Raw genomic sequence first — 71,703 nt, forward strand, 5'->3', positions numbered from 1 at the left:
GGAAGCTTCTGCAAGGGCCCTGGGCTGCAGCTGCCTGTCTCGGGGCTGCTCTGAGTGCAGCAGCTGTGCCGTCCACCGTGGGCCCAGCTGGGCGTGCAAAGCATGCCCTTGTGCCATGATGTTCCTGCCTCCGCTTAGTCACAAAGTCGCTTCCTTTCAGGGATCTGCTGAGAGGCCTCCCCTTTTTCCTAAAAAGAGTGACTTCTCACTGGGGACAGGGAGTGGGGATGTGGGTGGGGGCAGGGGTTGCGGGGCCGCTGCAGTGCTTGGGTTTGGGGCCAGGGTAGAGGGTTGCCTGCTTTGCATTCAGTCCCAGAACAGCCTCCAGGGCCTGCCGGGTGCAGTCCCCGACTCCCAGGGACGAGCTCACGTTGCTGTCCACTTGACCTGGTCAGAGGGGCCTTGCCCTGGTGCAGCCTGCAGGGTGCTCCCAGTTGGCCACTCTTGCTCAGCTCTTGGGGTTTTGCGCTGTGCCTGTGAAGCTTAGTCCTCGGCCAAAGCCCCACGTGGCCCTGTGCAAATCGTTGGAGCCTGTTGAGTGCACAGATTCCTCCTCAGCAGCAACCTTCTCTGCAAACTGCAGCCAACGCTGCCTCCCCAGGGCCAATCTGTCTTCCGAGCTTCATGAGATCTCAAAACAGTAATTCATTTTTGTCTCCCAATTTTCCATAACAACACGTAAATAATTGCTATCATAAATTAGTAGAGCCTCATGTAAGGTAATTCCTAATTTGTGTCTACACAGTGCTCAGCCGATTTTCAAAATAATGAAGATGTTTTCATGTGAATGGAGTGCCCTTGTGTTGTGCACAACCTGAGCAACTGTGCATCTTGGCCCTGTAGTATCCCAGAGAGGCTCTGATTTCCCATGTTGGATGGATCCCGAAACTCTGCAGCAAGCATCTCATGATTAGGAGAACTAGAGTCTTTTTAAAGATTATTTTATCCCCTATTATCCCATAGTGATCATCAAAAAAATCTTTAAAATGTAGATGGCATGGGTATGAATGTTAGAATGGCAACTCTCTGGAGAAACAATCACTGAACTGGTAGAAAGGAATGAAATTATAAAGAACAGTTGAACAAAGAGGATTATCAGCAGATGAGAGCTGTGGCTGCCTGATTTAAAGGGGCAGGAGAAGCCCACAAAAAGGCCACAGGCCAGCCTGGCCAACATGGTGAACCCCCATCTCTACTAAAAATACAAAAATTGGTTGGGTGTGGTGGTGCATGCCTGTAATTCCAGCACTTTGGGAGGCCGAGGTGGGCAGATCACCTGAGGTCAGGAGTTTGAGACCATCTTGGCCAACATGGTGAATCCCCATCTCTACTAAAAATACAAAAATTGGCTGGGTGTGGTGGCGGGTGCCTGTAATCTCAGCTACTCGGGTGGCTCAGGCACAAAACTCGCTTGAACCCGGGAAGTGGAGGTTGCCATGAGCCGAGATCACACCACTGTACTCCAGCCTGAGCAATAGAGTGAGACTCTGTCTCAAAAAAAAAAAAAAAAAAAAAAGCCACAGGAAGGTCTCCCTGTGAGAAGCACTGATTCACCCCACAGCTCCAGAGGACCAAGAGATTCAGACCCTGGGGCTGGTGTCAGTTGGGACTCCCCAGGAAGCAGACACGGGGAAGCAGGTTCACTGTTGATTTGTTTGGACATTGGTCCCCTCCAAGCCTCGTGTTGAAATGTGATCCCTGATGTTGGAGGTGGGGCCTGGTGGGAGGTGATTAGGTCCTGGAGGTGGATCCCTCACAAACAGCTGGTGCCTCTTGTGGGGCAGAGTTCTCCCTCTCACCTCCTATGAGCTCAGGTTGTTAGAGCCTGGCCCCCACTCCCCATCCCCCTTCTTCTCCCACCCTGGCATGCTGGGCCACTTCACCTCCCCCACGAGTGGAAGCTCCTGAAGCTGTCACCAAAAGCAGACCCTGGCGCCAGACTTCCTGTACAGCCTGCAGAACCGCAAGCCAGAGAAACCTTTCTTCATAAATGACCCAGCCCCAGGTGATCCTTTACAGCAACACAGCTGGACTAAGACAGCATGCCCTGAACTCAGCCCGGACTCCCGACCGAGGCCCTGGACTCAGCCCAGACTCCTGACTGACGCCCTGGACTCAGCCCGGACTCCCGACCAGCGCCCTGAACTCAGCCCAGACTCCCGACCAAGGCCCTGGACTCAGCCCAGACTCCCGACCGAGGCCCTGGACTCAGCCCAGACTCCCGACTGACGCCCTGGACTCGGCCCGGACTCCCGACTGACGCCCTGGACTCGGCCTGGACTCCCAACCGAGGCCCTGGACTCAGCCCGGACTCCCGACCGAGGCCCTGGACTCAGCCCAGACTCCCGACTGACGCCCTGGACTCGGCCCGGACTCCCGACTGACGCCCTGGACTCGGCCTGGACTCCCGACTGACACCCTGGACTTGGCCCAGACTCCCGACTGACGCTCTGGACTCCAGCATGCCCTGGACTCAGCCTCAGGGGAGGACTCTAGAAACCTCCCAATACCATGAACCAGAATCAACCCACATGCACGAGTCCAGGGAGACAGAACACTCACACAACCGGTTATGAAAGCAACTTTATTACTCACAGGCAGGCAGCAGGGAACAGCCTAGGATCCATGGTGAGCCGGTCCCTGAGGCTCGGAAAAGCTGCCCAGAACGAAAGGAGCTTTCTCTATGTGTGCCCTGCTTCGCACCACAGCTGAAGGATCCCAAAGGTGCTCTGGGTTCCATAGCCAGGGGTGACCTGACTCACAGGGCTACAGTGTGCGGGACATCCTGCCCTAGGAGGCACAGCCAGGGCTGTCCAGCCGGTCCCTCCCTAGACCAGGTGGTTACATTCCTAGCACATTCTTCAGGTATTCTCGAGAACCACACATGAGAAGGGAGGCCCTTGCTCATTCCAAGGCCATCTGGGACTTCTGCAGACACCAAGACAGAATAGGAAGTGGATTTATGGGATGGGGACTCCCTGTGAGGGATAGAAGGGAGATGAAGGAGGAGCAGGTGGGGAACCCCAGGTAAGGGTGTGGTTGTGGCACCTGTGGAAGGAGAGAAAAGGAAGGTGGCTGGGCAGGACCAGCCTCAGGCTGCAGCTCAAGACCGTACTAGCCTTTCGGGAAAGAACACCTTTTTGGGGAGCCCCTGCGCATGGAACTTTCTGAGTCTAGCACCTGCCATTGCCCAAACTGGACTTCCGGTCTCTGGCGCCTCACGTGAGGAGCTCAGGAGCTGCTGCCCTACCCGAACAACAAGTCAGCTAAGTAGACTGAAAATCAACAGTTCTTTCCACAGCCAAAAGACCACCGAAGACAGGTACCTGGTACGCAAGGGGCTGGCAGGCGCTGGCCTGTCAATCAGGGGCCATGGTTTGCCAGAGCAGAAATGCATCAGTGGAAACCACCTCAGGAGCTTGTTCCAGGGCAGGGAAACCTGAACTGTAGCTGATGAATCCCTGGAGGCTCAGTGTGGGCAACTCCAAACTCCTCCAGGGGGACCCTGTCATGGCGGACACCACGGTGGGGGGGGACCCTGTCATGGCGGACACCACGGGGAGGGGGGGACAGTCATGGCGGACACCACGGGGGATCCACTCATGGTGGACACCACAGTGGGAGGGGCCCAGTCATGGTGGACACCATGGGGGGACCCAGTCGTGGCGGACACCACATGTGTGTGTTTTACCCCAGGAGTTCCAACACATTCTCACAGTGAATATCAGAGAAACATCTCATTCTACAGATAGGAGGACAGAAAATGGAATCATTTTGAAACACACCAGAACATTCTGTCCTTAACAAGAGCTGCCCTCAGGAGAAACTGTTAACGGGAGTATAACCTGACAGGGGAAGAGAAATATCCAACTTCCGCCCCCTCGAGCCATCCTGTCCCGACACCTAAGAAGGTGAGGGGTGGGCGGCTGAGAAACCCTTGTGAAGTTCACAGCCCAACACACAGGTTCACCAAAGACTGAGTCCTGGTTAGAAGGTTCTAGAATGCTTCCCCTCCCCCTACATGTTACGACCGTATCACTAAAGGCATCTTTACAGCAGGTCTTTATACTCTGTACATCATGTCTGGCTATCAAGAAAATATTACAAGACATACTAAAAATAAGGCAAAAAAACAAAAACAAAAACCCACACCAGAATTTGAAGAGCCAGAACAACCACTGGAACCAGACATGGCAGGTATGTTGGAATTATCAGACCAGGAATTTAAAACAGCAACGATTAAGATGCCAAGAGCTCTCGTGGGTAAAGTAGACAGCACACAGGAACAGATGGGCAATGTAAGCAGACAGATGGAAAGTCTAGGAAGGAACCAAAAAGAAACATAGAGATAGAAAACACTGCAACAGAAATGAAGACTGCCTTTGATAGGCTCATTAGTAGACTGGACACAGCTGAAGAAAGAGCCTCTGCGCTTGAGGATAGCTCAATAGAAGTTTCCAAAAGTGAAGGGCAAAGAGAACAATGACTGAAAACAAACAAACAAACAAACAAACAACAAACAGAAAAACAGAACAGAATATCCAAAAGCTGTAGGACACCCATAAGAAGTGTAACACAAATAATACCAGAAGCAAAAGAAAGAAGAAAGAAAAGAAAAGAAGAAAGAAGAAAGAAAGAAAGAGGGAGGAAGGGAGGAAGGGAGGAAGGAGGCCGGGTATGGTGGCTCACGCCTGTAATCCAAGCACTTTGGGAGGCCAAGGCAGGCGGATCACGAGGTCAGGAAATTCACACCATCCTGGCTAACATTGTGAAACCCCGTTTCTACTGAAAAATACAAAAAAAACTTAGCCGGGTGTGGTGGCAGACACCTGTAGTCCCAGCTACTCGGGAGGCTGAGGCAGGAGAATGGCGTGAACCCAGGAGGCGGAGCTTGCAGTGAGCCGAGATCACACCATTGCACTCCAGCCTGGGTGGCAGAGTGAGACTGCATCTCGAAAAAATAAATAAATAAAAATAAAATTAAAAAAAAGAAAGGAAGGAAGGAAGGACAACAAAAAACCTGAAACAATGACTGAGGATTCCTCCAAATTAATGTCAGACACCAAACTACAGATCCAGGAAGCTCAGGGAACAAAACAAAACAATACAAAAAATACTCCCCCCAAAGAAAACAAACAAGTAAACAAAACGACACTTAGGCACCTCATATTTAAACTACATAAAATCAAACATGAACAAATTTTGAAAGAAGCCAAAATAAAACCTCCCAACACCAACACCTTACCTGTAGAGGAATGAAGATAAGAATGACATCCACCTTCTCTCAGGAACCATGTGTCCGAGTCCCTTTTCTGCCACTATAACAGAACACCACAGATTAGGTAAATTATAAGGAAGTTTATTTGGCTCACAATTCTGGGAGCTGGGAAGTGCAGGAGCACGGTGCCGGCATCTGGCCAGGGTCAGTCTATAGTAGAGGGCAGAGCAGGGACGCAAGCACCGGGAGACAATGAGAAAATCAGCCTGAACTCATCCTTTTATCAGGAGCCCACTCTCCAGACAATGAACCCACTCCTGAGATAATGGCACTAATCCATTCATGAGGGTGAAGCCCTCAGGAGCTAATCACCTCTCAAGGGTCCCACCTCTCAATATTGTCACGATGGCAATTAAATTTCACGGGAGTTTTGGAGGGGACATCCGAACCACAGCACCACGCAGCCGGAAGACAGCAGAGTGAGATATTTAAAGTGTTGAGAGAAAAAAAACCCACCAAGCTAAAATTCTGCACCCCATGAAATTATCCTTAAAAAGTGAAGGAGAAATAAAGACGTTTTCAGGAAAACAAAAATTGAGGGAGTTTGTCGTCAGTAGACTTGCCTTGCAAAAGTCTTAAAACAAGCTTTTTAGAGAGAAGAAAGTGATATGACTCAGAAACTCAATCTACATAACTCAATCTACATAAAGAAAGGAGGAACACCAAAGAAGGAACAATCAGGTAAAATAAAATTTTTAATATTCTTAGCTGATATAACAGATAACAGCTCTAAACAATAACGACAATGCCTTTCAATTATGTATGCTTCCTTATGTATCTTACATGTGTCTTAGGTACGTATATGCTTACATATGCTTCGACATGAGGGAAACAAATGGCTTAAATCATGCAAAGGATATGAAGAAGGAGTTAAGATGACGTTGTTGTTGTCAGGAACTCATGTTATCTGTGAAGCAGTAGAGCATTTGAAAGTAGACTTGGATTCACTGGGGATGTATTGCAAATTCCAGTGCAATCACTAACTGATATTCTAAGAAAGGAGAGAAAATAGAACTGAGCATATCAGATGCTCAATTAAAATCACAAAAGGCAGAAAAAGAGTGGGAAAAAACAGGGAAAAAGAACAAGGGTAGCAAATAGAAAACAGTAACAAAATGGCAGATATTAATCCAATTATACGAATAATTACTTTGAACATCAATGGTCTAAACGCAACAATAAAAAAACAGATTTTTGGCAGGGCGCAGTGGCTCACACCTGTAATCCCAGCACTTTGGGAGGCTGAGGCAGGCAGACCACATGGTCAGGAGGTCAAGACCATCCTGGCAAACATGGTGAAACCCTGTCTCTACTACAGAAAACCCAAAAATTAGCTGGGTATGGTGGCATGTACCTGTAGACCCAGCTACTCGGGAGGCTGAGGCAGGAGACTCATTTGAACCCAGGAGGTGAAGGTTGCAGTGAGCACCACTGCACTCCAGCCTGGGCAACAAGAGTGAAACTCCATAAAAAACAAAACAAAACAAAACAAAAAAACCGAGATTTTTACATCAGAGTGGATAAAAAATGATACCCAACTATGTATTGTCTACAAGAAACACACTTTAGGCCGGGCGCGGTGGCTCAAGCCTGTAATCCCAGCACTTTGGGAGGCCGAGACGGGTGGATCACGAGGTCAGGAGATCAAGACCATCCTGGCTAATATGGCGAAACCCCGTCTCTACTAAAAATACAAAAAACTAGCCGGGCGAGGTGGCGGGCGCCTGTAGTCCCAGCTACTTGGGAGGCTGAGGCCGGAGAATGGCGTGAACCCAGGAGGCGGAGCTTGCAGTGAGCTGAGATCCGGCCACTGCACTCCAGCCTGGGCTACAGAGCAAGACTCCGTCTCAAAAAAAAAAAAAAAAAAAAAAAGAAACACACTTTAAAGTTAGACACATATGGACTAAAAGTAAATGAGTGAAGAAAGAGACACCATGTTTACCCTGATGGAGAGAAAGCAGGAGTAGCTCTTCTAATTCCAGACAAGGTGGACTTCAGAGCAAAGAAAGCTACCAGGGATGAAGAGAAAGCATTCCATAACGATAAAGGGGTCAAGTTGTTCAAGAAGACATAACAATCCTTAAGGGATATGCATCAAACCATGTGAGGCAGAAACTGCAAGGAGAAAGCTATGAATCCATGATCATGGTTGGAGACTTTAACACGCTCAGTCAGATATGACTGAACTGTGTGTCCCCAAAACTTTATTTATTGTGCCTTGACCTCCAATGTGACTGTTTGCAGAAAAGGCTTTCAGGAGGTAATTGAGGTGAAACGAGATCACAAGGGTGGGGTCCTAATTCAACACCACTGGTGGCTTTATAAAAAGAGGATGAGATCCTCCACCACACATGTATCAAAGAAAGGCCACGTGAGGATACAGCGAGAAGGCGGCTGTCTGTAAGCCAGGAAGAGAGCCCTCACCAGGACCTGACTGTGTTGGCACCCTGATTTTGGACTCCCAGCCTCCAGAACTATGAGAAATAAGTGTCTGCTGTTTCAGAGACCGGGTTGGTGTGGTATTTTGTTACGGCAGCCTGAGTAGAATGAGACAACTCCAATTCTGCTGAGAGGGTGGTGGGGGTGCCTGGAGGCCATGGCCCCCACTCCTCAGTGTGGGTCTCTAGAGGGGAGGTCTGAGCGGGCGCCATGGCAGCCAGTCCATGCCTTGAGCCACATAGTCTGACTTCTCCATCCACGTTGGGGGAGGAGCTCCTCATGGTTCCTGGGGCCTGTCCCTCTGAGAGAAGGCTTTGACATGCACAGTTAGTGGAGCACACCACAACCTCCAGCCCTGCAGCTGGCCTCCATCATCGCTTCTCACTGGGCCACGACAGGGACTCCCTTCATCCTCCATCCTCGTTTTTTACCTCCCCTCCCTTGACTATCACTTCTGTAGGTCTTGGGGGCTTCCCTGGCTATGTGAGGGGACTAAGCCCCTAATGATCACACTCTTACTGGGCTGGGGTGGCTGCACCTGCCCAAGCACAGTGACACAGGGCAAGGGCACCCTGAGGTTGGCCTGGCCCCACAAGGTCCCTTCCTGCCTGTGTGCCCACGAGGTCCCTTCCTGCCTGTGTGCAGCTGCCCCACATCCTCCGCTGCTCGGGGACCAGCTTCTCCACCAAGACAGCCACTCCTCTCCTGTCTCGACCCTGGATACCAGAGTCCCATTGCCCAACAGCAAGGACCAGAGTCGTGGCCCATTAACAGCGTGCCCCCTTAGGAGATGAGGACCCCCAGCCTTGCCAGCCAGTGTTTCAGGGACAGGAAGCACCAGGTCCCAAGGGTCACTGTGGGGGAGGGGAGTAGAGAGCACCCCCACTTCTGCCTCTTGGTTCCAGACTCATGCTGGTCTTCCTAGTGAGGTCAGATGTCACATGGGGTCCTGGGTTTTGTGTACCTGGAAGGTGGTGCACTGTCCCCCGGGTTCCTGGCCTCCATCACACAGGGCTGACTCCAAGTGGGGCTTCGGCTGTGCCTCCAGTAACTGACCCTCTGGTACCTCTCAGTCCAGAAGCTTCTCCATGGCAGGGCGGCTGATGCAGCCAGGAGTCCCTTCACCCTGGCCCTGCCTTGGCTGAGCAGTTAAACACCCCGGGGCGTCGCCACTCACCACTGGGGCCTGCGCTGGCCACTTGGCCTGGCCGCCCTTCCTCGGAGGAGACGAGTGCCTCTCCAGGGGCCCCTCGGACTCTCATGTTGGCATCTGCCCTCATTCCTGTTGCTCTGTCACCAGCATCCACCCCCTGGCGATGCCCAGACACCCTTCGCCCCACGCCTCTCCAATGCCTGAGCCACAGGCCCTGCCAGGACCTTCCCTTAACCTGTTGTTCTCCAGGCAGCTGCCGGTGCCACCTTGTCCCAGGAGCTACACCTGCCTCATTCTAGCTGCAGTGTTCGCTGCTAGACCACAACGGAGCCACTATGCTCCGACATTTTAACGCCGCCTCATCAGAGTGAGGCAGGACCCAGGCGGCTTCCCCAGAAAGTTAACCCTGGAGGGAGGCACTGGTGTGATTAAGACAGAGCCCAGAACCTGGGAAGGAGCCTTCCCCCAACTGCAGAGGGCAAAGATGCAGCCAGGGAGGGACTTTTGGAGAAAGGAATCAGCCGCTTATCTGACACGGATGCACTTGAGAATAAAGAAAGTAATACTGTGCATTAGTGTCAGCTGGCACTGCAGGCATGGGCCACCACACCCAGCTAATTTTTGTATTTTTAGTAGAAACGAGGTTTCGTTTCACCATATTGCCCAGGCTGGTCTTGAACTCCTGGCCTCAAGTGATCTGCCCGTCTTGGCCTCCCAAAGTGCTGGGATTACAGGCATGAGCTATTGCACCCGGCCCAGCAAAAAGCTCTTGGAAAATAGCATTCCTGAGAAAGACCAGCACCTGCTTCCCCAACACTTCACACCCAGCCTCTGCATGCTGGTGAAGGCATGATGCTTTCCTCACTTTCTGACAGTGCACAGGTTTTGGTTGTGTAATCTCTCCCCCTTAGATGGTCCTAGGGCCACTGTCCCCCAGGTTCCTGGCCTCTGCCTCAGCCACTTCTGTCTGGCCCACCTGGGTCCATGTGGTGCCACTTGGTGCTGACCTGTCACGGGGGCTGGGAGGGCACTGTCTCCCTCTTGGCTGTTCTTTTCTGCCACTTCTAGATGGGGGTGAAATGCCACCTTGCAAGCGGCCGAGAGCACACGTGCTGAGCAACCTGCTGAGTCTCTTTGCAGCTTGTCATAAGCCAGGTGTCAGACACTAACGCTGTTTCTGGCTTTGCTGCCAATTCTTCCCTGAATCACTACTGCCTGGAATTGTATCTCCTTAATAAATGATTCACGCTTAACCCTTGCCCCAGGCTGTGTTTTCTAGGAATTCCTGGAGTATCAGCTATGTTTTGCTGCATAGCAAACTGCTCCCACATTTAGTGGGTTAAACCATTCTATTTGCTCATGATTCTGTGGGTCAGGCTTTTGGGCTGGGCTCAGCTGGGCAGTTCTCTATGGTTACTGTGCAGCTTGGCCATCTGGCAGCTGACCTGGGCTGGATGTGGCAACGCCTCTCATGAGCCTGGCAGCTGGCGCCCGCCCCTGGCTGGTTGGTCCAGGAGGCCTCAGCTGCTCCACGCAGCTGCTGCTAGTCCAGAGGGCTAGACCTGGAGGCCTTCCCTGGGATGGTCCCTCCTGGCTCCCCTGTCGCTCTCTGTGGGTCAAGGTAAGTCACAGCCCAGCCTGGATTCAAGGGGCAGAGAAAAAGGCTTCACCTCTTGGCCGGGCGCAGTGGCTCATGCCTGTAATCTCAGCACTTTGGGAGGCCAAGACGGGCGGATCACAAGGTCAGGAGATCGAGACTATCCTGGCTAACCCGGTGAAACCCTGTCTGTACTAAAAATACAAAAAAATTAGCCGGGCGAGGTAGTGGGCGTCTGTAGTCCCAGCTACTCTGGAGGCTGAGGCAGGAGAATGGCCTGAACCCGGGAGGCGGAGCTTGCAGTGAGCCGAGATCACGCCACCGCACTCCAGCTTGGGTGACTGAGCAAGACTCCGTCTCAAAAAAAAAAAAAAGAAAAGAAAAAAAAAAAGAAAAAGGCTTCACCTCTTAATAACAGAGCAGCAGAGTCTCATTGCAGAGGCACTAGGCAAAGAAGGGAGGGATTGTGCCATCTTCACAGACATCCTGCGATGCCAATCTGAGACAACCGCCATAACACTGTCCCTAATGTCATTTTGGAAGACAGCAAACAGGAATCTGGAGCCTAAATTCCAGGGAGGAAGAGATGAACTTGTCATTGCTATTTAGATTATGTGACTGAATATCTGGGGGAAGGCGAAGGAGTCCATTGAGACAGCATTAGGATGATGAGTGAAGTTTTAATCAATGGCTATTTTGTCCATCAGCGAAGGAGCTGGGTTCTCAGCTGCACTGATGATGTTGATACTCACACCTGCAATGAGACCTTCATCCCCTGTGTCTCCCTCTCTCCCATCCCTCCTGGCTTACATTCCTACCCTGTCACCACTTTGAGGGTTTTGCTGCATAAACAGCTCTCTCTAGGTGGGTCACCTCCCCCCGACACAAAGGTGCTCAGATGCCCTCCCGCAACCCTCACTGCTAAGTTCCTCAGGGGCTCTGTGTTCCCCTGACCCCCTTCCACACCTTCCTCTTGCTCTTCACTGACTCTGCTTCAGGCTCCACCCTCATGCCCCCACCTGAGCCTGAAGGGGCAGGGCTCCCCTGCACCACACTCCCTCTTCAGCAGTCTAACCAGGACCCGTGTGCTGTACCTGCAAAACAGGGCACATCCCATTTTCCATGTGTCAATCATCTTCCACGTATCAATCATCTTCCATGTGTCAGTCATCTTCCATGTGTCAATCATCTACCATGTGTCAATCATCTTCCATGTGTCAATCATCTTCCATGTGTCAATCATCTACCATGTGTCAATCATCTACCATGTGTCAATCTTCCATGTGTCAATAACATATTTCTGGCTTTTTTATGTTTTGTCAGTTTTGAACTTCCCACTCTGGTCTTTTTTCCCTCTTAGAATTAATTAATGGAATTCCTACACCTGGCCTTAAAACCTGCCAGTTAGCTGGGTGTGGTGGTGTGTGCCTGTGGTCCCAGCTGCTCGGGTGCTGAGGCAGGAGGATCACTGCAGACCAGGAGTTCATGTCCAGCCTGGGCCACAGAGCAAGACACTATAACTTTGAAAAGAAACCTGCCAGCTCTTCCAATTTCTGGTGAAATAAATCTTGACAAAGTAAGAAGTGAAAAAAATTCCCTCTTTGTTTATAGCTGCAGAAAAGCAGATGCAATTCTGTACCATAAACTGCCCCACCGGTCTCAAAGACACATTTGCACACCGTGTTCATAGCAGCACTATTCGCAGCAGCTAAAACATGAAAGTGACTCAGCATCCGTCAAGGGATGAGTGGATGAGAAAATGTCCTCCATTCATACGATGGGATGTTATTCAGTCTTAAAAAGGAAGGAGATTCCGAGACACATCACAGCATGATGAGCCTTGAGGACATTGTGCTGGGTAAAATAAGCCTGACACAAAAGGGCAAATACTGTGCAATTCCACTTAAAAGAGGCCCCTGGAGCAGTCACAAGTCACATTTCCAGGGACAGAAAGTGGAGTGGTGGGTGCCGGGGTGGGGTTGGGAGACGGGGAAGTGAATGTTTAATGGCGGTGAGTTTCAGTTTGGGAAGACTAAAAGGTTTTGGAGATGAAACCTTTTATATCCTTTTACATATTAAACCTTTTACATATTGAATATATTCATTATGTGCAGCCATCATGAATACACTGAATACCTCTGAACTGCATACTTAAAATGGTTAAGATGGTACGTTTTATGTTTAGGTACTTTACCACAATGCATTGTTTTTCTTCTTTTGGGAAAAAAGAGGCAATGCTGAACCCTGAAGAAAAGTTGTGCATGACTCGGGAGGGGAAGGCCCTTCCTGCAGGAGCCCCCAGCAGCGTCGGCCTCACAGAGAAACAATCCAGGCCTCAGCACTCACCTGCAGACTCCAGACTGCAGAGGGTTGGGAAGACTCTGCCTGTGGCCCTCGCTGTCAGAGCCCTGTTCTGCAAATCCAAGCAGATCAGCAGCCTTTCTGACGTCTACACTGGTTTACTGTTGGCTATGTTTAAACGACCACACATGTTCTAAAGTAAAAAATAACACAATGGGCCGGGTGCAGGGGCCCACGCCTGTAATCTCAGCACTTTGGGAGGCTGAGGTGGGCGGATCACCTGAGGTCAGGAGTTTGAGACCAGCCTGGAAAACACGGCAAAACCCTGTCTCTACTAAAAATACAAAAATTAGGCGTAGTGGTGGGTGCCTGTAATCCAAGCTACTTGTGTGGCTGAGTCACGAGACTCACTTGAACCTATGGGTAGAGGTTGCAGTGAGCTATGATTGTGCCACTGCACTCTAGCCTGGGCAACAGAGCAAGACTTGATCTCAAAAAAACAAAAACAAAAAACGTTTATCATGTTTTTTGATAAATATGAGATTGCAGCAATTCAGTCCCATTCCCAGGGTCCACTTCTAATTCTAGTTCTCTTGCTGTTTCCACCATATCTGTAGTGACCTCCTCCACTGAAGTCTTCAACTCCTCACAGTCATCCTTGAGGGTTGAGATCAGCTTCTCCCAAACTCCTGTTCATGTTGCTGTTGTAACCTCCTCCCATAAATCGTGAATGTTCTTAATGGCATCTAGAATGGTGAATCCTTTCCAGAAGGTTGTCAGTGAACTTTACCCAGATCCATCAGAGGAATCACCGTCTGTGGTTGCTATGACCTTAGAAATGTTTGTTGTTGTTGTTGTTGTTTGTTTTGTTTTGTTCTTAAACAAAGTCTTGCTGTGTCGCCCAGGTTGGAGTGCAGTGGTGCTCACTGCAACCTCTGTCTCCTGGGTTCAAGTGATTCTCCTGCCTCAGCCTCCCGAGTAGCTGAGATCACAGGCACCCGCCACCATGCTCGGCTAATTTTTGTAGTTTTAGTAGAGACAGGGTTTCACCATGTTAGCCAGGATGGTCTTGAACTCCTGACCTCAGGTGATCCACCCGCCTCGACCTCCCAAAGTGCTGGGATTACAGGCGTGAGCCACTGTGCCTGGCCAGAAATGTGTTTCTTAAATAGTAAGACTTGGAAGTTGACACAACTCCTTGATCCAAGGGCTGCAGAATGGATGTTGTTTTGGCAGCCATGAAAGCAGCACGACTGTGTACGTCTCTGTTAGAGCTCTGGGAATTGGGTGCATTGTCAATGAATATATATATGTATTTTGAGACAGGGTCTCACTGTCACCCAGGCTGGAGTGCAGAGGTGTGATCCTGGCTGACCAGCTTTGACCTCCCTGGCTCAAGTGATCCTCCCACCTCAGCCTCCTGAGTAGCTGAGCCCACAGGCATGAGCTACCATGTCTGGCTAATTTTAAATTTTTTTTTATAAAGATAGAGTCTCCTTATGTTGCTCAGGCTGGTCTCGAATTCCAAGGCTCAAGTGATCTTCCTGCCTCAGCTTCCCCAAGTTCTGGGATTACAAGCGTGAACCATGATGCCCAGACTCCTAGTAATATTATGAAAGGAATCTTGTTTTCCCAAGCAATAGTTCTCAACAGTGGGCGTAATGGATTCCATAAACCATCCGTGAACAGATGTGCTGCCATCCAGGCCTTGTTGCTCCATTTCTAGAGCAGGCAGAGTGCATGTTGCGTCATTGTTAAGGGCCCCAGGATTTTCTGAATGGTGAATAAGCACCGACTTCAATTTGAGGCCACCAGAGCTCACAAGAGGCTCAGCCTGTCCTGTGAAGCTTCGAAGCCAGGCATTGGCTTCTCTCCAGCTATGAAAGCCTTATTTGGCATCTTCTTCCAACAGAAAACTATGAGTCTACGTAAAAAGTCTGTGTAGCGTGGCCACCTTCATCCATGATCTCAGCGGGATGTTCCAGGTAACTTGCTGCAGCTTCTCCATCAGTACCTGCTGCCTCACCTCAAACTTTCATGTTACGGAGATGCTTTCTTTCCTTCAACCTCACAAACCAACCTCTGTTTGCTTCAGAGTCTCCTTCTGCAGCTTCCTCACCTCTCTCAGCCTCCGCAGAATTTAAAAGTCGGGGCCTTGCTCTAGATTAGGCTTTGGCTTAAGGCTTTGGCTCCAGCCTTCTTGGCACCAAGGGCCGGTTTCATGGAAGACAATTTTTCCAGGGACTAGGGGTCGGGGGAAGGTTTGGGATGAAGCTGTTCCACCTCAGATCATCAGGCGTTAGTTAGATCCCACAAGGAGTGTGCAACCTCCATCCCTTGCATGCGGAATTCACAGTGGGGTTCGCACGATTCTGAGAATCTAATGCTGCCACTGATCTGACTCTCCTGCCACTCACCTCCTGCTGTGTGGCCTGGGCATTGGGAACCCCTGGCTTAAGGGAATTTGTGGTGGTTTGATCATTCCATCCAGGTCATTGAAACTTTCTCCCTCTCAGCGATTTGGCTGTTTCACTTTTTAGTCATGTGTTCTGGCGGGCAGCACTTTCAATCTCCTTCAAGAACTTTTTTGTATTCACAGCTTGGCTCACTGCTTGGTGCATAAGCCTAGATTTCCACCTGTCTCGGCTTTCAACATGCCTTTCTCACTGAGCCTAGTCATGTCTGGCTTGTGATTGACCATTCACTTGAGGACTTAGAGGTCACTGTAGGGTTACTGGTTGGTCTAATTTCAAATTGCTGTTTCTCAGGGAATAGGGAGGCCCAAGGAAAGGGAGACAGGGAGGAACGGCTGGTCCATGGAGCAGTCAAAACACACACAGCATTCATCAATTAAGTTCACTTTCTTATATGCGTGGTTCATGGAGCCCTAAACAATGACCATAGTAACTTCAAAGATCACCAACCACAGACCACCATAAAGATACCATCATCATAAAGTTCGACACATTGCAAAAATGACTAACATGACTCAGAGATGTGAGTGAGCTCACACTGTTGGAAACACGGCACAGGTGGGCTTGCTCAACGCAGGGCGGACACGGACCTTCAACAGCCAAACACGCGGTACCTACAAAGTGCGGGAAAGTTAACACAATGAAGCAAGGTGGCCCGCATCTTTTAAAATCTGTCCTCGGCCGGGCGTGGTGGCTCATGCCTGTAATCCCAGCACTTTGGGAGGCTGAGGTGGGTGGATCACGAGGTCAGGAGATCGAGACCATCCTGGCTAACGTGGTGAAACCCTGTCTCTACTAAAAATACAAAAAATTAGCCGGGCGTGATGGTGGGCACCTGTAGTCCCAGCTACTCGGGAGGCTGAGGTAGGAGAATGGCGTGAACCTGGGAGGCGGAGTTTGCAGTGAGCCGAGATCGCGCCACTGCACTCCAGCCTGAGCAACAGAGCGAGATTATGTCTCAAAAAAAAAAAAAAAAAAAAAATCTGAGTCCTCATTTAAAATTGGGTTGTCGCTGTGCACGGTGGTTCACGCCTGTAATCCCAGCACTTTGGAAGGCCAAGGTGGGTGGATCATTTGAACCCAGGAGTTTGAGACCAGCTTGGGCAACATAGTGAGACCTCATCTCTGCAAAACAATTAAAAATTAGCTGGGTGCGATGGTGTATACCTGTAGTCCCAGCCACTCAGGAAGTAGAAGTGGGTGAATTGCTTGAGCCTGGAATGTTAAAGCTTCATTGAGCTATGGTGGTGCCGCTGCACTCCAGCCTAGGCAACAGAATGATACCCTGTCTCAAAAAAAAAAAAAACAAAAAAAACCAAACCTCAAAGCAAACTGGATTGTTTGTTTACTTATTACAGTAGCTTCTCCTTATCTGTGGGGCATACATTCCAAGACCCCCAATGAACGCTTGAAACCATGGATAGTACTGAATTCTATACATACTACATTTTTTTCTATAAATATATACCTATGGTAAAGTTTAATGTACAAACTAGGCAAAGTAAGAGATTAACAATAACTAATAACAAAATAGAACAATTATAACAATAAACTGTAAGAAAAGTTATGTGAATGTGGACTCTGTCTCCTTCTCTCAAAATACCTTGCTGTGCGTAATATTTTCTGACCACAGTTTACTGCTGGTAACTGAAGCCACAGAAAGTGGAACCACAGATAAGCGCGTGGCGGGCGGTACTGTAACGCATTTTGTTGTTTATATATCCCAGATGTAAATCCTTTATCAGATATGTGATTTTAAAATACTTTCTTCCAGTCAGTGAATTGCCTTTTTATTCTGTTAACATCGTCTTCCCAAGAGTAGATGCTTTTAATTCTGATGAAGGCTGGTTTATCATTTTTATAGATGATGCTTTTGATATCACAGCTAAAAAATCTTTGTCCGCTCAAGATCACAGAAATGTTCGCTTATGTTTACTTCTAGAAACTGTGTAGTCTTAGGTGTTACAAGTGCATTTTTAGTTATTTTTATATGTGGTCCGGGTATAGATCAAGGATCTCTTTTTCTTTTTGCATATGCATATTCAATAGTTCCAGCATCATTTGTTGAAAAGATATTTCTTTCTCCACTGAACTGTCACATTTACATATTATACCACTTCACATATAGTACAAGAACCTTACGTCAGTGTTATGGATTGAAATTGTGTCCCACAAAATTCATAAGTTGAAGTCCCAGCCCCCGGTACCTCATTATGTGATCATATTTGAATATAAAACCTTTAGAAGTAATTGAGGCTGGGTGCGGCAGCTCACGCCTGGAATCCCAGCATTTTGGGAGGCCGAGGCAGGAGTATCACTTGAGGCCAGGATTTAAGAGCACCCTGGGCTGGGCACTGTGGCTCACACCTGGAATACCAGGACTTCGGGAGGCTGAGGCAGGCGGATTGCCTGAGCTCAGGAGTTCAAGACCAGCCTGGCCAACATGGTGAAACCCTGTCTCTACTAAAATACAAAAAATTAGCCAGGCATGGTAGCGTGCACCTGTAATCCCAGCTACTTGGGAGGCTGAGTCAGGAGAATAGCTTGAACCTGGAAAGTGGAGGTTGCAGTGAGCCGAGATTGTGCCACTGCACTCCAGCCTGGGCAACAGAGTGAGACTCAGTCTCAAAATAAATAAATAAATAAAATAAATAAATTTTAAAAATAGAGAGGTGATTAAGTAGAAATGAGGCATCAAGGTGGGGCTCTAATTCAGCATGACTGGCATTCAGCATGACTGTAAGACGAGGAGACCAGGTCACACAGAGTCCCACGGGTGAGCACACGGGGAGGGAAGACTATGTGAAGAGGTAACGAGAGAGCAGCTGTCTGCAGACCAAGGAGAGAGGCTTCTGCAGAGACCACACCCGTCAACATCTTCATCACAGACATTCAGCCTTCAGAACGGTCAGAGGATGCATTTTTGCTGCTGAAGCCACCTAGTCTGTGGTAGCTTGCTGTGGAAGTGTTAGAAAACTAACAAGGAAAGTAGGGGTCTGTGTGTATTTGGGGGACCAGAGACTTTGTGCAGAGGCCCCTGACCCTCCACCCTCGAGGCCTGGGCAGGGCTGAGGAATGACCACATCTGTGCTTCTACCAGCTTGCATCACCCTGGCAGCTGGAAACCGGTTCTGCGGTGTTAGGCAAACACAGGGCAGCTGACTGGTCCAAGCACACCACCCAGAGGCAGCCTTGGAACTGTACCTGCTGGGCAGAACCGGGGCCTTACCTGCATCCTTCCTGACAGCCCCTCAGAGTCCATGGGACGGATGCACCTGCTCATGCACCTGCCTCTAAGGTCTGTGAGGTAGGCGGGCCCAAAGGGGCCTGGTGTTGGAATAGAGCCTCTGGAGCCAGGAAGATGGTGGCCATGTTTGGTGGCTTCTCCTGGCCTGAGCATGGCCCCCAGGGCTGGGTGAGATAGGATGCCCTCTACAGGTCCTTATCAGCTGTGATGACAAGAAGTGGGAGCGGCTGCTCAGGGCCCCTGGGCAGCTGAACCCTGGGGACAATCCCTGGGCTGGGAGGGCCCTCAGAGTGCACGTCTTAGCAGCCTGGGGTGCCCGCTGCCCTCGACGGAGACATGGGGTGGGGGGTTGTTATAGGGGAGGAGAGAGGCCGGCCTTGGGTAGAAAGGAACGGCACGAAGGCCGAAGGAGGGAGGTGACAGGGCAGAGGCAGCCCCTGTGGCCGTGCTGGGCTGCTTGCCCCGGTCTGTCCTGTGGGGCTCCCCCATGTCCCTTCAGTCTGGCCCTGCTTTGACGCCTTGAATTTGAGAGAGGCCACGTGTTCTTGAATCCTAGTGGGATCCTCGGTAACTGCTTTTGAAATTCCTCTTTCACGACCCAGGCGGCTGGGGCAAGCCATCTCCCGTCAGCATTTTGGAGAACAAATGCTTTCGCTGCCTTGATCTGTCCAGCAGGGCAGCTGCCAGCGCCCAGGTCTGAGCAGACGCAAGGCAGAGGCGTGTGTGGAGACAAGCGGTGAGAGCGGCCAAAGCCTCAGCCTTGTCCACCCCCCCATCCTTCTTCCATGCTGTGACCAGTGAGATTTTTCTGAAAAGACTGATCTGGTCCTATCATTTTCCTGATCAAGACATCCTAGCAGTCTCCTAGTACTTTCAGAACAAAATCCAGCACCCCTGGCCTGGACACAAGGCCCTGCCCCTCACTCCCGTCAGCAACGCTGGTGAGTACCAGGTGTGCTGAGGACTCGGGTAACGAAGGGGCTTTCACCATAGCCCATCCTAGCAAATAGCTTCAGGGTTCCATTCATGGATTCTAATTACTTAAACTGTTTAGCTAGTTCACTCCACAAATACTCATGGAGCACCTACCTCCTGTGCTCCTGTGCTGGACAGCTCCTCCTCCTGGGATCACCAGTGAACAAAAGAGATAACACTGTCTTCCAGAGCTTATGGGAAGGATAAACATCGCAAACGAGTGAATTCTACAACACAAGAGTGATTCCTTTATGGGAAACATAGAGCTGAGAAAGAGACTGGGAGCCCTGGGGTGCACTTTGAGTCAGAGAAGGCCTCCCTGTGTGATGTTTGGGTAAAGACATGAAGAGGGGGAGGGGCAGCCCTGTGGCTGTCAGAGGCGGAGGCTGATGCAGGGCTGGGGGTGGCCAGAGACAAGCGCACACAGTGACTCAGTCTCTTTCAGTGACTTCAGCTCTTACTCTGAATGAGCCCAAAGCCATTTTGAGCACAGGATGATGCACACTGAGTTAAAATTTTGAAGGCTAATTGTGGCTGCTCCTTTGGAATAGACCGAAGACCAGGGGTGGCTCTTTCAGCACCCAGGTCAGAAATGCAGGGGTCCGTCAGGCTCCGATGCACGTCGAGGTTAGAGGCCATAGAATTTGCTGCCTGGCTGTGGGTGGGAAGCATAGAAGACACCCCTGAGGTTTCTGGCCAGAGCGAGGTTGGGGTTTCCAGTCGGGTTTCCAGTCCCCAAACAGGGAGCACTAGGGTGGGTCTGATCTGTGTGAGAACAGACGCTTGCGTTTCGATGTTATGGGTGGGTGCCTGTTGGATACCCTGAGAGAGATGTTGGACACGTGGCTCTGTCTTATCTGGAGGCCCCAGGAAAAGATCTGAGCTGAATATGAATTTGGGAGTGGTCAGAATACAGGTGTTTCTTAAAGCCATGAAACTAGATGACTTTAAAATAACCTTCAGGTCAATCCAAGATGGCTGATTAGAAACAGCTGCGGTCTGAGGTGCTCACAGAGAAGAATGAAAAGGGGCGAGTGAATTCAGCACCTTCAACTGAAGCATCCAGGTTCTCACATTGGGACTGACGAGACAAACAACTCAACCCACCGAGAAGAAAAGAAGTTGTAAGGGGGTCAATGGCCCACTCAGGAGTGGCATGGAGCCACAGGAACCCCCACCGCCAGCCGAGGAAGTGGTGAGTGATTGTGCAACCCTGCTTGGGAAATCATGCCTCTCCCATGGATCTTTGCAACCGTGGATCAGGAGATCCCTTCATAAGCCCCCACCACCAGTGCCTTGGGCCCGATACACAGAGCTGTGAAACTTCAGCAGAGCAGCCACTCAGCCACACACAGAGACCCAGGCGTTTCACATACTCTGGCCCCTGGCAAGGTAGGAAATCCATCCTTCCAGATTCCTGGGAAGAGGGCTGACTCCATGGAGCCAAGCAGAATCGTTCTGCAGTCCTCACTTCCATGGCACCTCACAAGTTAAGACCCATTGGCTTGGAATCCCAGTCAGCCAACAGCAACAGGCCGGACTCTGCCTGAGAAAGGTCCGAGTTCCCAGGGGAGGGGTGGCGGCCATCTCTGCAATTAGGTAGACTCAGTCATTCCAGCCTGCAGACTTTGGAGAATACAAGTGGTCCAGATGAGGAGGGGTCCCCCACACACAGCACAGCTGCCTTGTCAGATCAAGGCCAGAGTGGTTCTTCAAGTGGGATCCCATCCACTTCTCCTCACTGGGTGGGTCCTCCCTGCAGGGGCTTCAGCCACTCCAGCCAGAGTTCTATGGATAGAGCTCTGATCTCCCCTTGGGATGGAGCTCCCAGGGGGAGGGGCAGCCACCATCTCTGCCATTTGGTTGACTTAGTCATTCCAGCCTGCCAGCTTTGGAGAATGCAAATGGTCTGGATGAGGAAGGACCTCCCACACCCCCAACAAAATGCAGCACACCCGCTCTATGAAAAAGCAGCCAGACTGCTTCTTTAAGAAGGTCCCTGATCCCATTTCTCCTGACTGGGTAAGACCTCCCAACAGGTGTCTACAGCCACCTCCTGCAGGTGTGTTCAGGCTGGCAACAGATCAGTACCCCCCGGGACAGAGCTTCCAGAGGAAGGAGCTGTCTGTTATCTTTGCTGTTTCTCAGTCTTCACTGGTGATACTTCCGGGTATGGGAAAAATCAAGGCAACTAGGGTCTGGAGTGGACCCCCAACAAACTGCAGCCATCTTATGGTAGAGTGTCCTGACTGTTAAAAGAAAGCAAACAGAAAAAAAGAACAACAACAACATCATCAGGAAAAATGTCCCCACAAAAACCCCATTCAAAGGTCAGCAACCTCAAAAATTGAAGGTAGATAAGCCCACAAAGATGAGAAAGAATCAAGGCAAAAATGCTGAAAATTCAGAGTGCCTCTTCTCCTTCAAATGACCACAACACCTCTACAGCAAGGGCACAGAATGGGGCTGAGGCTGAGATGGCTGAATTGACAGAAGTAGGCTTCAGAAGGTGGGTAATAACCAACTTCACTGAGCTAAAGGAGCATTTGTAACCCAATGCAAAGAAGCTAAGAATCACGATAAAACCATACAGGAGCTGATAGCCAGAATAGCCAGTTTAGAGAGAAACATAACCAACCTGATGGAGCTGAAAAACACAACATGAGAACTTCACAATGCAGCCATGAGTACCAATAGCAGAATAGGCCAAGTAGAAGAAAGAATCTTAGAGTTTGAAGACTATATTTCTGAAATAAGATAGGCAGAAAAGAATAGTAAAAAAAAGAATGAATGAAATAAAACCTCTAGGAAATATGGGATGATGTAAAGACACCAAACCTACAGCTGACTGGGGTACCTGAAAGAAGTGGGGAGAATGGAACCAAATTGGAAAATATCCTTTAGGATATCATCCTGGAGAACTTCCCCAACCTAGCAATACAGGCCAACATTCAAATTCAGAAAATGCAGAGAACCCCAGTAAGATACTGTATGAGAAGATCAACCCCAAGACATAATCATCAGATTCTCCAAGGCTGAAATGAAAGTGTTAAGAGCAGCCAGAGAGAAAGGCCAGGCCACCTGGAGAGGGAAGCCCATCAGACTAACAGTGAGCCTCTCAGTGGAAACCCTACAAGCCAGAAGAGAGTGGGGACCAAAATTCAACATTCTTAAAGAAAAGAATTTCCAACCCAGAATTTCATATCCAGCCAAACAAAGGGTCATAAGCAAAGGAGAAATAAGATCCTTTTCAGACAAGCAAATGCTGAGGGAATTCATCACTACCAAGCCTACCTTGCAAGAGCTCCTGAAGGAAGCACTAAATATGGAAAGGAAAAACTGTTACCAGCCACTATAAAGACACACAAATACACAGACCAGTGACACTATGAGGCAACCACATAAGCAAGTCTGCAAAATAACCATCTAGCATCACAATGACAGGATCAAATCCACACAAAACAATATTAATCTTAAATGTAAATGGGCTAAATGCCCCAATTAAAAGACACAGAGTAGCAAGCTGGATAAAGAGCCAAGACCTGTCAGTATGCTGTCTTCGAGAGACCCATTTAGGCCAGGAGCAGTGGCTCATCCCTGTAATCCCAGCACTTTGGGAGGCTGAGGTGGGAGGATCACAAGGTCAAGAGACTGAGACCATCCTGGCTAACACAGTGAAACCCCATCTCTACAAAAATACAAAAAAAAAAAAAAAAAAAAAAAAAATTTAGCCAGGCATGGTGGCTGGCACCTGTAGTCCCAGCTACTCAGGAGGCTAATGCAGGAGAATGGCATGAACCGGGAGGCAGAGCTTGCAGTGAGTGGAGATTGCGCCACTGCACTCCAGCCTGGGTGACAGAGCGAGAAGCCGTCTAAAAAAAAAAAAGAGACCCATCTCACATGCAAAGATACACGTAGGCTCAAAATAAAAGGATGGATAAAAATTTACCAAGCAAATGAAAAACAGAAAAAAAAATAGGGGTTGCAGTCCTAGTTTTCGACAAAACAGACTTTAAACCAATGAAAAGCAAAAAAGACAAAGAAGGGCATTACATGACGGTAAAGGGTTCATTTCAACAAGAACTAACTACCCTAAATACACATGTACCCAATACAGGAGCACCTAGATTCATAAAGGAAGTTCTTAGAGACCTATAAAGAGACTTAGATTCTCACACAATAATAAGGGAAGACTTTAACACCCCACTGACAATGTTAGAACATTGAGAAAAAATTAACAAAGATATTCAGGACCTAAACTCAGTTCTGGATCAAGTGGATCTGATAGATATCTACAGAATTCTCCACCCAAAAATAACAGAATACGCATTCTTCTCATTGCCACATGGCACTTACTTTAAAATTGATCACATAATTGGAAGCAAAACACAACTCATCAAATGGAAAAGAACTGAAATCATAACAGTCTCTCAGATCACAGTGCAATCAAATTAGAACTCAAGATTAAGAAATTCACTCAAAACCACTGAACCATATGGAAACTGAACAACCTGCTCCTGAATGACTCTTGGGCAAATAATGAAATTAAGGCAGAAATCAAGAAGTTCTTTGAAACTAATGAGAACAAGAGATAATGTACCAGAATCTCTGGGACACAGCTAAAACAGTGTTAGGGAAATTTATAGCCCTAAGTGCCCACACTGAAAAGCTAGAAAAATCACAAGTTAACCACCTAACATCTCAACTAAAAGAACTAGAGAACCAAGAGCAAACAAGCCCCACCCAAAGCTAGCAGAAGACAAGAAATAATCAAGATCAGAGTCAAATTGAAGAAGATAGAGATGCCCAAAACCCTTCAAGAAAATCGATGAATCCAGGAGCTGGTTTTTTGAAAAAATTAATATAACAGATAGACCACTAGCTAGACTAATAAAGAAGAAAAGAGAGAAGAATCAAATAAACACAATCAGAAATAATAAGGGGGATATCACCACTGACCCCACAGAAATACAAACAACTACCAGAGAATACTAGAAACACCTCTATGCACATAAACTAGAAAATCTAGAAGAAATTGATACATTCCTGGACACATATACCTTCCTAAGACTGAACCAGGAAGAAATTGAATCCCTGTACAGACCAAAAATGAGTTCTAAAATTGAGGCAATAATAAACAGCCTACCAACCAAAAAAAGCCCAGGACCAGACAGATTCACAACTGAATTCTACCAGAGGTACAAAGAAGAGCTGTTACTACTCTACTGAATCTGTTCCAAAAAAATTGAAAAGGAGTGACTCCTTCCTAACTCATTCTATGACTCCGGCATCATCCTGATACTCAAACCTGGCAGAGATACAAGAAAAAAAGAAAACTTGAGGCCAATATCCTTGATGAACATTGATGCAAAAATCCTCAATAAAATACTAGCAAACCAAATCCTCAAGTTGGCTTCATCTCAGAGATGCAAGGTTGGGTCAACATACACAAATCAATAAATGTGATTCATCACATAAACAGAACTAAAGACAAAAACCACATATTTTTGCCAATAGATGCAGAAAAAGCCTTTGATAAAATTAAACATCCTTCATGTTGAAAACTCTCAATAAACTAGGTACTGAAGGAACATACTTCAGAATCATAAGAGCCATGTATGACAAACTCACAGCCAAGAAAAAGAAGAAAGAAAAAGAAAGAAGAAAGAGGGGAAGGTAAGGGGAGGTGAGGGGAGGGGAGGGAAGGGAAGGGAAGGGAAAGCTAGACCAGGTCACCAAGGGAGTGAGTGTAGACAGAAGGGACAGAATCAAGGGCTGAGACTTAGGGACACCTGTGTGAAGGGGACTCCACCCAGTCCCTATGAGATAGTAGCCCCTGACACGTGCTCCTGTATGTTTCAGCAGCTGGACTTACGGTTTGTAACTGGGTATTTTTGTGAAGATATGATTCATCTCCGTCTCTCCCACCACGCTCTTTGCAAAAGGAGCCCTGTTCTTTTGCAAATTGCTGTGCCCCAAGGCCTAGAGCAACCCCTGGCTGCCTGATAGTAACAAGCCAATAAGCAAGTGCATGAGTGAAAGGCACCAGGATTCTTTTTGTTGTTGTTGTTGTGCTCTGTCGCCCAGGCTGGAGTGCAGTGGCCGGATTTCAGCTCACTGCAAGCTCTGCCTCCCGGGTTCACGCCATTCTCCTGCCTCAGCCTCCCGAGTAACTGGGATTACAGGTGCCTGCCACCTCGCCCGGCTAGTTTTTTGTATTTTTTTAGTAGAGACGGGGTTTCACTGTGTTAGCCAGGATGGCCTCGATCTCCAGACCTCGTGATCCACCTGTCTCGGCCTCCTAAAGTGCTGGGATTACAGGCATGAGCCACCGCGCCCGGCCGGCACCAGGATTCTTTTCTGTGTCTGTTTTTACCATTGCCACACTTAAAAAACGTAAGTTATTCTGTTTTCTTGGTGGGTTAGGGATAAAAATTTGAAAAATACTTTTATGTTATTAAAATCCATGCTACTATGTAAGAGTTAACATAAAAATTTCCATTAGTAATTTCTTCATATAATTTTAGAAATAACATATATTTTAAGCTAAAATTCTTATCTGTTTTTTTGTTTTGTACCTATCACTCCAGTGTGACTTACTATTTCTTACAAAATCCATTCTCAGTTTTTTGTTTTGTTTTGTTTTGTTTTGAGATGGAGCCCCACTCTATCACCCAGGCTGGAGTGCAGTGGCACAATCTTGGCTCAGTGCAATCTCTGGCTCCTGGGTTCAAATGATTCTCCTGCCTCAGTCTCCCAAGTAGCTGGGATTACAGGTGCGCACCACCGCATCTGACTAATTTTTGTAGTGTTAGTAGAGACGGGGTTTTGCCATGTTGGCCAGGCTGGTCTCAAACTCCTGACCTCCAGTGATGTGCCCGCCTTAGCCTCCCAAAGTGCCAGGATTACAGCTGTGAGCCACTGCACCTGGCCCACTCTCAGATTTTATAATTCTATCACCAACAACAGTGTCATAGAACCAGGCTTTAAATAAATGCCTGATTATCATCTGACCCAGCAGAGAACTTCTCACATTATTAAAAAACAGTGTAGTTCTGAGTTGAACGTGGTTCATACTTTCATTTATGTTAATAAGTAAAAGAGAATTGAAATCGCAGAGACACTGGAACGTCACTTCATCAATGACATGAGTGCCTCTTCTGAATCAGATGATAGTTTTCTAATACTGGAAGAACATTTCCTTGATTTTTGGTACTATTCACAATGTAATGGTTACAGCCGCAACACACGTTTAAATTTAATCTACATTACTCGAATTTTCCCATAACTTCATTAAATCTAGACAGTCAATAAAGCAACAATCCAGCCTGCATTTGTAGCATTTGCCACTTTCTATAGTGTAAATGTCCCCCTTGTGGCCAACTTGGAGCTACACACAAAAAGTCACTGAGCACAGTGCTAGGAAGAGACGGTGGTAGCCCATTACAGCTTTTACCCCTACAGATACAGCCGGTATCAGTGACCTCAGGAACACAGGTGATGTAAAATGTAGTAAAATAATAAGAAAGTGATGGCTTCGAGTATTTATTACCTATGTTTTAAGTAAGTTTTATTTAATTGTAAGTGCATATCATTTAATGTTCAGCAATGTCTGTATCTAACAGCTGGCCTGCAAAGCTCCTGCAGTGCAGCAATCCGCTCTGGGAGCCAATGCTCACCAACTCCGGCCCATGTGGCTCCTGGGCTCCTCTGGTGGGCCTGGCCTCATCAGGTGAGCCCTGAGAGGAGAGAGCAGAAGCAGGAGCGGAACGATGCAGACTGGCCCGTGTGGGCCACCTGGGAAGGGTGGTGACTTCTGGGAGGGGTGAGGGCCTCAGCCCTACAACTGATCATTGACAAATCAACAACCAGAACAAACCTGGAAGAGACCCTTGTGCCTCAGATGAGATCACAGCTCTGGGTGACACCTTGATTTCGGCCTGGAGTGGCAAGGGGCAGAGGACCCAACTGACCCCACAGAAAGTGGAGAGGGCCAGGTGCAGGGCTCATGCCTGGAATCCCAGCACTTTGGGAGGCCGAGGTGGGTGGATCACCAGAGGTCAGGAGATTGAGACCAGCCTAGCCAACATGGTGAAACCCCGTCTCTACCAGAAATACAAAATTAGCCAGGCATGGTGGTGGGCGCCTGTAATCCCAGCTACTGGGGAGGCTGAGGCAGGAGAATCACTTGAACCTGGGAGGAGGAGGTCGCAGTGAGCCGAGATGGTGCCACTGCACTCCAGCCTGGTGACAGACTGAGACTCTATCTCAAACAAAAACAAAAACAAAAAAGAAAGTGGGAGAAAATGCATTTGTGTTGTTTTAAGTTACTAAAATGGTGAAAATTTGTTACGCAGAAATAGAAAAACTAGCAAGTAAATTGACTCCCTTAAACTTGAACTCATAAAAGAAAAATCCATTTAAAAATACCCCCACAACTTTCTAAGGCGGTATCTGATGACCTGGAGATGCTGGAGGGAGCTGCTCAAGCTTGAAGACAGGAGCTGGGAGGACAGAGCTGAGCTGCCCTGCATTACGAAGGAGACAGAAGGGATCCGAGGGAAGTTGATAAAGGAGGCGCGGGGAAGACTGAACAGTGGGGTCAGGAGGCAGGAGGCCTGTCTTCCGGAGGCTGGGAGGGAGGCGTGGCAGGAGGAAAGATAATGGAAATTTTCTCCGGAGGTGCTGTGCACCTAGAAACCACTGTACCCCTGCAATCCTAAGCAAGTTCTCTCACAAACACTCATGAGAAAGTGGAGTTGTGTTTGGGGGGATTTTCTTTGCTTTTTTGAGTTGAGGAATGTTATGGTTAATATTGAGTGTCAACTTGATTGGATTGAAGGATGCAAAGTACTGATCCTGAGTGTGTCTGTGAATGTGTTGCCAAAGGAGATTAACATTTGAGTCAGTGGGCTGGGAAAGGCAGACACACCCTCAATCCGGGTGGGCACCATCAAATCAGCTGCCAGTACGGCCAGAATAAAAGCAGGCAGGGGAATGTGGAAGGACTGGATGGGCTGAGTCTTCCTGCCTCCATCTTTCTCCCGTGCTGGATGCTTCCTGCACTTGAACATCAGACTCCAAGCTCTTCAGCTCTGGGACTCTTGGACTCACACCACTAGTTTGCCAGGGGCTCCCGGGCCTTTGGCCACAGACACGGCTGCGCTGTCGGCTTCCCTGTATTTGAGGTTTTGGGACTTGGACTGGCTTCCTGGCTCCTCAGCTTGCAGACGGCCTGTTGTGGGGCTTAACCTGCGATCGTGTGAGTCAATTCTCCTAATAAATTCCCCTTCAAATACATCTATCCTATTCTGTTCCTCTAGAGAACCCTGACTATTACAGGGAGAAAAGCTCGAAGATGTGAGCGAAAGGACAGCTGGTACATAGGTTACTGAGAAAGTGTAAGGTCTTTATCAGTGAAAAAACTTTTACCCGCTTCTTACCAAATAAATGTTGAACAAATATCTAAAGAACATTAACTGAATGAGGCATACATTCTAGATCTCACCTTGTCCAGTCGGTCCTGTGTGTCCCCAGCCTGACGTCCACAGCGTAGGCACGCGACAAAACATGGCCACACGGATGGAGGGACGACGGATGGAGTCACCCGCTGACCGAGAGGAAAAAGCCCAGATGCCTTCGCTCATGTTGCGAAGACACTGCCCAGACCACGCCCGGGCACAGTGTCAGGCAGTCTTGCAAACTACTGAATCCTCACTACCTAACTAATAGGGGCAGTAACTGGGCTCGGGCCGTGTTTCCCAGTTACCACATACCCCGCGCCTCGGGGCACTGCGGCCCAGAGGTTACCATATCCCATACCCCATATCCCACCCGCCACCTCTGAGCACTGCGGCCTGAGGCACAGCGACCCTCTGCTGAGAAGTCAGCCTCAGAGGACGCCAAACGCCGCCCCTCCCCGCCGGAAGTGACGCTAGAACGCCGCTTCCTTCCCGCTCTGTCTTCCAAGTCAGTCTCCCGAGCACGTTTCCGGGCAGCTGGAAACTCAGTTTCAAACTCCAAGTCCGGAAGTCAGGTACTACTTTTCATCAAATACAGAAAGGTTATCCAACAGGGAGCCAGAAAGGTGACTTGTGTCCACCCCAGTCCCCATGACAAGTCCCCAGATGGCCTCTCACATTTGACGGCCACGCACAGCGGAATTTGGATTTGGGGTGAGTCCTTCCTCTGAAGGCAGCAGGCAGTCGTGACCTGGAATCGCCAGGCCATCTTGTTGGAAGCTGCTGCCCGCCCCAGAATAACGATAGTCGTCCATCTGGCGCATGGGTCTTGAGTGGCTCCAGTTGGGTTGCTAAGGGATGAAGACTGAATATGAAAGAAATGGATTCAGGCTACCAGAGGAGCAGCTCTGGGCAAGGCAGCAGGGGTAAGCCTCTTCTCATCACCCTCAGGGAGTCAGCTTTCACCTTTGCAAGTCACATCTGTGGGCATGCTTGTTGCCCACCATTTATAAAATAAGAATATATAGAAGGAGATAGAATGGATATAACCAGAAAACTATAGAGAGACATAAAATTTAAAAAAAAAAAGTTAAAAGATTGAAAAAGGTAACTGAGAAAAGGACCTGGGTGGGAATGTAAATTTGAACACAGTGCAGCTTTGCCTTAATGGATAAAATAATGATATGGAAATTTACTTCCACTAATGAATGAAGAAAAATATGTCCAAAGAAAATATAACATTAATGAATGAAAAAGACGGCAAGAAAGAATAAACTGAGGAACAAAACACAGATGAGACACATAGAGAATATCATGTAACTATAACCATTTAGATAATTGCATCAAACATAAATGAAGTATCCCAAGCAAAAGGCACAAATGGTCAGACTGACTTAAGAAAGCAAGAACCAACCTTATGTTGCCTTCAAGAGACAGAAAGAGGTGGAAATTAAAATTTAAGGATGGAAAATAATATACCATGCAAACAGCTAGCATAAGAAAGTTGTCATAGCTGAGGCTGTGTGTGTGTGTGTGTGTGTGTGTGTGTGTGTGTTTTAAGACAGGGCCTTGTTCTGTCGTCCAGTCTGGAGTGCAGTGGTGTGATCAGAGTTCACTGCAACCTCCGACTCTTAGGTTCAAGCAATCCTACCACTTCAGCCTCCTATGTAGATCCTTATTCTTCAGCCACCACGTGTCATTATGCTTGGCTGATTTCCTAAACTTTTTTTTTTTTTTTTGGAGAGATGGGAGTCTCACTATGTTGCCCAGGCTGGTCTCAAACTCCTGGCCTCAAGCAGTCCTCCTGCCTTGGCTTCTCAAAGTGCTGGAATTATAGGCACGAGCCACTGCGCATGGCCTGTAGTAGCTGTATTAATAGCACACAAAATATTCTTCAATAGAATGAGTATTATGAGACAAAATTCAATACAATAGGAAGAGACAACAATTACAAACATATACACGTCTAATAACAGTATGCCAAAATATATGAACAAAACTAATAAAACCAAAGGGAAAAATAGAAAATCTACAATCATAGCAGGAGATTTAACATGCTATTCTCAGTAACAGAATAAGTAGACAAAAAGAAAAGGGTATACAGGAGATCCAAATGACACTATGAACTAAACTGAATTGACATTTAGAGAACATAATCAGTAACAACTTCAGAATGCACACTCTTTCCAACTGTATGTGAAACATTTGCCAGGACAGGCCATGTGCTTGTCTCAACAGATTTCAAAAGATCAACATCTTACAGAGTGTTTCCAGACCACAACAGTAATAAATTAGGAATCTGCAACAACAACTAATCTAGAAAGGACCCCAAATGTCTAGAAGTTAACTCACTTCTCAACACCAACGAGTAAAAGAAGAAATCACAAATATCACTAGGAAATATTTTTACCAGAATAATAAAAACATAACAGAAGGAAAATTGTGGAATATAATTAAGGAAATGTTTAAAGCAAAATTTATAGCATTAAAAATTATATAAGAAAAAAAGAAAGGTCTCAAATGACAGCTAGAAAAAGAAAGGCAAACTAAAGCTAAAGGAAGCAGAAAAAGGAAATAATAGCCAAAAGAGCAGAAATCAAGGAATACAAAACAAAATATAAAGATAATGATGAAACCGAAAACTAGTTTTTTGAGATGGTCAGTAACACTGATAAATCTCTAACCAAATTAAGAAAAAAGAGAACACACGAGGCCAGGCGCGGTGGCTCAGGCCTGTAATCCCAGCACTTTGGGAGGCTGAGGCAGGCGGATCACAAGGTCAAGAGATCGAGACCATCCTAGCCAACATAGTGAAACCCTGTCTCTACTAAAAATGCAAAAATCAGCCAGGCGTGGTGGCGGGCACCTGTAATCCCAGCTACTGAGGAGGCTGAGGCAGAAGAATCACTTGAACCCAGGAGGCAGAGGTTGCAGTGAGCAGAGATTGTACCATTGCACCCCAGCCTGGGTGACAGAGCAAGACTCCATCTAAAAGAAAACAAACAACAAACAAACAAACAAACAAAACACAAATTACCAATATCAGAAATGAAAGAGGGGACTTCACTATAGATTCTATAGATAAAAAAGGATTTTTTTTTTTTTTTTTTTTTGAGATGGAGTCTCAGTCTGTTGCCCAGGCTGGAGAGAAGTGGTGCAATCTCAGCTTACCTCCACTGTGGGGAAAAGAAAGAGATCAGCCTGTTACTGTATCTATATAGAAAGAAGTAGACATAAGAGACTCCATTTTGTTCTGTATTTGAGATGCTGTTAATCTGTGACCCTACCCCCAACCTTGTCCTTGCAAGACACATGTGCTGTGGTGACTCAAGGTTTAATGGATTTTGGGCTGTGCAGGATGTGTCTTTGTTAAACAAGTGCCTGAAGGCAGCTTGCTGGTTAAAAGTCATCACCATTCTCTTAATTTCAACTACCCAGGGACACGTACACGGCCAAAGGTCGCAGGGACCTCTGCCTAGGAAAGCTAGGTATTGTCCAAGGTTTCTCCCCATGTGATAGGTTGAAACAATGCTGCTAAAAGGTTTATGGAGATGTTTACATATGCATATCAAGGCACAGCATTTTCCTTTAAACTTATTCATGTCACAGAGATTTTTGTTCATATGTCTTACTGCTGATTTCCTCCCTACAATGATCCTATTGTCCAGCCACTCCCTTATCTTTAAGATGGTAGAGATAATTATCAATAAATACTAAGGGAACTCAGAGACCGGTGCCGGCGTGGGTCCTCTGTATGCTGAGCGCCGGTCCCCTGAGCCCACTTTTTCTTTCTCTATACTTTGTCTCTGTGTCTCATTTCTTTTCTCAAGTCTCTCGTTCCACCTAACGAGAAACACCCACAGGTGTGGAGGGGCAGGCCACCCCTTCACTCCACCTCCCGGATTCAAGCAATTCTCCTATCTCAGCCTCCTAAGTAGCTGGGATTACAGGCGTGTGCCACCACACCTGGCTAATTTTTGTATTTTTAGTAGAGACAGGGTTTCCCATGTTGGCCAGGCTGGTCTGGAACTCCTGATTTCAGGTGATCCACCTGCCTCGGCCTCCCAAAGTCCTGGGATTGCAGGCATGAGCCACTGCACCCGGCCAAAAGGTATTCTTTTACATTTTTTTTTTTTGGCTTTATTGAGGTATGTTTTATATGCAGTAAAAGTCACAACTTCTAAGGAAATATTGGGATAACTTTATGCCAACAAATCTAAGAACTTAACTAAAATGGGAAAATTCCTTGAAGAACACAGGACACTAAAGCTCATTCAAGAAAAAAATTAAATAACCTTAATAGCCCTATATCTGTTAAATAAATTGAATTTATAGCTAAAGTCATTCCCAAAGAAGATGTCAACCCCAGATGGCTTTGCAAGTGAATTCTACGCAACACTTAAGGAATAAATAACATCAATTCTGTACAGTTCTTTTACAGAAAAGAGAAAACTAGGGAGTACTTCCCAGCTCACTTTATGAAGTCAGCATTACTCTGACACTAAACAAAGACAAAAACATTACAAGAAAACTACAAATAATATCCTCATTAACATAAACACAAAAATCCTCAACAAAAGAACAGCAAGTCGTATCCATCATATATTAAAAGAATAATACATGTGATCAAGTGGGCTTCATCTCTGGAGTACAAGCTTTGTTGGACATTTGAAACTGAATCAGTGTAATTCATCATATTAACAGGCTGAAAAAGAAAAACCGTATGATAATCTCAAAAGATGAGGAAAAAAGCATTTGACAAGATTCATCAACTATTCATGATAAAAACAACAAAATAGAAGTAGATTTCAACCTGATAAAAAGCATCTACCAAAAAAAATTACAGCTTACATTATACTTAAGGGTGAAAGACTAAATGGTTTCCCACTAAGACAAGAAACAAGGCAAGGGTGTTTGCTCTCATTACTTCTATTCACTATTGTGCATGAGGACCTAGCCAATACAATAAAGCAAGAAAAAAAAAAAGCATGCAGTTTGGAAAGGAAGCAGTAAAATGGGTTCTATGTGGCTGTGGCATGATTGTCTTTGTAGAAAATCTTACCAAATACACAAAAGCAGCTGCTAGAATTAGTAAATTTAACAAGGTCACAGGGTAAGAGGGAAATCTAAAAAGTTAATTGTATTTATATGACTAGTAACAAACAATTTTATATTGATGCTATATATTTATATAGTAACATTTATTAAAGTAAATTTTACTTTAAAGAAATAAGAATAGACACAAAAATCTAATGAGGGTATCTGGCCAGGTGTGGTGGCTCCTGCCTGTAATCCCAACACTTTGAGAGGCTGAGGTGGGAGAACTGCTTGAGCCCAGGAGTTTGAGACCAGCCTGGGCAAAATAGTGGGACCTTGTCTCTATAAAAAAATAAAATAAAATAAAATAAAAAACAAAAAAAAGAAAGAAAAATAAAGAGGATGTCTTATTTCTTTAAATTAACATCTACAAAATGAAAAATATAAAAATATGAAATCCTTATAGGGAAATTTAACAAAATGTGTGCAAAGTCTGTGCACTAAAAACTACGAAATATTGATGAGATAAATTAATGAAGACTAAGTAAATGTAGGTTAGAAGATTCAATATTGCTAACATACTAATTATCCTCACATTAAGATATAGGTTCAATACAATCTCAATGAGACATTTTCAGGTAGAAATTGACAAGTTGAGTCTAAAATCTGTATGGACATGCAAAGGACCTAAAATAGCCAAATTATTTTGAAAAAGAGTCAAAATGTTGGAGGACTCACATTACCTGATTCCAGCATTCACTATGGAGCTACAATAATCCAGATACTGTGGTGTTAGCATAAGAACAGACATGGCCGGGCGCGGTGGCTCATGCCTGTAATCCCAGCACTTTGGGAGGCCAAGGCAGGTGAATCATGAGGTCAGGAGTTCAAGACCAACCTAACCAACATGGTGAAACCCCATCTCTACTAAAAATACAAAAATTAGCTGGGTGTGGTGGTGCGTGCCTGTAATCCCCCTACTTGGGAGGCTGAGGCAGGATAATCACTTGAACCTGGGAGGCAGAGGTTGCAGTGAGCCGAGATAGTACCACCGCACTCCAGCCTGGGCAACACAGTGAGACTCCATCTCAAAAAAAAAAAAAAAAAGAACAGACATATAAGTCAATGGGTCAGAACTGAGAGCCTAGAGATCAATCCACATTTTGCAGTCAATTGATTTTCAATAAAAGTACCAAGGTAATTTAACGGTATTGGTGATTATTTTCAAGAAATGGTACTGGAACAACTGGATATCCATGTGCAAAAATAAAAACCTTGACTATTACATCACACCATTTACAAAAATTAATTCAAAGTGGATCACAGATGTACACTTAGGAGCTAAAACCATAAAACTTCTGAAAGACAAGGAAATATTTGTAATCTTGGTTTAGACAATTATTTCCTAAATAGTACATAAAAACCATAAAAGAAAAAAGTAATAACTGGATGCCATCAAAATGGAAAGTTTTGCTTTTTAAAACATGTTGATAAGAAGATGAGAAAGTAGGTCAAAGACTGGGAGAAAATACTTGCCAAACTATCCAATAGATAACTTACGTTCAGAATGTATAAATAATTCTTACAACTCAATTACAAGAAGGCAACCCAATTTTTAAAAAATTGGCAAAGGATTTGAAAAGACTCTTTACTAAAGATATATGAAAGGCTCAATGCTATTAGTTATCAACGTAATGCAAATTAAAACACAATGAGATACCACTGCAAACCCACCAGAATGGTCAGCATTATTAAGACTGACAACACTGTGGGCTGGTGAGGGCATGGGGCATCTGGAGCTTTCACACTTTGGTCTGCGAATGCAAAATGGTACAGCCACTCTGGAAAACAGTTTATCAGTTTCTTAAAAGTTAAATATTAACTTTTGATACAGTCCAGCAATACCACTTCTAAGGATGCACCCAAGAGAAGTAAAAACATGTTCACATAAGACTTGTCCTTGAATGACAATAGCAGCGTTATTCATAACAATCTCAGATGGAAAAACACCAAATGTCCATCATTTCATGGATGAGTAAACAAATGTTGGTGGAATTCTGCTCAGCAATGAAAACAAATGATCCACTGATTCATACAGCAACATGGAAAAGTCTCCAAGCATTTTGCCAGCAGAAAGAAGCCAGACAGGAAAGACTATGCTGCCTGAGTCTATGTATGTGAAATTTCATACTAAAGCTACGGTGACAGAGAGCAGGTCATGGTTGCCTGTGCCCAGAACAGAGGGAGAGGGTACTTACAAAGGAGAACGTGGGGGGAGTTGGGACAGTGCTGGATCATCTCAGTGATGGTGACTCATAACGAGGTGTCCAGTTGTCTAAACTCACTGAGTTGTACACTTAACATGAATGATTGGTATTGCACATAAATTGTATCTCAACATAAAAGGGCACAAAAAGTAATACCTGAAGATAGGTGTTACTCATGAACCGGCAATTTCACTAAGTATACACCCCAAAAATGCATGTCCAAGTACATCAGGGCACACAAATAAGAAGGTTCACAATTTATTAATAATATTCCCAAACTAGAAACGATCAAATGTTCATCAGCAATGAAATGGATAATAAACCGTGTCATATTCATGCAGTGAATCAGTAACCAGCGATGAAAGAGCCCCCGTTGCATGCAACATGGATATACTTCGCAGACACAAAGTTGAATGAAAGAAGCCAGAGATATAAGAATTATGTTCTATGATTCCATTAACATAAAGTTCAAACACCAGGCAAAATCAAACTAGAATGGTTAGGGATGCATGTCAAGGTAATAAAAGTATAAATAAATGCAAGGAGGCGGGGCGCGGTGGCTCAAGCCTGTAATCCCAGCACTTTGGGAGGCTGAGACGGGCGGATCACGAGGTCAGGAGATCAAGACCATCCTGGCTAACACGGTGAAACCCCGTCTCTACTAAAAAATACAAAAAAATAGCCGGGCGAAGTGGCGGGCGCCTGTAGTCCCAGCTACACGGGAGGCTGAGGCAGGAGAATGGCGTGAACCCGGGAGGCGGAGCTTGCAGTGAGCCGAGATCCGGCCAGGCCACTGCACTCCCGCCCGGGCGACAGAGTGAGACTCCATCTCAAAAAAAAAAAAAAAAAAAATGCAAGGAAGTGATTTCAAGTGAACTCAGCAAAAGCTCTGGTGGGAGGGAGGCTGTACGGGTTGTGTACTCAAATCCTGCAATACTCTGTTTTTCGAGTGGGAAGTATACAGATGCTCATTTATAAGTCATTAAGCTATTACATATATACTTTATGATTTTTCTGTGGATCGATTACATTTCACAAGACAAGAGCTTTTAAAGTAATATTGAAGGTGCATTATTGTGTCTCTGAGAACTCGCTGGCTGTGGTTTTATGAGAGTAAGTTCTTTGAATAAATCACCAGCTGTGCAGAGTTACACAGAGAGGCACACGCTGTGGCTGTGTAAATGAAAGGTCAATAGTGATTGTTCTTGGAAATAACACGGTGAAGATTAATAATTTAAAATGTTGAGTACTTACGTAGTTAAAAAGATAAACGATAAAAGCACTAAAAAGAGGCTGGGCGCGGTGGCTTACACCTGTAATTCCAGCACTTTGGGAGGCTGAGGTGGGGGGATCATTTGAGGTCAGGAGTTCGAGACCAGCCTGGACAACATGATGAAACCCCGTCTCTACTAAAAATACAAAAATTAGCCTGGCGCAGTGAGCTGAGATTGCACCACTGCGCTCCAGCCTGGGTGACAGAGTGAGACTCTGTTTCAAAAAAAAAAGTACTTAAAAAGTTAAGTGATAAACAAATTAGGAAAAAAAAAAAAAAATAGAATCAGCCAAACTAATTGAAGTCAATATTCTAGGAGATTGAATTTTAAATGCTAATAAATATGTAAATATTAAAATAAGGTTTACAGTTGATAGGAAAAATATTCTTGGATTAACACAATTGCTGTTGTAATCAGGAAAAAACCACGATTGTTTTAAGACACCATCTCTGGGCTTCAGGTTCCTTGTCTTTAGGACAGGAGGACGAGGTGGCCCCAGCACAGAGGCAGTGGTGGGGACTCCATGCCCTGTGTGAACGCGCCTGGCACATCACGGGCTCTGCGATCTTTAAAATAACTCCTCTTTCCCCAACAACCTGTAGAAATCATTTCTCATAAGCACGGCGGTTCTTTCTGAGGTGGGTGCCCCTCCCTGAGCCCTGAGCCCCGGAAATCACCTGACTAGACTGCAGCTGCCAGAGGTCCCCTCATGGGGCGGAGTTAAGGGGTGGGCCCCGCAGGTGCTTGGGGGAAGGGATTCTGCCAGAAAGCAACCGAATCAGCTTTGAAAATGTGCCTGCATCTGCTCCCATTTCCACTTCTGTTTTTAGGTGTCAGAAACCAGCTCAAGTGTAGAGGCCATCCCTCTGAGTGAAGGGCCATTGACGGGTCCCTGTGAGCTCAACGGACTGTACAAGGAAACACTGCATGACCAGGACCACAGACTGCCCTCCCCTCTCTCTGCCAACCCAATGTCATCCACTCAGGAACACTGCTGACCATCTGCAGAGTCTCAGGAAGTGATGGGAAAAGGGCGGGGGAGATGAGCAGGCAAACCTGTGATTGCACCGTGAGGGGCAGCAACCCTGCCAGCTCCCCAGTAGCAGGGCTCCTTCTAGACACACCAGGGCATCCTCCTGCGGGTCCAGGGCCTCCCTTATCCTCAGGGTAAAATCTGAACTTCCCAGCAAGGCTCAAAGACCCTTCTGGGTGGGCATCTGCTGCCCGACGGTGGCACCCTCACTCTGCCCCTCCTACCTGAGGACTTTACTGTGCGCCAGCTCCGGGCTGTCTCCTCCAGGGCCTCTGCTCTTGACATTCCTGCAGCTGGGGCATGCACCCTCCCAGAGCCCCTTCCCCACACCCAATACGGAGATGGGGGCCTGTCTGCGTGGGGCCCACCTGCCTCACCTGGCCCTGAGCGTCATAGGAGGAGAACCAGCTGACTTTGCCGTCCTGTCACAAGATGGAGCAACCCACCCATCCATTTGTTCACGCGTTCATTCCACATAGCTGGGGCAAAGCCAGATCCTGATGGGGATGGGAGATGGGGGCAAGCTGGACAGGATCGCAGTGAGTTGAACTCCCAATCTGGCAGGGACACACACCTTTGGACCACAGGGAAATCCTGCCTGTTATGGAGGAGCGTCTGTGCGGGGCAGGGGACCGCAGGGAGGCAGTTCTTGGAGCCTGAGTGTGAGCGGCGCTCCGCCAGTCACTGGCTCCTGCATAGGAAGCCTCTGTGAGGACAGTGGGGCCGCCTACCTTCGTGTGCCGCAAGGACTGAATGAAAAGCTGTGTAGGCTGTCTAGAGCACGCGGAGCGGCACCTGGAGGGCAGTGGGATCCCACAAAACTGAGTTACTCCTCAGTGGGGTGAAGCGAGCATCTGGGAAATGCAAAGGCAAACGCCAGTGAGGACGTGGAGAGGCGACACACCCTAGGCTGCAGGAGGTGCCTGTGCAAAGGCCCCGTGGCAGCAGCAATCCGCCAGTGGGATGGGGGCCTCTAGCAAGGGGCCGGGGAGGCTGGTGGCCAGACTGGGGAGAAATTCTGCAGGACTGACCTGCCTCCTATGGGATCTCTGATGGCAGAAACCCCTCCAAGCTGTTTTTCCCTGCCCTAAGAGGGCACAGCCCCATCCTTCCACCCTCACCGTTTAGGGAGGGAGGAGGATGAGGCCCCATCAGTTCACTTCCTCCTCCAAAGCCTAATCGTCGTGGCTGCAGCAGCCTTGCTGCATTGGGAATGGAGAGGCCGCTCCGCCCTCACCGGAGGTGCCTGCAAACCTCGTTTCCCTGGAAACCCGCAATAATCAGTGGAAGTCAGTTCATGGTAAGTCTGCTCGCGCGCGTGGGTGCCACGATTATTATACAAGCTGATTTACACACTGTCCGTTGAAAACCTATGCACCATAAATGCAAATGAAGGGTCACTATTCCTACTGTTCTGGCGAGTCATCGTGCAGGATATACAGGACCGTTCGCGAGGTTCTAAAATCTGCACTCTCTGCTAAAAATACAGTGAAACATGCTCGTCCTCCTCGCAGCTATAGCAGTTGAAGTAAATCCCACGCAGATGTCCAGGAGCGCATGAAGGGCCTTCACATAGATTCACATGGGCAGATGGTTTCCGAGAAAGGTGGGCGAGGGGCCCGCGCTGCCTGCAGCCTGTGGGTGCAGCTTCCTTCAGACAGAGCCTCTGGGGGCTCTGTCCGGGCCCACCGAGCACCATGGGACAAACTGCGCCCTTCAGGGGCATGAAGCTCTGCGCTCTGGGTGAGGGCTCCACAGGCCAGAACTTGCTAAGGTTGGTGACACGGACGGAGGTGCGTTCTCAGGGCGTCCCTGCACCTCCCCCGGCGCCCGGAGCGCGTTCCCTGCTGCAGCCACTGAATCCGGCGCAAAGTTATTTAACGCTGCAATTAGCCGGCAGGGTGAGTCATCGGCTCCCCAGCCTCCTGCCGCCACAGCAGAAATGAACTGGAAGGGACCAGGGGTGCAGGCCCAGCTGCTCGGCCGAGGGCCTTCCGGAGACGCTCCCATCCCCCCAGCCAAGGGGCCGAGGCGAGCTCCTCTCAGGAAAAGGCTGGAGGGCCCAGAGAGACCGGGGAGGTGACCTTCCCCCACCCCACACACCCAGCCGCCCCACGCCTTCCTCTCACCCACCTCGAATCGTCAGGGTAGGAATGAGGCGGAGGAATTTGCCTCCCTTGTCCCCCTCACTCAGGCCGTGAACCGCCTTCTGATGAATTAATTCACGTGCACCCGCGTCTGGGGAAAATTCCTGTCTGATCCAGACGAGCTTTGCAGACTAAAACCAAACGAGACTCATCCTAGGTTCTAAGACGTCGGCTCCAGCTTAGTTCAAACGGCTAGTCCTAAAAGTCAGCGCCCCTACTCATCCCCCGAACCGCGTGCACACGCGCACGGCACACCCCGCACACACGCGCGCGCACACACATGCACACACTACACACGAAACACACCACACACCACACAGGCACCCACAAGCAACACACCGCACAGGCGCACACGTCAGCACTTCCCAAAGACCCTGAACGTCCTCATCCCTTGAACAACCCCCTCCCCCCACAGCACCCGGGCTCACTCCTCCCTTCCCCCAGCACCCGGTCCCTCCCCCTCCCTCCCCAGGCTCACTCCTCCCTTCCCCCCAGGACGCGGCCCCCTCCCCCTCCCTCTCCGGGTTCCTTTTCCCCCCACCCCAGCACCCAGGCTCTCCTTTAATCCCTCCTCTCCCAGGCTCCCCCTTTCCCCTTCTCCTTACCCAGGCTCTCCCCAGTACCCACTCACCCCTAGCACACGAGCTCCCCTCTCCCCGACTCCCTGCACCCCCATAACTTCCACAGGCTTCCCGGCCGCTGGCAGGCGGGTGGGCGGGAAGTGAGGCCCAGACCCAGTGGATAGAGAGGGGAGAGAGGGGAGCGCAGACGCAGGGGCGCCGAGCGGTGGGGAGCGCTGGGGGTGGGGCCCAGGGGGTCCGGGAGAGCGAGCTGGGGGTGGAGAGCGGCGTTTCCGCAGCGGCCCGCGCCGGATAGGGGCGCGGATAGGGAAGGAAGGCGGAGAGACGCGGCCAGGGACCCCCGCTCCGGGAGGAGGAGGCGGAGGGGCGTCCCGGGGGTGGCGGGGGCTGCCGGGGGCGGGGAAGGGCGGCGCCAGGGCGAGGCGCGCGGGGCCGCGGGAGGGGTGGGGGGGTGGGGGGGGAACTAGCGTCCTGGGAGGGGCCCCGCGGGCTGGGGAGGGGGCGCGCGCCCTGCGGTCTCTGCGCCGCATCGGTTCCCGGCGCGGGGTCGCGGCGGCGGCGGCGGCGGCGGCGGCGGGAGGCGGAGGATGCGGGCTCCGGCGGCGGCGGCGCGGGCCCGGGAGGACGCGGGAGGATGAGGAGGAGGCCGGCGGTCCGGCCGCGCGGCGCCGGGAGGAGGCGCAGGCGGCGGGGGCGGCGGCGGGCGGCGGCGGGCGCGCGGGGTGCGGGCCGGCTCGGGCGCGGAGGATGAAGTGGAGCGTCCGCGGGGCCTGCGCCGCGCTCTCCTCCTGCCTCCTGCTCGCCTGCGCGCTCAGCGCCGCCGCCGTCGGCCTCAAGTGCTTCTCGCTGGGCTCGGAGCTGCGCGGGGAGCCGTTCCGCCTGGGGGCCGCCGCCGGCGCCTTCTACTCTGGGCTGCTGCTGGCCGCCGGCCTCTCGCTGCTCGGCGCCGCCCTGCTCTGCTGCGGACCCCGGGACGCGCCCCTCGCGGGGTCGGAGCCGGGCCCGGGTCTGGGGGTACCCGCGGCGCCCGCAGGAGCTTCCGAGGCCGCGCCGGGCGAGCCGGGGGCCGCGGCCGGGGCCCCGGGGCCGGTGAGCAGCCAGAACCTGCTTCTGCTCGGCGTCCTGGTCTTCATGCTCGGGGTCCTCAGCGCCTTTGCGGGCGCCGTGATCGACGGCGACACCGTGTCCCTGGTGGAGCGCAAGTACTCGCACTACTGCCTGCCCCCGCGGGCGCCAGGTTCGAGCCCCGGCTCGGCCCCAGGTTCAACCCCCGGCTCGGCCCCCGGCTTGGCCCCGGGCTCGGCCCCCGGCGCCCCGCGCTCCCGCAGCACCCTGGACAGCGCCACGTCCGCCAAGTGCCGCCAGCTGAAGGACTACCAGCGCGGCCTGGTGCTCTCCACCGTCTTCAACTCGCTCGAGTGCCTGCTGGGCCTGCTCAGCCTGCTGCTCGTCAAGAACTACAAGTCGTCGCAGGCCCGGCGCGGTCGGCGCGGCAGGCGGAGGGGAGGCCGGGCCCTGGCGCGGCCCCGCGGCGGCTCCGGGCTCCGCGCGCAGCCGCCCGCGTCTCGGGCGCGCCGGGGCCGGCGGGGCCGGCGGGGGCGGCGGCTGCAGCAGCGGCCGAGCGAGGCCTCCATCCTTTCCCCGGAGGAGTCGGACTTGGCCGCCCCCGGGGACTGCGCGGGCTTCGCGGCGCACCACGCGGTCTCCTACATCAACGTGGGCGTCCTCCACGCGCTGGACGAGGCGGGCGCGGAGGTGCGCTGTGGGGGGCACCCGTCGGTGGAGCTGCCGGGGTACGCGCCCTCGGACCCCGACCTCAACGCCTCCTACCCCTACTGCTGCCGGCCGCCCTGCGAGACGCCGCGGCCCTGGGAGACCCGTCGGGCCTGCTGAGCCCGCGGGCCGGACCCCCATCCCGCGGACCGTGCTTGCGTTCCTCCCGCCCCGCTCAGGACCCCCGCGGCAAGGGAGGACGGGCGGCGGGGTGGGGTCCAGGGCCAGGCCTCAGGGGCGCTGCCTCTTCCACGTGGCTTTACAGCCTCCGGCCTGGCCCCCTCTGCGGGCTCCGTGACCACAGGAGGGGGCCCCTGATGTGACCATTTCTGTATCTGGGAGGTTTCTCTTCTTATTTGTGTCGTTCATATCTGGATTCCATTTTCAAGTTTACAATAAATGTTTGGGCTTGGCTAGCCCGACTGCACTTTTCTTGGCAAGTCCAAACCCTGGAGCTGCTCTGCCTGGTGGTCTGAGGCGAGGGGGACAGAGCGAGCGCCCCAGGACGGCGACTTCCCACGGAGGAAGAGCGGACAGAGACGAAAAGCAACTGGTAATTCAGGAAAGAAGAAGCGAAAACACCCAACGGCAACACTTTGTACACGGATGTGCCTGCTTTTGTTGATACTTTCTTACTGTAAAGCTCTCCATAAATAGTGAAAATGTTTGGTAAATTTATTGCAATTTAAAATTGGTGAGTTCCTTTATTAAATTAATTGCTATGTTATTGGAGAATATTCATCAAATTGGAATTAGAGGATGTCTACGCACAAGTCAGTGTTGGGGGAAATGGTTTCATGTGGTCGGACATACGTTGAGTTTGAACAGTTGTATTCTGCTAGCTAGTTGACTGAATCCAGCCTCTTTCTAAAGCTAACTTTCTGTGTGTGTAGAGACACTGATGCCACATCCCATACATTTCTTTTCTTTCGTTTTTCTTTTCTTTTTTCTTTTTTCTTTTTTTTTTTGGAAACTAGTTGTGTGGTTTCAACTGCAAAGCAGAGCTTATTTTTGGTTAATACATATGAACAATCTAATCCTATTTTGGAAAACCAGTCATAGTTTTTCTGGCATAGATAATTTTCCTGTTGATTATTTCGTTAATCTGGTAATTTTGAGTATGATAGCATTTCATTTAAAATATACCCCGTAATCGCCTTAATTGATGTGAAGGTCATACTTTTAAATGATGAGGATATGTGTGTGTGTGTGTTTTCACACATGATATGAAATGAGTTCCATATGCTGGTGGAGTGTGTTTCCATCTGTCTGCTGGGCTGGCTGGTAGCCAGGCCAGCTCCAAGTCTTGGGAAAATGTGATCCGACTCCCACGTGATGGAATTGTGGCGCCAGGCAGGTAGCTGCTGACCCTGAGCAGCTGGGAGCAGAGCCACAGCCTGGTGGGAAAGATGAGTACCTCCTGTCGGAGGCAGCCAGTGCTCTGTGGGGTGAGTGCCAGCACAGAGCAGTTAGGAGAGAGAAGCTACAGAAACCACGTGTAATATCTGTATTGTGTATGGAAGTCTACTTATAGCTGTGAAAAAGTAGCCAAATTTAAGGATGGAGCATAGTTTTCAGGTGCAGACTCTGGAGTGAAGCCTCTCCTCAACCCCTAGTTGCCCAAAGCCAGAGCTCCCTGTACCCCTGGTGACCAAGGCCCCCAGCCCTGCTGGCACCTAGCCGGGCTTCCCTGCTGCTGCAGAGGCCACAAGAGGGAGGAGGCTCCAGCCCCATTTCCATGATGAGAAGTGAAACCTGTCACCATTCGGGTGCTGTTCTCCATAGCTGGCAAACCTTCCCCTGCTGATGCCTGCTCAGTTACTGTGAAGCCTGGGGATCTGGTCAAAGATGCCATGGACCAGTGTCCTCTCCTTGCTATGTGGATGCTGCTGGAGGACAAAGAATCACTCACAGCCAATTTACTAGGTGTTCATTCACAGGCTTCTTCAGATGCTGGCCTATAATAGGCCTCCCTGGATGGTGGAGTGAGAAAGGGGGTCCAGCTGAACAGAGGGCATGACCTGACTGGTCCAACTGTCCATTTACAGCCCAGTCCTCTCCTGCCCCAGGACAACCAGTCCAGCAGTCATCAACCTAGGCAAAAATGTGATCGCTGGCAGAGCAGTGTGACTTTTAAGATACTTCCCTCTGTCTGCCTACATCCAATCAGCGCAGCATTGCCAGGTGCCTCCTGCTTTCTGAGCAGAGGCCTCTCAGGTGGCTGTAAGGCCAGCTTCCCAGAACTACACAACAGGGGCAGCCAGGTGGATCTGCCGGGGGGTGGGCACTTACTGGCTCCCTGCAGAAGGCTGCTGGGCACTGACCTGGCTGGAGCAAATGCATGAGCAGCGCAGATGCAAATAATCAAATTTCCTGTGTTTTTGTTTTCCGAAGTATTTAGTCTTAATTTTGTTTGTACAGCTTAAAATGTTAGATGCCTTACGAGTCTTCCAAATTTGTGATCAAAATCGGTGACCTCTTTAAAGTGTCAGGCTTTTCTTCTTTACTTTTCTTCTTCTGACACTTTAAAGTGTCAGACAGAACAGAAGGCAGAAGATAGTTAGGGGCAGTGGCCCATGGCCAGGAGCAGGCTGCACACCATCCTGTCACTGCAGACACACCCTCCTCTCCCTGCATGCACACCGTCCCGTTCCTGCGTGTACACCCTCGTGTCCCTGCATGCACACATTCCTGTCCATACACGCACACCTTCCTGTCCCTACATGCACACCCTCCTGTCGCTGCATGCACCTTTTCCTGTCCCCGTGTGCAACCCTCCTGTCCCTGCATGCACACCCTCCTGTCCCTGCGTGCACATCATCCTGTCCCTGCATGCATGACTTCCTGTCCCTGTGTGCACGCCCTCCTATCCCTGCGTGCACAGCCTCCTGTCCCTGTGTGCACAACCTTCTGTCCCTGCGTGCAAACCATCCTGCCCCTGCATGCACACCCTCCTGTGCCTGCATACACACCATCCTATCCCTTGTGCATGCCGCCCTGTCCTTGCATGCACACCCTCATGTCCCTGCGGGCACACCCTCATGTCCCTGCGGGCACACCCTCCTGACCCTGCGTGCACACGCTTCTGTCCCTGCATGTACACTCTCCTGTCCCTGCGTGCACACTCTCATGTCCCTGCGCTCACATCTTCCTGTCCCTATGGGCACACCCTCCTGTACCTGCGTGCACACCCATCCTGTCGCCCGTTTGCACACCTGTCCTGTCCCTGTGTGCACACCATCCTGTCCCCACGTGCACACCCCTTGTATCCCTGCATGCACCCCCTTCCTGTCCCGGTGTGCACCCCCTTCCTGTCGCTATGTGCACACCCTCCTGTCCCTGCATACACACCCTCCTATTCCTGCGGGCACACTAGTCCTGTCGCCTGCATGCACTCCCTTCCTGTCCCTGCGTGCGCAGCCTCCTCTCTGTGTACACCTCCCTGGCCGGGGTGGCAAGATAATCCAGGGGTGCACAAAGATCCAGCTGGGGCAAACTGGCCGCTTCCGTGTGACCAGAAATTAGATGAGTTGTTTTAAGATTGAGTGTCCCTAACTCCAGGACTATTCTTAGCTCTACTGTCACAGGTGTTGATGTACTGATGTGGAATACCAGGGTTTTCTTTCTTTCTCTTTCTTTCTTTCTTTCTTTCTTTCGAGACAGAATCTCACTCTTGTTGCCCAGGTTGGCAGTGCAATGGCACAATCTTGGCTCACTGCAACCTCCACTTCCTGGATTCAAGCGATTCTCCTGCCTCAGCCTTCCGAATAGCTGGGATTACAGGCATGTGCCACCATGCCCGGTTAATTTTGTATTTTTACTAGTGATGGGGTTTTTCCATGTTGGTCAGGCTGGTCTCGAACTCCCGACCTCAAGTGACCTGCCCGCCTGGGCCTCCCAAAGTGCTGGGATTACAGGAGTGAGCTACCATGTCCAGCCAGTTCTTGGCCCTTTCTGAAAATGAGTCTTACTCTGTTTTTCTGTCAAGAGTTTATTATAACGATGAGATAAAAAATTAAACACATTTTAGCATTTTTACATGGCAAAATGCTGAGTTTGTAAGTTACTGTTTTAAACACAAAGCTGTGATTCGGCTCAGCAGTAGGAGCTCACAGCTCATGTGGCTGGCTAGGCATCGACTTTAAGGGATAACTTACCAGAGGTAACACATGATGCTGTGTGCAGAACTGGGCAGCACGGTCACCAAGCAAGCCAGGGCCTTAGGTATCTGAAGTTCCACACCTTTCTTTGGTCAGAGCAAGTGCTCTGGCCTTGGCAACATGAATTTGAACCACATAACTGAGATTTTTGACTGAAAATGCAATTAAACAATAATTTAATTCTAAAAATCAGTCAGATTTTTTTTATTGTGAAGATCAAACTGCAGGTGATTGAAGTTTTTACTCCTGGTTGGTGTCCTGATGCACTGCAGGAGGAAGCCTTGACTGTGTGTATACATATGTGTGTATATGAACACGTGCTCACATGTGTACATACGTACACAGAGTACACCTGCACATACACACATGGGTGCATGCTCGTGTGTGTGCATGTTTGCATATGTGTATATATGAACACGTGCTCACATGTGTACACATGTACACAGAGTACACCTGCACGTACACACATGGTTGCATGCTTGTGTGTGTGTGCATGTTTGCATATGTGTATATATCAACACATGCTCACACATGTGCACATGCACACAGTACACCTGCACATACACACATGGGTGCACACTTGTACATACACACACAGGGCCTCCTGGGTAGTGTCTGAGAGCCAGGCCAGCAGCCCTGCCCAAAGCATCTAGAGTGCAGAAGGAACCTGTGCAGGGCATTGTGGCCTGGCTGTGGACTGGGCCATGCTGTCCGGGCCGTCCTTGCCACAGCATCTCAGCACAAGCACTCACAAAGTATGTCCCTGGGAGGGTGCCCTGTCAGGCCTGAGCTGCATGCAGATTCCCTGAATGCTCTGTCATGTCCACGTGGCAGCAGGCTAGTGGGGCAGCCATCACCTGTGGGCCAGCACAGCACAGTGGAGCCTTGTAGGGAGAGCACTGCAGTTCGGGCAAGCAGTGGGAGGAGGGGCGGAGAGGCGGGTGTGCCAGGAGGAGTTCCTAGGCCCCAAGGCAGGTCCATGGTGTTCAGGCACTGCCACACTTGACTCTGGTGCTGACTGGGCCGGCACCCCCATGTGTCACCCTCAGGCCCAGCTCTTCTGCTGAGCAGCATGGTGTCCTTCAGTGCCCCTCAAAGTCATCATTATTCCAAAGCATTATTTTTTTCACTAAAATACAAGAGAAAATTTCTAAATGGCAGAGACCTTAAGAAAAGTGAATTCTGGCATGTAAATAAGTATGCATTGTTTGTGTACCTATGTACCTGCCTTTTCAAATGAGGCAGAGGCAGCAGCCTGATGGCAGCGGGTTTGGTTTCTCAGTGGCCCCGTGTCTTTGCTTAACTTGCTGCCTTCCAACATGTGATAGAAAACAGCAACAAAATAGAAGAAGAAAATAATTTAGGAAACTAGTGTGCAAATATCATTATGTCCCCACAACTGAATTCTCCTGATGACTTCTTGGGGTGGCAACAGAAAGCCTGAGGGCTCCATGACGGAGCCTGGTCCATAGCAGCTTTCTTAAAACCTCCACGTTTACCAGAGAATCCACCTATTCACGTGGATTTCACGTGGACAGGCTTCAGCTGATACGACCTACATTTTGCCTTCTATCCGCTATTGATCCTCAACAGAATGTCACTTTTGGATCAATAAAATCTGTTTTAAAATACAATATACTCCACAAAACAATCCTTCACCCCACCTGTGTGGTCATCGTCCTGTTTCTGGTGGACTATATGGTAGCAAGCGGCCGGACCGCCAGAGGTGTGCCGAGAGCAAGGGGGGCTCTTTGCCCCACCACGGACTTGGCAGCGGCTTCAGGCGGCCCCACCTCACACTTCCAATGGCACCTGGAGAGCTGTGCACCTCCACTGCCCTCCTCCCATCCTCCAGGGCCTGGGTTCAGCCTCTGTGCACCTGCTGTGGCCCCACCACGTTTTGCTAATTCCCTTTTACACTGTCTGATCTCTTTTCTTCATCTCCAGTTTTTTTTTGTTTTTTTTTTTTTAGATGGAGTCTTGCTCTGTTGCCCAGGCTGGAGTGCAATGGTGTGATCTCTGCTCACTGCAACCTCCACCTCCCAGGTTCAAGCAATTCTTGTCCCTCAGCCTCCCGAGTAGCTGGGATTACAGGCGCCTGCCACCACGCCTGGCTAATTTTTGTATTTTTAGTAGAGACGGGGTTTCGCCATGTTGGCCAGGCTGGTCTCAAACTTCTGACCTCAGGTGATCCACTCGCTTCGGCTTCCCAAAGAGCTGGGATTACAGATGTGAACCACCGCGCCTGGCCTTCATCTCCATTCTTGATGCAAGATTTTCACAGAATTCAGATCAGATCAGGTTACCCTAACCTTCAAGAGCTGTGCTTTTTCTAAAGAAGGAAAGTGAAACTTTGTGGGCCCTCAGGCCAACTTTTCAGCCTTTGCTTCAGACAACTGGGAGGAAGTGGTAAGGGAGTCCTGCCTCGTGTGTACTTGGGAAAATGGGTGTGACCACTGAAGCTGGTGGTCCCTGGGCAAACGCTGAGGGCCTGAGGGGTGTAGTGGGGATAGCCCTGTGGAAGAGGGGATCCCTGAGATGGGCCTGGCCTTCTGGGACTCAGAAGGGGAATGAGGGATGGGATGAGACAGGTAGATGGGGACAGCAGGAAGGTGCTAAGGCTGAGGCCAAGGCCAGAGGCACTTTGAGGGGATGATGTGTCTTTCTTGGCAGGTGGCATGGATTGGGGAGGCAGCTGACTGACTGGAGGTAAATGCCGGGAAGCTGGGAGAAGGAACACAGCCAGTGCAGGCAGGACTTGTGGGAATGATGGAACAGTGGCAGCCAAACAGCAGCCGACATGTCTGTGGCTCCGGTGCTCATGCCGTTGACCCGGTCCATCCTTGCAAGGCCTGTGTTGCCTTATTTACAGGTGAGAAGACAGAGCCGCACACGGACTTGCCCAAAGCATGTGTTCGGGTCCTCTGGCCTCCCAGTCCCACCCTGCACCAGACACAGCTGGCCCTCAGGGGAAGCAGGACCACAGGTCCAGCCTCATCCCCACCTGGTCATGCATTTCTGTACATTTTACAATAGTAGGACACTCTCAACTCTTTTTCTCAGAGGAGCTTCCAGATGCTGTAAATGTCTGGTCTGCACAGCTGTGCCTGACTCCTCCTCCTGGGTCTGGCCTTGCAGGCTCTGCAGCTTGGTAAAGGGGCATTAGATGCTTTCTCAAGGGGCTCTCAGACGCCATGCAGGACCATGCATCATCCTCTCCCCAGGGGCTTGGGAAAGGGAAATCAGAAAGACAGAAGACAGCGCAGTGCCTGCATGCCTGCATCTTCAGCCTGCTGCCAGCCCCAGTGTCTCTCCCCCAAGAGTGGCAAAGCCTCACACCATATGCCTGGGAGAGGCTGTTTTGGGGCAACCAGGTTGCCTGTGAGTATTTCTCCACAACCTGCCAAGTGCCCAGCAGTGTTGGGCAGGACATAAACTAGGCAGGAGGTCCTGTCCTCCAGGCCCACCAAGAGCTCCCCAGGCCCCTTGGGTCACAGACAGGACCACTCGCCGGGCCTTGCTGTGGTCATGCTCAGCTGGACACTGCACTCCAGCTCCGAGACCTGCCTGGGCACCATGTCCAGCCTCTGAGCCCTCCTAGGCTCTCCCTCCATGCACAGAATCATTTTCTGCCTTTTTATCTGGAAAATGCCAACACTTTATTCAATGTAAGGCCTGACAGTAGCCTCCCCATGGAGTTGTCTGGACTTCATGTGCACACATTCACCTGCACAGGAACCTGTAGCAACCAGACCAGCCACTCCCTGAGAGGGATAAGTGCCTAAGCTTCCAGCCTAACCCCTGGTCAGCCCCTGAGCTTCTGAAGGCAGGACTAGAATGCTCTTAACCTTCTATCAACAGAACCAGCCATGCACATAAGATGCAGGTCATAGGATGCAGCGGGTAGGATGTACATCGTGGGACACAGGCGCCTAGATGTACCTGGCAAGATGCAGGTAGTGGGAGGTACATGGCAAGATGCAGGTGGTGGATACATGTTGTAGGATGCAGGGGGTGAGATGCAGGGGGTGAGATGCAGGGGGTGGGATGCAGGGGGTGGGATGCAGGGGATGAGATGCAGGGGATGAGATGCAGGGGATGAGATGCAGGGGATGAGATGCAGGGGATGAGATGCAGGGGGTGGGATGCAGGGGATGAGATGCAGGGGGTGGGATGCAGGGGGTGGGATGCAGGGGGTGGGATGCAGGGGATGAGATGCAGGGGATGAGATGCAGGGGATGAGATGCAGGGGATGAGATGCAGGGGGTGGGATGCAGGGGATGAGATGCAGGGGGTGGGATGCAGGGATGAGATGCAGGTTGTGAGATGCAGGGGGTGGGATGCAGGGATGAGATGCAGGGGATGAGATGCAGGGGGTGGGATGCAGGGGGTGGGATGCAGGGATGAGATGCAGGGGGTGAGATGCAGGGGGTGGGATACAGGGGATGAGATGCAGGGGATGAGATGCAGGGAATGAGATGCAGGGGGTGAGATGCAGGGGGTGGGATGCAGGGATGAGATGCAGGAGATGAGATACAGGGGATGAGATGCAGGGGGTGGGATGCAGGGGGTGGGATGCAGGGATGAGATGCAGGGGGTGGGATGCAGGGGGTGGGATGCAGGGGGTGAGATGCAGGGGGTGGGATGCAGGGGATGAGATGCAGGGGGTGAGATGCAGGGGGTGGGATGCAGGGGATGAGATGCAGGGGGTGGGATGCAGGGATGAGATGCAGGAGATGAGATACAGGGGATGAGATGCAGGGGATGAGATGCAGGGGGTGAGATGCAGGGGGTGGGATGCAGGGATGAGATGCAGGGGGTGGGATGCAGGGGGTGGGATGCAGGGGATGAGATGCAGGGGGTGGGATGCAGGGATGAGATGCAGGAGATGAGATACAGGGGATGAGATGCAGGGGGTGGGATGCAGGGGGTGGGATGCAGGGGATGAGATGCAGGGGGTGAGATGCAGGGGATGAGATGCAGGGGGTGGGATGCAGGGGGTGGGATGCAGGGGGTGGGATGCAGGGGGTGGGATGCAGGGATGAGATGCAGGGGGTGAGATGCAGGGGGTGGGATGCAGGGGGTGGGATGCAGGGGATGAGATGCAGGGGGTGGGATGCAGGGGGTGGGATGCAGGGATGAGATGCAGGGGGTGAGATGCAGGGGATGAGATGCAGGGGGTGGGATGCAGGGGGTGGGATGCAGGGATGAGATGCAGGGGGTGGGATGCAGGGGGTGGGATGCAGGGGATGAGATGCAGGGGGTGGGATGCAGGGGGTGGGATGCAGGGGGTGGGATGTAGGGGGTGGGATACAGGGGATGAGATGCAGGAGATGAGATACAGGGGATGAGATGCAGGGGGTGAGATGCAGGGGGTGGGATGCAGGGATGAGATGCAGGGGATGAGATGCAGGGGGTGGGATGCAGGGGATGAGATGCAGGGGGTGGGATGCAGGGGGTGGGATGCAGGGGGTGAGATGCAGGGGGTGAGATGCAGGGGGTGAGATGCAGGGGATGAGATGCAGGGGGTGGGATGCAGGGGGTGGGATGCAGGGATGAGATGCAGGGGGTGGGATGCAGGGGATGAGATGCAGGGGGTGGGATGCAGGGGGTGGGATGCAGGGATGAGATGCAGGGGGTGGGATGCAGGGGGTGGGATACAGGGGATGAGATGCAGGGGGTGGGATGCAGGGGGTGGGATGCAGGGGGTGGGATGTAGGGGGTGGGATACAGGGGATGAGATGCAGGAGATGAGATACAGGGGATGAGATGCAGGGGGTGAGATGCAGGGGGTGGGATGCAGGGATGAGATGCAGGAGATGAGATACAGGGGATGAGATGCAGGGGGTGGGATGCAGGGGGTGGGATGCAGGGATGAGATGCAGGGGGTGGGATGCAGGGGGTGGGATGCAGGGGATGAGATGCAGGGGGTGAGATGCAGGGGGTGGGATACAGGGGATGAGATGCAGGAGATGAGATACAGGGGATGAGATGCAGGGGGTGAGATGCAGGGGGTGGGATGCAGGGATGAGATGCAGGGGGTGGGATGCAGAGGATGAGATGCAGGGGGTGGGATGCAGGGGGTGGGATGCAGAGGATGAGATGCAGGGGGTGGGATGCAGGGCAGAGATGCAGGGGTGAGATGCAGGGGGTGGGTGCAGGTGGTGGGTGTAGTTGGTGGAATGCAATTGATGTAATGCAGGTTGTGTGTGCAGCTGGTAGGTGCAAGCTTTTGTTGTAAGGATGGGTGGGATGGACAGACCAGCTCTGACAAGGTAAGAGCTTTCTAGGAGCTCTCCATTGCCTCGTGAACTTGGACTTTCAGCACTGGTACTGCCTCCTCATATTCACTCACTGGGGGCACTAAGGAGGCACCTACTGTGTGTAGACTCAGCTTTGTTAGGCGATGAAGGACAACCTGGTCTGGCACAGGAGACCGACTTTGGCTCCCGCCATTGTTGTAAATGTGCTTAATGCCCCAGTCTGGCACCCAGGTGATAGGATGGCAGCCAATGGGGGATGCTCCAGGGAAGATGGGGGTTCTAGGGAGGAGTGTGTGCACACCTGGATACTAGACCCTGGAAGGTATAAAGGCAGTGAGGGGACAGAGCCCTGACAGAGGAAGGGGAGAACCTCTGAAGGGATGAGGGGCTTCCGAGGGTCACTGAAACCGCAGGGAGGAGAAGGAGGTGAAGGGTCTGAGAGATTTGTAGGAGCAAAAATGACTGTGGAGTTGATTGGACAAGGCAGTGAGGACGTGTCAGGTGTCTGGGGTGACATGATGGAACTGGAAGCAAGAATCATGACTACTCAGGGTTTTACACCAACTCAGAGCTCCATACCAACTCAGGGCTCCATACCAACTCAGGGTTCCATACCAACTCAGAGCTCCATACCAACAACTCAGTGTTCCATACCAACAACTCAGTGTTCCATACCAACAACTCAGGGCTCCATACCAACTCAGGGTTCCATATCAGAGCTCCATATCAACAACTCAGGGTTATATACCAACTCAGGGCTCTCCATACCAACTCAGAGTTATATACCAACTCAGGGCTCCATACCAACAACTCAGTGTTCCATACCAACAACTCAGGGCTCCATACTAACTCAGGGCTCTCCATACCAACTCAGGGTTATATACCAACTCAGAGCTCCATACCAACAACTCAGGGCTCCATACCAACAACTCAGGGCTCCATACCAACAACTCAGGGCTCCATACCAACTCAGAGCTCTGCACTCCATCAGGGGTCTATACTACCTCAGGGTTCATATTGCTTTAGGACCTGGCACTGCCTGGGGGATCTGTACTGCCTCAGAGGCCTAGACATTCTAGGAGCTGTATTAATTTCCTGGGGTGCTGTAACAAACTGCCACACCCTGGGTGTCTTAGAACAGTAACTATGGATTCTCAGTCTGAAGTCCAAGATCATGGCATTGGCCAGGCTGGCCCCTTCCAGAGGCTCTGAGGGAGAATCTGTCCCAGGCCTCTGACTCCTGATGGCTGCTGGCACCCTGGACTTCTGTGGCTTGTAGCCGCATCACGTCAGCCTCTGCTGCCTTCATGGGGACTCTCCTCCACGTGTCTGTGTGCCCTTCTCAGTCTCCAACAAGGACGCTCTTGTTGGATTTATGCCCATCTAATCCAGTATGATTTGTGAAGACCCCATCTCCAAATAAGGCCATATTCTGCAGCTCTGGATCAAGAATTTGGGAGGACACCATTCAACCTGGTGCAGAGCTCAGTGGAGGCTCGAGGTTGGCGTCTCCCTCCTGCAATGCGGGTGCCAGGCTGGCTGCTGTGGAGCTCAGGCAGCTGGTGGCAAGGGTGCTGCCCTGTGGTTGGTCAAAGGCCCAGTCCATGGCAGACCACGGGTATTCACAAACCTGAACAGATCTGTCAGATTAAAAAAAAAAAAAAAAAAAAAAAAAGCTGAATCATTAAAAGTAAGTGCCTAAGGGGAAATACTTTCTGAAAATAAATTACATTTGGCTTATTTGCAAATATTTTCATGTAACAGCCACAAATAACTGAATTATTTTACAAATCCAGATGGGTGCTGTCACTCCCCCTCCAAAGTGGCCGCTGTGCCGCCTTCCAGGGGGCTCCTCTCCCTCTGGGGACCCCTCCCTTCCTGGGGGTCTCCCTGCCTCAGAGCAGCCGCAGGAGCTTCAGGGCTGACCTCAACCCTGTTCATTTTAGGAGCTTTCGTTCCGCCTGCTCCCACCAGCACTAAGGTCTGTCCTCTCCCCACTGTCCTGGGCCAGCCAGAGGCCACCATTGCTGGGAGCCTCCCTGTAGCTGGTCCCTTTGCTGCAGAGCCTCCCACAGCTGTCTCAGGCCCTCCAGGTGCCTGCACCTCCCCCAGCCCCCGTGGGAACAGGAATGATACTCCCAGAGAGTCTGCGGGGGCCTGCCCAAGAGGGCCCCTCCTGCCTTTTTAAGAGTAACTCGGGTTATTTTTTCCTTAAGTGCGTGACTTTGCGTTCTCCCACACTGAAGCTCATCTGCCACTGTGCAGCCACCCACACACGCTGCTGCTGGAAGGAGCCGCTCCCAGCTCCTGTGGAACCCACCCCACTCTCCCTGTCTGGCCCATCCCTACCCATTTCTCAAGGCTGTGCTGGGAACAGAAGGCTCCAAGGACTTTCTAGGCTCCAGGCAGCCACGCCCCTTGGTGCCTGTCACCTGCTGAAGGTTATGATACTGCATTTAACAAGCATTCAGGGAAGGTTCTGCGTGAGCCTCTGGGATTCTGCAATGAACCAGACAACGCTGCCCGCATGCCAAGTGCACACCGACTTCATTGGCATCAGCACCACCTCATCAAAGCTAATTGTCTTGTGGGCATATCACAGGCCAGACCCTGTTTGCCAAGGCGGTGGGTTCGCCACCTCCCTTATCCTGAAAACAGTTGCTTTATAGATGAGAAAATGGAGGCTTGGAGAAGGTGCTTCTGTGATCAAGGATGGAGCTGACACCAGCTGTTGATTCAGGTGTGGGGAGCTCAGCTGCTCTCCTGGAATCTGGATCCTGGATTCTAGGTGCTGGGACGCCAGGTGCTGGGACTCCAGGTGCTGGGACTCCAGGTGCTGGGACGCCAGGTGCTGGGACACCAGGTGCTGGGACGCCAGGTGCTGGGACTCTAAGTGCTGAGACACCCAGGTGCTGGGACGCCAGGTGCCGGGACTCTAGGTGCTGGGACTCTAGGTGCTGGGACGCCAGGTGCTGGGACTCCAGGTGCTGGGACACCAGGTGCTGGGACGCCAGGTGCTGGGACTCCAGGTGCTGGCACTCTAGGTGCTGGGACGCCAGGTGCTGGGAGGACACCAGGTGCTGGGACACCAGGTGCCGGGACTCTAGGTGCTGGGACTCCAGGTGCCGGGACTCTAGGTGCTGGGACTCTAGGTGCTGGGACTCCAGATGCCGGGACTCTAGGTGCTGGGACTCTAGGTGCTGGGACTCTAAGTGCTGAGACACCCAGGTGCTGGGACGCCAGGTGCTGGTGATAAAGGAGTTAAGAAGGAATTACTTAGGCAGATACCAAGGGCATGGGAGTTCTTGGTAAAGCTTTTCTTTTTAATGAAAAGCAGCCCAAATCATTTTCTTTTTTGGGGGGTGAGGGGGTTGAGATAGAGTCTCACTCTGTCACCCAGGCTAGCTCAAAGCTAGTGGCTGCTGACAGGTCTAACTTAGGGTAGTCTCTTTCCTCACGAGCTTCTTTAATTTTGAATTAGGATAAACATCGAGCATATAGTACTGGACATAATATACACAGATGTGCCTATCACCGAGATTCAGTTTGCATTGATATCAAAATTAAAATACAAAAAATTTGTTATAATAAATTATTTTCCCCATATTTGATTCACATTTCCCTTTTGTTTATTTATTTCATTTTATTTTATTTTTTGAGACAGAGTCTCGCTCTGCCGCCCAGGCTGCAGTGCAGCGGTGTACGGTCTCTGCTCACTGCAAGTTCCGCCTCCCAGGTTCGCGCCATTCTCCTGCCTCAGCCTCCCAAGTAGCTGGGACTACAGGCGCCGCCACCACTACGTCCGGCTAATTTTTTTTTTTTTTTTTTTTTTTTTAGCAGAGACGGGGTTTCACCATGTTAGCCAGGATGGTCTCGATCTCCTGACCTCCTGATCTGCCCGCGTCGGCCTCCCAAAGTGCTGGGATTACAGGCGTGAGCCACCGCGCCCGGCCTTCCCTTTTATTTTTAAAGATGTAAATTTACAGGAGTAGCCAGAGCTTCCCGTTATCCTCCCCCAACCCTGTGGGCACCTCACGCCTGCGGTTGGCCAGGTGCTGGCTGTGGGCATGTTTCTGTGCTTGTGCCATAACTGTGTGCCTGTGCCCACGATACTGTATTGTTTTGTATATTTGAAAGCTTCACATAAACGATGTCGTATTGTATTTAATCTTGATGCAGTATGCTTTTTTGCACTCAACATCATGTTTTTGAGATTCATTCCTGGTGATGCATATGAATCTGGTTCATTCACTCTGATCGACACATCGTATCGCACCTTGCAGATAAACTACAGTTTATTTAGGATCCCACTTCTGAGGCTCTTCACGTATTTTCTTTCTCACGATTCTAACCAGCGCTGCAGTGGAAATCCTTTCACCTGCCTTCTTGCTCGCAGATGGGACTTTCTTTTTTTTTTTTTTTTCCTCGAGACTGAGTCTCACTCTGTTGCCCAGGCTGGAGTGCAGTGGTGCGATCTCGGCTCACTGCAAGCTCCGCCTCCTCTGGATTCGCACCCTTCTCCTGCCTCGGCCTCCCGAGTAGCTGGGACTACAGGCGCCCGCCACCTCGCCGGGCTGATTTTTTTGTATTTTTAGTAGAGATGAGGTTTCACCGTGTTAGCCAGGATGGTCTCGATCTCCTGACCTCGTGACCCTCCTGCCTCGGCCTCCCAACGTGCTGGGATTACAGGCGTGAGCCACTGCGCTCGGCCCACAGGTGGGACTTTCTTTGGGTCCCACACCCAGGTGGGTCAGAGGGTGTGTCTTCCAGGCACTGCAGGGTTGCTATGCTCCGTGAAGGTTCCAACATACAACATCTGCCAGTCACACCAGCAGCTCAGTGAACCCATCTCCTCCGCCTTGCTGGCACTTGGCGTGATTTGCTTATTTGTTGGTGTGAGGTCAACCTTGCTGACCTCATCTGTGTTTCCACAGTTACTAGTGAGGCGTCTTTACTGATGGTTCAGTGTCTTCCTCTGTGTTCCTGTTCCTTAGCTTTAAAAACTGATTTTCTTTTTATTTTTGATTGACTTTTAGGAGTCCATGTCACATAATTAGGATACCACTCCTCTGGGTTCGCAAATACCTTATCCTGGAATGTAGTTGTATTTTCATTTGGCAAAAAGTAGACCACATTTATTATTCCCTTTAAGGCTGCGCTTCCTATTTCTTGCTTAGAAAATTCTCCCTTATCCTGATGTTTCCTTTTCTTGTAAAAGTTTTACAGTTTAGCTTTCATATTTAGGCCTTTAATCCATCTGGGAATTTATTTTTGTTTATATTGTGAGGCAGAGATCTCATTTTATCACTCTTATTCTATGTGTGTGTATCTACATCTATAGATATCCATATATGTGTCTTTTATAACTTTGTCCTGTATCGTATGAATGTATTGGGGTTTTCTAGAGGGACAGAACTAATAGGATAGATGTACACATCAAGCGGAGTTTATTAAGGAGTCTTGACTCACACAATCACGGGTGACGTTCCACAGTAGGCATCTGCAACCTGAGGAGCAAGGAAGCCAGTCTGAGTCCCAAAGCTGAAGAGCTTGGAGTCTCTGTTCGAGGGCAGGTAGTATCCAGCATGGGACAAAGATGGAGGCCAGGAGACTAAACCAGTCGAGTCTTTCCGTATTCTTCTGCCTGCTTTTATTCTGGCCATGCTGGCAGCTGATTAGATGGTGCCCACCCAGATTGAGAGCAGGTCTGCCTTTCCCCGTACCCCGTCCACTGACTCTAATGTTAACTTCCCATTGGCAACATCCTCACAGACACACCCAGGAACAATACTTTGTTTGCCTGTTTTTTGAGACCGAGTCTCACTCTATCACCCAGGCCGAGTGCAGTGGTGCGATCTCGGCTCACTGCAACCTCCATTTCCCAGGTTCAAGCGATTCTCCTGCTTCAGCCTCCCGATGAGATGGGATTACAGGCATGCGCCACCACGTCCAACTAATTTTTGTATTTTTAGTAGAGATGGAGTTTCACCATGTTGGTCAGGCTGGTCTCGAACTCCTGACTACAAGTGATCCACCCACCTCGGCCTCCCAAAGTGCTGCGATTACAGGCGTGAGACACCACGCCCGGCCAGGAACAATACTTTGCATCTTTCAATCCAACCAAATTGACACTCAATATTAACCATCACGATGAAGAACCAATTGTTCCCGCACCTCTTCTCTTTTATCATGTGTTGAGCTGATTATTTTGGCGCTTTTATTAAACCTATTATTTCTAAGCTGTGACCTCGTCTGCCACATAGACGGAGAGTCCACATTTGTGCTGTTCTCATGTGGCTTCATTGTCTCCTATGACGCCCCACGTCTTTCTTCTTCACTCCCACAGCTCCTCACGCCCCCTACCTGCATTTAGGTAAGACAGTCAAGTGCCACACAGCGCCCCCCAGGACTCAGACAGGAACTGCATTGGGTTTGGGGTTGATTTGGGAGAATTCCATCTTGACAATTTTTAGTCCTTGCATGTTTGAATAGGCTTCTCTGTCCACTTATGAAAGTCGTCTTTGATGCTTTTCAGTCAAGTTTGATACTTTTTCTCTGTCAAGGCCTTGCATGATCTTTGTTAGCTTTTCCCTGAGATGCACGTTAGTTGTAAATATTGTCTTTTTTTCTTTTTTTTGAGACGGAGTTTCGCTCTCTTGCCCAGGCTAGAGTGCAATGGCGCGATCTTAGTTCACTGCAACCTCTGTCTCCTGGGCTTAAGCGATTCTCCTGCCTCAGTCTCCCAAGTAGCTGGGATTACAGGAATGTGCCACCATGCCCAGCTAATTTTTGTATTTTTTTAGTAGAGACGGGGTTTTGCCATGTTGGCCAGGATGGTGTTGAACACCTGATCTTGTGATCCGCCCGCCTTGGCCTCCCAAAGTGCTGGGATTACAGGCGTGAGCCACCACGACCGGCCTAAATGTTGTCTTTTTAAAAACTACATTTTGTGGCCGGGCGTGGTGGCTCAAGCCTGTAATCCCAGCACTTTGGGAGGCGGAGACGGGCAGATCACAAGGTCAGGAGATTGAGACCATCCTGGCTAACGTGGTGAAACCCCGTCTCTACTAAAAAAATACAAAAAAAAACTAGCCGGGCGAGGTGGCGGGCGCCTGTAGTCCCAGCTACTCGGGAGACTGAGGCAGAATGGTGTAAACCCGGGAGGCGGAGCTTGCAGTGAGCTGAGATTGTGCCACTGCACTCCAGCCTGGGTGACAGAGCGAGACTCTGTCTCAAAAATAAATAAGTAAATAAATAAATAAATAAAAATTAAAAAATAAAAACTACATTTTGTATTTGCTTGTTCCTGGTTTATAGACTATTACTGCTCTGGTTAGACTAATTTTGTACCCAGCAACATTGCTAAAATTTATTCTCAGTTCTAACAAGTTGTTTATTTTAATATCATCTGTGTTTGTTTCTTGCTTTCCAAACCCTCTGCGTGTTTCTGGTCGAATTGTTCTTGCCAGGGTCTCTGATCTTGAAGAGAGACGGGACGCAGGCTTGGATGCTTCTGGGTTCAGTCGTTAGAATGGGGTTTGCCGGGGATCGTGGTAGATCTCTTTTAACAAATTAAGAAAATTTCTTCTATTTTTAGCTTGCTGGAGTTTTTTTGTTTTTAATCAGAAATAGGTATTGCATTTATCAAATTTAAAAGATCTTTTGGTATGATCGTTTATTTTTTCTCTAGATTAACCTGTTGGTGTGGTAAATTACACTAATACATATTTCAGTTTTAAATCAAACTAATAATACATATAGTTTAAAAGTCAATTGTACTATGATTTCACTTCTTCAACTCCTTTCTATCCTCATAAGCAACCACTTTCTTTGGGAAAATGCACCTTAAACCTCCATATTTAAGGAAAAGTCATCACACTGTTATCCTGATTGTTTCCATGTTAGACACTTTTTTTTTTCTTTTTTGAGACAGAGTCTCGCTCTGTCTTCTAGGCTGGAGAGTGCAGTGAGCCGATCTTGGCTCACTGCTAGCTCCGCCTCCTGGGTTCAAGCAGTACTCCTGCCTCAGCCTCCCGAGTAGCTGGGATTACAGGCGCCGCCACCACGCCAGCTAATTTTTGTATTTTTAGTAGAGAAGGGGTTTCACCGTGTTGGCCAGGCTGGTCTCAAACTCTTGACCTCAGGTGATCGGCCTGCCTCGGCCTCTCAGAGTGTTGGGATTACAGGCGTGAGCTACCACACCTGGCCCATTTTAGACACTTTCAATTTTAGTTCACTGATTTCTTACTAGGCAGCCGTGGGCTTTTGTTTCCAGCGGATAAGCCACCTTCTCTCCCTCCCTCACGCTGGAGTTACGGCATCTGCATGTGTATTTATTGTCAAATCCGTATTCGGTGTCCACTTTATGACGGTTATAAACTTCGTCTGTGGGTGAGGCACGCGGTGTTCCCTGACTGTATCTTCTTTCTTGTAGAACTCCTATTTTCCTGAAAATTAATGACTAATTTCTATGAATCTGCCAATAAGTTATTGCAAACTTTTGAGGGAAGTGAAAACGTTCCCTCAGCTTTCAGAGGCGCCAGGCGAGCCAGGATTCCTTTCCACGTAGACCTTCCTCTCTCCACTGGGACCCCGCAGGCCTCTGCATCGTCCACCCTGGGCCGCCCTTTGCTCCGCGGGGGTCCCTGCACGTGGCTTCCCACGGGGTCCCAGGACCTGGGCTGAGGCGCCCCCTGCCGGCGACCCTCCACGCTCACGCATCCGCCCCACCTACTCGACCGCAGCGTCCTCCCCAAGGACGCCCCAGCCCACCGGCCACTGCCCAGGGAGGCGCCTCCGCACACGGGCTGCCCACGCGAGGAAGTGGCCGTGGGAGAGAGTGGGGGAAAGCCCTCGGTGAGAGCCTGCTGTCCATAACGCGCTTCTCTTTTACTGACTTGACTGGGTCGCCAGCCTCAGGATTTAGAGGATGTGGTTCCTTGGCCTGGAGCGTTTGGTGTTGCTGTTGAGAATTCTGGGGCTGGTTTGCTTTGCCGACCCGGGTACGTGAGCTCTTCTTTCCTCTCGGTGCCTGTGGGGTGTGTTTAATTCAGGTAAACTGGGCATCCAATGGGCCCTTTCGATCTGGAAACCCTGAGGCTTGGGCTCTGGGACACGTCCCCGCCTTATTTCTGCGACGATTCTCCCTCCCACGTTCTCTCTCTTCTGCTCTTTTGGGACCCCTGCTTCTGCGATGTGCCTCAGTCTCAGTCCCTCATTTCCGTTTTTCTCTCTCCCATTTTCCTTATATTTATCTTTTTTCTAGGTTGTAGGATATTTTCACAGCTTTATATTCCAATCCGTTTATTAATTAAAAAAATTCTGCTTTCACATTTTTAATTATTTAACAAATTCTTTCTTGTTCTTTAAATGTTCCTTTTCTAAAAATAAAGCACTTCATTCTGATTTTTTTTTTTCTTTTTTTTTGACACAGAGCCTTACTCTGTCACCCAGGCTGGAGTGCAATGGCATGATCTCGGCTCACTAAAAATACAACAATTACCTGGCGTGGTGGCGGCGCCTGTAATCCCAGCTACTCGGGAGGCTGAGGCAGGAGAACTGCTTGAACCCAGGAGGCGGAGCTAGCAGCGAGCCAAGATCGCCTCACTACAGTCTCCAGCCTAGGAGACAGAGAGAGACTCCGTCTCAAAAAAGAAAAAAAAAAAGTGTCTAACATGGAAACAACCAGGATAACAGTGTGATGACTTTTCCTTAAATATGGAGGTTTAAGGTGCATTTTCCCAAAGAAAGTGGTTGCTTATGAGGATAGAAAGGAGTTGAAGAAGTGAAATCATAGTACAATTGACTTTTAAACTGTATGTATTATTAGTTTGATTTAAAACTGAAATATGTATTAGTGTAATATGGCATGAACCTCCGCCTCCTGGGTTCAAGCGATTCTCCTGCCGCAGCCTGCCGAGTAGCTGGGATTACAGGCGCCCACCACCATGCCTGGCTAATTTTTGTATTTTTAGTAGAGACGGGGTTTCACCATGTTGGTCAGGCTTGTCTTGAACGCCTCATCTCAGGAGATCTGCCCGCTTTGGCCTCCCAAAGTGCTGGGATTACAGGCGTGAGCCACTGTGCCTGGCCCTTTCTTCTGATTTATCTAAGGATATTTATTATAGTTTTTTGGAAAGGTATTTCTTTTTCTTCATCGTCTCAGTTTCTAGTGAGTTCCTTTGTTCTTTCCATCTCTGCCTCTCTGGTGGCCCTTGGGTGTCAGCTCCTGACTGAGAGAAGCCAGGAGAGGAGGCAGGGGCTCTCTGCTTTTGGGGGACCCCCAACCATAGTCACTGTCTGAAGTTCTTGTCTCTAAAGTAGGGTATTGACATAATCTATCACCCACACAGAGACACTGCTGAGGGGAAGGGCTTCCGTCCACGGCTCCAGATCACAGCATGAGCTGTGCCTGTCCTGGGCCACCAGGTCAATGCTGTCCCTGGAGGAGTCTCCAATGCCACGCCTGGGCCCACGTCTCGCCACCTGCACCTGGGGCCTTAGCCCCCTTTTCTGATCAGCAAGAGGCCTTTTATTTAATTCCCATGATTGGCTCTGCTGTTGTCCTTGAACCCAGAATGCCCCGCACAATCTCTCAGGAGTGGGATCCTTTTCTCTCCTGCTGTGTGGGGAGAGGGCTGTTGTGTGTGGAGGTGGGGAGGGCTCTGGGGACAACTGCTCCCGCCCTGGCCTGCCCCCTCTCCTGCGTTACCAGCCTTGGGAACAGCTGTCTCCGGGAGCATCTTGTCTCACTGGAAACCCAGAAGAGGTTCCAAGATAATGAGGGCCGGGCAAAGGGCACAGAGGCCTCCTCATAGAGTCTGAAGGGACTCTTGCTTCCTTTCCCAGGGCCGGCTGTGCTGGCGGTCAGGAGCAGGATGTGGCCGTGAGGCTGGAGAACTGAAGACAGATGAATCTCGGCCTCAGCATAGCTCCCAGAGGCAGGCCCCAAGAAGGAAGAAGGGGCCTCAGCTTGTCCGAAGCTTGGGCGGGTGGGACTCATCCCTTCTTTCTGGAGACACCTGCCCCCCTGCTCAAAGCCCATGAGAAGCCCCAGTCAGGGGCCATGCCCAGCAAAACTACACTTGCCCTCTTAAGAACGGCCCTTCTGTCTGCTAAGCACTTAACTTGTGTCCAATCTCAGCCTGGGAAACCTGGAAAGGGAGAGCCCTGCTCATGGAGGGGATGAGTTAGTGCTGGTGGGGCTAAGATGTGGCAAACAGAAACCAGCAGGAATGAAACTATCCCTGGGGATGGATCTTGAGAGCACTCAACCCTGTGTGTAGACGGGATGGAGATGGCGTGTGTATATGTGTGTGGATGTGTGTAGACGGGATGGAGATGGCGTGTGCATATGTGTGTGGATGTGTGTAGATGGGATGGAGATGGTGTGTGCATATGTGTGTGGATGTGTGTAGATGGGATGGAGATGGCGTGTGCATATGTGTGTGGATGTGTGTAGATGGGATGGAGATGGTGTGTGCATATGTGTGTGGATGTGTGTAGATGGGATGGAGATGGCGTGTGCATATGTGTGTGGATGTGTGTAGACGGGATGGAGATGGTGCGTGCATATGTGTGTGGATGTGTGTAGACAGGATGGAGATGGCGTGTGCATATGTGTGTGGATGTGTATAGATGGGATGGAGATGGCGTGTGCATATGTGTGTGGATGTGTGTAGACGGGATGGAGATGGCGTGTGCATATGTGTGTGGATGTGTGTAGATGGGATGGAGATGGCGTGTGCATATGTGTGTGGATGTGTGTAGACGGGATGGAGATGGCGTGTGCATATGTGTGTGGATGTGTGTAGATGGGATGGAGATGGCGTGTGCATATGTGTGTGGATGTGTGTAGATGGGATGGAGATGGCGTGTGCATATGTGTGTGGATGTGTGTAGATGGGATGGAGATGGCGTGTGCATATGTGTGTGGATGTGTGTAGATGGGATGGAGATGGCGTGTGCATATGTGTGTGGATGTGTGTAGACGGGATGGAGATGGTGTGTGCATATGTGTGTGGATGTGTGTAGATGGGATGGAGATGGCATGTGCATATGTGTGTGGATGTGTGTAGATGGGATGGAGATGGCGCGTGTATATGTGTGTGGATGTGTGTAGATGGGATGGAGATGGCGTGTGCATATGTGTGTGGATGTGTGCAGATGGGATGGAGATGGCGTGTGCATATGTGTGTGGATGTGTGTAGATGGGATGGAGATGGTGTGTGCATATGTGTGTGCATGTGTGTAGATGGGATGGAGATGGTGTGTGCATATGTGTGTGGATGTGTGTAGACGGGATGGAGATGGTGTGTACATGTGTGTGGATGTGTTTAGACGGGATGGAGATGGTGCGTGCATATGTGTGTGGATGTGTGTAGATGTGATGGTGCATGCATGTGTGTGTGGATGTGTGTAGATGGGATGGTGATGGTGCGTGCATATGTGTGTGCATGTGTGTAGATGGGATGGAGATGGTGTGTGTGCATGTGTGTGTGTGTGTGCACATGCAAAATATGAGGCAAGATAAGGGAAAGCTTGTCTCTTTGGGGGAACTCACCCATGACTCAGGGTTTCTCAGCCCTGGCAAGGGTTTCTAGAGCCATTACTGGGGCATCTCCTGGAACCTTAGGAAATAGGCAGACCACTTATGTTGCCCAATGCTACCAGAATTGTCTGGGCAATTTCCAGGGTGCTGGGAAAGGACTTGAAAGGCTCAGTGAGGCAGGCATGTTAGAATGAGTCTAATATATGAGACCTAGGAACCCACTAGTGAGGACCTAGAGGGCACTCCCTTCATGAACACAGGAGGGATGCTCTAGTGGTTGGGGGACCCTGGTTTTGCAGGGGTTGCTGTCCTCTGTGGGCCAGAACTGGTGACAGGAAACGCTGCCCCGAGAAGGGCCTCCCTGCATCACTGACATTAGTTTGATTCCAGAATTCTGGCCGAGCAGAGGCCAGGTGGACAACATGCTCATGAAAAGTAGCAAGAATGAAGTGCTGTGTAGGAAATGAAATGAGCTGTGTGGCTTGTTCCCATGGCCTAGTGAGACAGATGGGTAGTCCACACACAGCTGTCGGCTGTTTCCCTGCTGTTAACGGGGAAAACAGGATGAAGCCCGTGCATGGGCCGGCGGTCATGTGCCCAAGTGTGCAACTCCTCGCATTGCACATTAATGCCCAGCTGTGACCATCCACTGTGGAGGAGGCACAGAACCTGCTGGACAGGATGGGTCACTTTGTAAGTGTCAGCTAGCCACCCCAGTGCTCACCCAGGGGGCCCACGAACATGGCAACCTTGATGGCAGACAGACTATGCTTAGGCCTGATGTGGGCCCCTCTCACCAGTGCTGACCTGGATCTTGTTGCTGAAGGTCCCATCCGTTAGCAGCAGAGACTGAAGCTGGGCCCATAAATATAATGTTTAAGCAAAAATTATAAAACTGTATGGTGGGGTTTATGATGCATACAGATAAAATACATATGATAATAATAGTAAAAGGGTGAGAGGAGGTTAAACAGAAACATACCATTCCAAGATTCCTTTATTTTACATGAAATAGCACAATATTAAGTAGGTTCTGGTAAATTGCATAAGATGTATCATATAATCTCCATAGCAGACACAAGAAATTAATGCAGAATTTAGCAAAGAAGAAAACAGCAGAGGGACTTCTGGTTTCTGTCCCAACATATAAAGAGCTTGCAAGTCATCACTCCCATCCTCACAGAAGAAAAAGGCTGGGCAGACTGAAAATCAATGTTTCTCCTTAGATCCATCAGATAATTGATGTGACAGAGAAAACTGCTCCCTCCCACCCCACAAATTAGAGACAGATCAATTCAGGTATAAATCTAACAAAATAAGTACAAGTGCCATGTGAAAAATAAACAAAAGGCATGAAGACTGAAAAGGAAGGAGTGAAACTGTACTTATTCATAGATGACATGATTGTTTACGTAGAAAATCCTAAAAAGTCATCAAAACTATCAGTGAAACTATGAGTTTAGCAAGGTCTCAGGATACAAGGCCAACATACACAAAAATCAATTGTGTTTTTATATTCTGTCAACAAACTACTGGAAAATAAGAGATAACTGCATTTGAAACACCATAAAAAAATAACAGAAACATTATCAGTAACAAATTTAACACAGGACTTGCAAATCTCAGGACTGAAAACTATAAAACACTATTGAGATAAATTACCAAAAACCCCACAACTAGATAAATAAATTGTGTTCATAAATTGAAAGACTCCAGATTAAGTGACTTGTTTTCTCCAGGTTTATCTGTAGATTTAATGCAACCCCAGTCATAATCTAGCATGTTTTTAAAAATAGAAATGGATAAGCTGATTGTAAAATTTACATGAAAACTCAAAGAACCTAGAAAAGTTGAAACAATCTTGAAAAAGAAGACTACAGCTAAAGGACTTTACTATCTAACTTCAGGACCATCTAAAGCCACAGTAATCCAAATGGTCTGGTTCTGGGGTAAGAAGAGACAGAAAGACTCCTGGAACATACCAGAGAGTCCATAAATAGACCCCACACTTTGTCCATCAATTGTTTTTGACAAAGAAGCCAGAATAATTCAATGAGGAAAGAAAAGTGTTTTCAACAAGTAGTGCTGAAATGGATGTCTATCTGCATTAGAGTGAGAGGTGGGTGAGGAAAGGAAGAAAGAAAAAAAAAGAGCCTGAACATCCATATCATATTATATGCAAAAATTATTTTGAGATGCATCACAAACCTAAATATAAAAGCTAAAACTGTAAAAATTTTAGAAAAAATCATGGGAATATCTTTGTGACTCGAACAAAGATTTCTTAGATAAGACACAGAAGGCAACAACCACATGAGAAATAACAGATACATTAGCTTTAATCCAGATGAAAACCTCTGTTCATCAAAAGACACCATTTTAGACAGGAATACACAAGCAACAGATTGGGAAGAGACATTCACAAAAAACCTCTGACGAAGAACTTGTCTTCTGAATGTATAAAGCACATTCATTACTCAGCAAGGAAAAGATCAACAAGCCAACTTTTAAAATGGTCAAAAGACTTGAACAGACACTTCACAGAAAAAGATGTACAAATGGCCAATAAGCACGCAGAAGAAAGTTCTCCACATCATTAGTCACCAGAAAAATGCAAATAGAAACCATGAGATAACATTATGCACCCGTCAGAATGAATAAAATTAAAAAGACGCAATGTTGGCTGTGACGTCGGCACTGAGAACTCCCACAGCCTGCTGTGAATATGGGCTGGCAAACCTGCTTTGGAAACGCGCTTGGCAGTCCTCTCAGAATCTGGGCATACATTTACTACATGACCTAGCAAATCCCAGTCCCAGAGATTCTTCCAAGAAGTGGGAAAACATATGTCCACAACAAGATGTGTACAAGAAAATTCACAGTGGCTTTATTCCTCACGGCCAAAAAACTGGAAAGAATCCAAATGCCCACCAGCAGCAGAATGAATAAAGAAGTCGTGGTGGCTCACACAATGGAGTCTCACTTAGCTATCGAAAGGAATGGAATTAGACTCACCCCCAAGGCGAGCCCACAGACATATTCTGAGTGAAAGAAGCCAGAAGCAGAAGAGGACGCACTGTCTGCATGAATTCACTTAACTGAAGTTCTAGAATAGGTAAAAGTACAGACGGTCCTCAGCTTATGATGGCTGACTTAATTTTTCGACTTTATGATGGTGCGAAGGTGACATGTATTCAGTAGTAACTGTACTCATGCGACCATACTTTTTCACTTTCAGTACAGTATTCAACACTTAAAAATTTTTCTTTTCCAACTAGTGTCAACACTTTGTTATAAAATAGGCTCTTTGTGTTAATTTTGTGCAACTGTAGGCTAATGTAAGTGTTCTGAGAATGTTTAAGGTAGGCGAGGCTAAACTATGTTTGGTAGCTTAGGTGGGTTAAATGCATTTTCAACTTAGGATATTTTCAACTTACAATGGGTATATTGGGACATAACCCCACTGGAAGGCAGGGAGCATCTGTAATGTAATTAAAACAGCGGTTGTCTCTGGGAAAGACCATGATGGAATTTTCTGGAAGAGTGAAATATTCTACATCTTGAGAGAGGTATGAATTCCATGGATGTACCCACTTGCTGAAATTGTCTGGGTTTGCTTTTTGCGTTTAAATGTATATAAATTTTACCTCAAAAACTAAAAACTGTAAAAGAAATAATTGACTGGGAGGAAGGGAGTCAAAGATGATACAAGAATGTCCACGTGTCGATTGCTGAAGGTGAGGAATGGGTGCCAGGGTCTCATGACACTACTCTGTTTACTTTGTACATACTTCAAACATTTCTAAGATATAACTTTTTTTAAAAAAGGATAAATACAGGTATGCCCTTTAAGAATGTCTCCTGGTTAATGTTTTCCAGGAGAATGCCTCTTTATTATTAAGACTGAAATTCTTAGGCTATATGCACCTCTCTACGCAACATTTCCAGCCTCCTTTCTATAGAAAATTTAATTTATATCCTTAAAACTCAATAAATACCAACCTTAACATAACAATATGTGGGAAACATCCCTTGTTGCGTTCCAAATATAACTGTCAACACATGTGAATCTCTGTAGACACTGTGGGAGGTGCCGGTGCTGTGGGGATGCCCGGCCCCCGCTGGCAGACACAGAGCAATGACGTCACAGGCATATTAACTGTTTCGTGACCAGGAAGTGATGTTTTAAGCACTTTGCACCCTAACGTGATGTTGTGTTCCTTCCACGTGGGTATCTCACTGCTCAGTTACCCTTCAGGAAACTGGGAGCCTGCGTAGGATACATAAGGCATTATCATAATTTTTCATTGAAAATAACAGGAACTAGATCCCCCACTGACATTTTAGCACAAAACAGTGGATTTTCACAATGAATTACTGATGCTAAGTGGGAGATGTCCTGTAAATATAAAAAAATTTTAGAAAGTGATAAAAATCTTAAATATTTGACTCAGGGGTGGTAGTTCATGCCTATAATCCCAGCACTTTGTGAGGCTAAAGCAGGCAGATCAGTTAAGCCCAGCAGTTCGACACCAGCCTTGGCAACATGGTGAAACCTCATCTATACAAAAAAACACAAAACTTAGCCAGGTGTGGTGGCATGCACTTGTAGTCCCAGCTACTTGGGAGGCTGGGAGGTGGGAGGATTGCTTGAGACCAGGAGGCTGAGGCTTCAGGGAGCTGAGATCGCACCACTGCACTCCAGCCGGGGTGACACAGCAAAAACTCTCAAAAAAAAAAAATCTTAAATATTTGTAAAGTAAACACTAAATATTTGTACATTAAGAAACAATGTCCTAGAAAACTTTTAGAATGGAAAGAAAATCATGAACTACATAAAGAACAATGAAAAGGAAAGGTAAACTCAAAAAAAGACAAAGGCAAAACAACAGAAGGGAGGAAGGAACGTAGAAAGTAAAGAGGGAAAGAGAAAAAAATAAAGTACCAGGAAAAGCAAATTAAGCACAAGGGGAGAAAATCAGTTTGGTTTTAGATCAGGCGCAACCTCAGGTAACACCAAGGCACAGCAATTTCTATCATGTCTTGGGGGAAGAAACTGTTGCACGAGAATCCTACAGCAAACTGTGAAGACAGCCGACTGACATGACAGAGATGCAAACATTTAGGAGTCCAACATCCTTGAATCCTTCTTGAAAGAATTACTAGACAATAAAATCCATCCTGCAAATTGTGTTAGTAGGAATTTAGCAGGGGAAAAGGACTAGGGGTGAAGGACTAGGGGTGAGCAGTGAATCGTTTATTACAGAATCAAAACTGACCAACTGTGTAAATTACAGGACAAAATACACAATTTTACAAATTATAACTCTACAGAAAATTTGGAAAGTGGGGGACTGAAGGAAGACTGTGTGATAACTGTCATCTTTCATAGCAGGGAGTCAATAGACAGAGATTAAAATAATAAAGAGTAATTTTCGAAAATCAACATTACTCCAATTCCTTAACCCTGTGTGTGTGTGTGCGCACACGCGCGCACGCACGTGTAGCAGGGAAAGCTCTTATTGGCATCTTAAAGATCATTTAGTTCGCTGGGGTACAGTGGCTCACGCCTGCAATCCCAACACTTTGGGAGGCTGAGGTGGGCAGATCACGAGGTCAGGAGTTTGAGACCAGCCTGGGCAATGTGGTGAAACCCCATCTCTATTAAAAATACAAAAATTAGCTGGGCGTGG

The 71,703-nt window shown here is 49.2% G+C and overlaps 1 protein-coding gene and 1 long non-coding RNA gene across 5 annotated transcripts; one reads left to right on the top strand and one right to left on the bottom strand.

Annotated features, from left to right (window-relative positions):
• Positions 1-36,471: 36,471 nt before the first annotated feature.
• LOC140710580 (uncharacterized) lies at positions 36,472-41,643 on the bottom strand. 4 transcript variants are annotated; one of them, XR_012091656.1, is made up of 3 exons: positions 41,315-41,643; positions 40,670-40,814; positions 36,472-40,171 (listed from the first exon to the last, which is right to left on the bottom strand). It is a non-coding gene; the product is annotated as an uncharacterized lncRNA (long non-coding RNA). The 4 variants fall into 4 exon arrangements; XR_012091655.1 differs by lacking the exon at positions 41,315-41,643 and having other exon boundaries at positions 36,472-38,099; positions 38,181-40,171; positions 40,670-41,110; XR_012091654.1 differs by lacking the exon at positions 41,315-41,643 and having other exon boundaries at positions 36,472-39,390; positions 40,670-41,110.
• A 138-nt stretch (positions 41,644-41,781) lies between these two features.
• Positions 41,782-47,406, top strand: TMEM271 (transmembrane protein 271). Its single transcript, XM_073012604.1, has one exon. The coding sequence runs from the start codon at positions 42,012-42,014 to the stop codon at positions 43,155-43,157; it is 1,146 nt and encodes a 381-aa protein (XP_072868705.1). The 5' UTR covers positions 41,782-42,011; the 3' UTR covers positions 43,158-47,406.
• The last annotated feature ends 24,297 nt before the right edge of the window (positions 47,407-71,703 follow it).

The sequence above is a fragment of the Chlorocebus sabaeus genome, chromosome 27 (assembly GCF_047675955.1).
Source record: "Chlorocebus sabaeus isolate Y175 chromosome 27, mChlSab1.0.hap1, whole genome shotgun sequence".
Classification (NCBI taxonomy): Eukaryota; Metazoa; Chordata; class Mammalia; order Primates; family Cercopithecidae; genus Chlorocebus; species Chlorocebus sabaeus.

What these genes read in the sequence shown, in the direction of transcription:
- TMEM271 (XM_073012604.1), top strand. Translation starts at nt 42,012, where the DNA reads ATGAAGTGGAGCGTCCGCGGGGCCTGCGCCGCGCTCTCCTCCTGCCTC.